The following is a 72,089-nucleotide window of genomic DNA, read 5'->3' as shown; positions in this document are numbered from 1 at the left end:
TTTAAAATTTGATTTTAATATCGTATAATGGTTCTGAGGGTATTTTTTAACTTGTTTAATGTCTTTGAAGTCATTTAAACGGTACATTTTACATCAGCTAGTCCCGAAATTGGTGACATGCTATGGCATGCTGGTGTTCCATATGCTTTAAACCATTCAATTGCTGAAAGTTATTTAATATAAGACAAGAGGCAAAGAGGAGAGATTCTTGCAGTACTATTTGTAGCAAGGAAAAGACTGATTTCAAGGTGATATGAAGAAATATCTAGGTGGCATGACACTGCATGGAACAAATTGACATTGAAACTTAACTAGCCGATGCTGCTGTTTGAAAAGGTCATAAGAATTGGCACCATCACAAAACCCACGAAGAGCATTGGTGTACAGGAACAGCTTCTGACTTTAGCGCATGAGTTTGGGAGTTCTCGTGTACAGTCTGGAATCAGTTTTCTTTTTTTTAAATTTGATTTTAATATCTCAAAATGGCTCTGAGGCTATTTATTTACTTGTTGAATGTCTTTGAAGTCATTTAAACTGTATATTTTACATCAGCTAGTCCGGAAATTGGTGACATGCTATGGCATGCTGGTGTTCCATGTGCTTTAAACCATTCAATTGCTGAAAGTTATGTAATATAAGACCAGAGGGTAAGAGAAGAGATGCTTGCAGTACTATTTGAACCAAGGAAAAGACTGATTTCAAGGTGATATGAAGAAATATCTAGGTGGCATGACACTGTATGGACCAAATTGACATTGAAATGTAACTAGCCGATGCTGCTGTTTGAAAAGGTCATAACAATTGGCTCCATTGAAGCTCCCATGAAGACCGTTGGTGTACAGGAACAGCTACTGACTTCAGTGCGAGAGTTTGCGAATTCTGGGGTACAGTCTGGAATCAGTTTTCTTTTTTTTTAATTTGATTTTAATATTGCATAATGGTTCTGAGGGTATTTCTTTTACTTGTTTAATGTCTTTGAAGTCATTTAAACAGTACATTTTACGTCAGCTAGACCTGAGATTGGTGACATGCTGTGGCATGCTGGTGTTCCATGTGCTTTAAACCATTCAATTGCTGAAAGTCATTTAATATAATACAAGAGGCAAAGAGGAGAGATGCTTGCAGTACTATTTGAAGCAAGGAAAAGACTGATTTCAAGGTGATATGAAGAAATAGCTAGGTGGCATGACAATGTATGGAACACATTGACATTGAACCGTAACTAGCCGATGCAGCTGTTTGAAAACGTCATAAGAATTGGCTCCATAGAATTTATAATCAAGAGCATTGGTGCACTGGAACAGCTTCTGACTTCAGGGCTTGAGTTTGTGAGTTCTAGGGGACACGATGGAATCAGTTTTCTTTTTTTAAATTTGATTTTAATATCGTATAATGGTTCTGAGGGTATTTTTTAACTTGTTTAATGTCTTTGAAGTCATTTAAACGGTACATTTTACATCAGCTAGTCCCGAAATTGGTGACATGCTATGGCATGCTCGTGTTCCATATGCTTTAAACCATTCAATTGCTGAAAGTTATTTAATATAAGACAAGAGGCAAAGAGGAGAGATGCTTGCAGTACTATTTGAAGCAAGGAAAAGACTGATTTCAAGGTGATATGAAGAAATATCTAGGTGGCATGACACTGTATGGAACACATTGACATTGAAACTTAACTAGCCGATGCTGCTGTTTGAAAAGGTCATAAGAATTGGCACCATCACAAAACCCACGAAGAGCATTGGTGCACAGGAACAGCTTCTGACTTTAGCACATGAGTTTGGGAGTTCTCGTGTACAGTCTGGAGTCAGTTTTCCTTTTTTAAAATTTGATTTTAATATCTCAAAATGGCTCTGAGGGTATTTATTTACTTGTTGAATGTCTTTGAAGTCATTTAAACTGTATATTTTACATCAGCTAGTCCGGAAATTGATGACATGCTATGGCATGCTGGTGTTCCATGTGCTTTAAACCATTCAATTGCTGAAAGTTATTTAATATAAGACAAGAGGCAAAGAGGAGAGAAGCTTGCAGTAATATTTGAAGCAAGGAAAAGACTGATTTCAAGGTGACATGAAGAAATATCTTGGTGCCATGACACTGTATGGAACACATTGACATTGAAACGTAACTAGCAGATGCTGCTGTTTGAAAAGGTCATAAGAATTGGCTCAATTGCAGCTTCCATGAAAACCGTTGGTGTACAGGAACAGCTTCTGACTTCAGTGCAAGCGTTTGGGAGTTCTGGGGTACAGTCTGGAATCAGTTTTCTTTTTTTAAAATTTGATTTTAATATCTCATAATGGTTCTGAGGGTATTTCTTTTACTTGTTTAATGTCTTTGAAGTCATTTAAACGGTACATTTTACATCAGCTAGTCCCGAAATTGGTGACATGCTATGGCATGCTGGTGTTCCATATGCTTTAAACCATTCAATTGCTGAAAGTTATTTAATATAAGACAAGAGGCAAAGAGGAGAGATGCTTGCAGTACTATTTGAAGCAAGGAAAAGACTGATTTCAAGGTGATATGAAGAAATATCTAGGTGGCATGACACTGTATGGAACACATAGACATTGAAACTTAACTAGCCGATGCTGCTGTTTGAAAAGGTCATAAGAATTGGCACCATCACAAAACCCACGAAGAGCATTGGTGCACAGGAACAGCTTCTGACTTTAGCACATGAGTTTGGGAGTTCTCGTGTACAGTCTGGAGTCAGTTTTCCTTTTTTAAAATTTGATTTTAATATCTCAAAATGGCTCTGAGGGTATTTATTTACTTGTTGAATGTCTTTGAAGTCATTTAAACTGTATATTTTACATCAGCTAGTCCGGAAATTGGTGACATGCTATGGCATGCTGGTGTTCCATGTGCTTTAAACCATTCAATTGCTGAAAGTTATTTAATATAAGACAAGAGGCAAAGAGGAGAGAAGCTTGCAGTAATATTTGAAGCAAGGAAAAGTCTGATTTCAAGGTGACATGAAGAAATATCTTGGTGCCATGACACTGTATGGAACACATTGACATTGAAACGTAACTAGCAGATGATGCTGTTTGAAAAGGTCATAAGAATTGGCTCAATTGCAGCTTCCATGAAGACCGTTGGTGTACAGGAACAGCTTCTGACTTCAGTGCAAGCGTTTGGGAGTTCTGGGGTACAGTCTGGAATCAGTTTTCTTTTTTTAAAATTTGATTTTAATATCTCATAATGGTTCTGAGGGTATTTCTTTTACTTGTTTAATGTCTTTGAAGTCATTTAAACAGTACATTTTACGTCAGCTAGACCTGAGATTGGTGACATGCTGTGGCATGCTGGTGTTCCATGTGCTTTAAACCATTCAATTGCTGAAAGTAATTTAATATAATACAAGAGGCAAAGAGGAGAGATGCTTGCAGTACTATTTGAAGCAAGGAAAAGACTGATTTCAAGGTGATATGAAGAAATATCTAGGTGGCATGACACTGTATGGAACACATTGACATTGAAACATAACTAGCCGATGCTGCCGTTTGAAAAGGTCATAGGAATTGGCTTCATTGCAGTTCTCATGAAGGGCATGGGTGCACAGGAACAGCTTCTGAATTTATCGCATGAGTTTGGGAGTTCTCGTGTACATTCTGGAGTGAGTTTTCTTTTTTTTAAATTTGATTTTAATATCTCATAATGGTTCTGAGGGTATTTTTTAACTTGTTTAATGTCTTTGAAGTCATTTAAACAGTACATTTTATGTCAGCTAGTCCTGAGATTGGTGACATGCTGTGGCTTGCTGGTGTTCCATGTGCTTTAAATCATTCAACTGCTGAGAGTTATTTAATATAAGACAAGGGGGTTTGCAGTTTCCATGAAAAGCATTGGTGTACAGGAACAGCTTCTGACTTCAGTGCAAGAGTTTGGGAGTTCTGGGGTACAGTCTGGAATCAGTTTTCTTTTTTTACAACTTGATATTAATATCTCATAAGTTCTGAGGGTATTTCTTTTACTTGTTTAATGTCTTTGAAGTCATTTAAACAGTACTTTTTACGTCAGCTAGACCTGAGATTGGTGACATGCTGTGGCATGCTGGTGTTCCATGTGCTTTAAACCATTCAATTGCTGAAAGTTATTTAATATAATACAAGAGGCAAAGAGGAGAGATGCTTGCAGTACTATTTGAAGCAAGTAAAAGACTGATTTCAAGGTGCTATGAAGAAATAGCTAGGTGGCATGACAATGTATGAAACACATTGACATTGAACCGTAACTAGCCGATGCAGCTGTTTGAAAAAGTCATAAGAATTGGCTCCATTGCATTTACCATGAAGAGCATTGGTGCACTGGAACAGCTCCTGACTTCAGTGCAAGAGTTTTGGAGTTCTAGGGGACAGGATGGAATCAGTTTTCTTTTTTTTAAATTTTATTTTAATATTGCATAATGGTTCTGAGGGTATTTTTTAACTTGTTTAATGTCTTTGAAGTCATTTAAACGGTACATTTTACATCAGCTAGTCCCGAAATCGGTGACATGTTATGGCATGCAGGTGTTCCATGTGCTTTAAACCATTCAATTGCTGTAAGTTATTTAATATAAGACAAGAGGCAAAGAGGAGAGATGCTTGCAGTACTATTTGAAGCAAGGAAAAGACTGATTTCAAGGTGATATGAAGAAATATCTAGGTGGCATGACACTGTATGGAACACATTGACATTGAAACGTAACTGGCCGATGCTGCTGTTTGAAAAGGTCATAAGAATTGGCTCCATCGCAGTTCCCATGCAGAGCATTGCTGCACAGGAACTGCTTCTGACTTTAGTGCATGAGTTTGGGAGTTCTCGAGTCAGTTTTCTTTTTTTTAAATTTTATTTTAATATTGCATAATGGTTCTGAGGGTATTTTTTAACTTGTTTAATGTCTTTGAAGTCATTTAAACGGTACATTTTACATCAGCTAGTCCCGAAATCGGTGACATGTTATGGCATGCAGGTGTTCCATGTGCTTTAAACCATTCAATTGCTGAAAGTTATTTAATATAAGACAAGAGGCAAAGAGGAGAGATGCTTGCAGTACTATTTGAAGCAAGGAAAAGACTGATTTCAAGGTGATATGAAGAAATATCCAGGTGGCATGACACTGTATGGAACACATTGACATAGAAACATAACTAGCCGATGCTGTTGTTTGAACAGGTCATAAGAATTGGCTCCACTGGAGTTCCCATGAAGGGCATTGGTGCACAGGAACAGCTTCTGACTTTATCACATGACTTTGGGAGTTCTCGTGTACAGTCTGGGGTCAATTTTCTTTTTTTAAAATTTGATTTTAATATCTCATAATGGTTCTGAGGGTATTTGTTTACTTGTTTAATGTCTTTGAAGTCATTTAAACAGTACATTCTGCCTCAGCTAGTCCTGAGATTGGTGACATGCTGTGGCTTGCTGGTGTTCCATGTGCTTTAAAGCATTCAACTGCTGAAAGTTATTTAATATAAGACAAGAGGGTAAGAGGAGAGAAACTTGCAGTACTATTTGAAGCAAGGAAAAGACTGATTTCAAGGTGATATGAAGAAATATCTAGGTGGCATGACACTGTATGGAACACATTGACATTGAAACGTATTTAGCAGATGCTGCTGTTTGAAAGGTCATTAGAATTGGCTCCATTGTAGTTTCCATGAAAAGCATGGGTGTACAGGAACAGCTTCTGACTTCAGTGCAAGAGTTTGGGAGTTCTGGGGTACAGTCTGGATTCAGATTTCTTTTTTTACAACTTGATATTAATATTGCATAAAGGTTCTGAGGGTATTTTTTAACTTGTTTAATGTCTTTGAAGTCATTTAAACGATACATTTTACATCAGCTAATCCTGAAATTGGTGACATGCTACGGCATGCTGGTGTTCCATGTGCTTTAAACCATTCAATTTCTGAAAGTTATTTAATATAAGACAAGAGGCAAAGAGGATAGATGCTTGCAGTACTATTTGGAGCAAGGAAAAGACTGATTTCAAGGTGATATGAAGAAATATCTAGGTGGCATTACACTGTATGGAACACATTGACATTGAAACGTAACTAGCCAATGCTGCTGTTTGAAAAGGTCATAAGAATTCGCTCCATCAAAGATCCCATGAAGAGCATTGGTGAACAGGAACAGCTTCTGACTTCAGTGCATGAGTTTGTGAGTTCTAGGGGACAGGATGGGATCAGTTTTCTTTTTTTAAAATTTGATTTTAATATTACATAATGGTTCTGAGGGTATTTTTTAACTTGTTTAATGTCTTTGAAGTCATTTAAACAGTACATTTTACATCAGCTAATACCGAAATTGGTGACATGCTATGGCATGCTGGCGTTTCATGTGCTTTAAACCATTCAATTGCTGAAAGTTATTTCATATAAGACAAGAGGCAAAGAGGAGAGAAGCTTGTAGTACTATTTGAAGCAAGAAAAAGACTGATTTCAAGGTGAAATGAAGAAATATCTTGGTGCCATGACACTGTATGGAACACATTGACATTGAAATGTAAGTAGCAGATACTGCTGTTTTAAAGGGTCATAAGAATTGACTCAATTGCAGCTCCCATGAAGACTGTTGGTGTACAGGAACAGCTTCTGACTTCAGTGCAAGCGTTTGGGAGTTCTGGGGTACAGTCTGGAATCAGTTTTCTTTTTTTACAACTTGATATTAATATTGCATAAAGGTTCTGAGGGTATTTTTTAACTTGTTTAATGTCTTTGAAGTCATTTAAACGGTACATTTTACATCAGCTAGTCCTGAAATTGGTGACATACTACGGCATGCTGGTGTTCCATGTGCTTTAAACCATTCAATTGCTGAAAGTTATTTAATATAAGACAAGAGGGTAAGAGGAGAGAAACTTGCAGTACTATTTGAAGCAAGGAAAAGACTGATTTCAAGGTGATATGAAGAAATATCTAGGTGGCATGACACTGTATGGAACACATTGACATTGAAACGTATTTAGCAGATGCTGCTGTTTGAAAGGTCATTAGAATTGGCTCCATTGCAGTTTCCATGAAAAGCATTGGTGTACAGGAACAGCTTCTGACTTCAGTGCAAGAGTTTGGGAGTTCTGGGGTACAGTCTGGAATCAGTTTTCTTTTTTTACAACTTGATATTAATATTGCAAAAAAGGTTCTGAGGGTATTTTTTAACTTGTTTAATGTCTTTGAAGTCATTTAAACGGTACATTTTACATCAGCTAGTCCTGAAATTGGTGACATGCTACGGCATGCTGGTGTTCCATGTGCTTTAAACCATTCAATTGCTGAAAGTTATTTAATATAAGACAAGAGGCAAAGAGGATAGATGCTTGCAGTACTATTTGGAGCAAGGAAAAGACTGATTTCAAGGTGATATGAAGAAATATCTAGGTGTCATTACACTGTATGGAACACATTGACATTGAAACGTAACTAGCCAATGCTGCTGTTTGAAAAGGTCATAAGAATTCGCTCCATCTAATATCACATGAAGAGCATTGGTGAACAGGAACAGCTTCTGACTTCAGTGCATGAGTTTGTGAGTTCTAGGGGACAGGATGGAATCAGTTTTCTTTTTTTTAAATTTGATTTTAATATTGCATAATGGTTCTGAGGGTATTTTTTAACTTGTTTAATGTCTTTGAAGTCATTTAAACAGTACATTTTACATCAGATAATCCCGAAATTGGTGACATGCTATGGCATGCTGATGTTTCATGTGCTTTAAACCATTCAATTGCTGAAAGTTATTTCATATAAGACAAGAGGCAAAGAGGAGAGAAGCTTGTAGTACTATTTGAAGCAAGAAAAAGACTGATTTCAAGGTGAAATGAAGAAATATCTTGGTGCCATGACACTGTATGGAACACATTGACATTGAAATGTAAGTAGCAGATACTGCTGTTTTAAAGGGTCATAAGAATTGACTCAATTGCAGCTCCCATGAAGACTGTTGGTGTACAGGAACAGCTTCTGACTTCAGTGCAAGCGTTTGGGAGTTCTGGGGTACAGTCTGGAATCAATTTTCTTTTTTTACAACTTGATATTAATATTGCATAAAGGTTCTGAGGGTATTTTTTAACTTGTTTAATGTCTTTGAAGTCATTTAAACGGTACATTTTACATCAGCTAGTCCTGAAATTGGTGACATACTACGGCATGCTGGTGTTCCATGTGCTTTAAACCATTCAATTGCTGAAAGTTATTTAATATAAGACAAGAGGGTAAGAGGAGAGAAACTTGCAGTACTATTTGAAGCAAGGAAAAGACTGATTTCAAGGTGATATGAAGAAATATCTAGGTGGCATGACACTGTATGGAACACATTGACATTGAAACGTATTTAGCAGATGCTGCTGTTTGAAAGGTCATTAGAATTGGCTCCATTGCAGTTTCCATGAAAAGCATTGGTGTACAGGAACAGCTTCTGACTTCAGTGCAAGAGTTTGGGAGTTCTGGGGTACAGTCTGGAATCAGTTTTCTTTTTTTACAACTTGATATTAATATTGCAAAAAAGGTTCTGAGGGTATTTTTTAACTTGTTTAATGTCTTTGAAGTCATTTAAACGGTACATTTTACATCAGCTAGTCCTGAAATTGGTGACATGCTACGGCATGCTGGTGTTCCATGTGCTTTAAACCAGTCAATTGCTGAAAGTTATTTAATATAAGACAAGAGGCAAAGAGGATAGATGCTTGCAGTACTATTTGGAGCAAGGAAAAGACTGATTTCAAGGTGATATGAAGAAATATCTAGGTGTCATTACACTGTATGGAACACATTGACATTGAAACGTAACTAGCCAATGCTGCTGTTTGAAAAGGTCATAAGAATTCGCTCCATCTAATATCACATGAAGAGCATTGGTGAACAGGAACAGCTTCTGACTTCAGTGCATGAGTTTGTGAGTTCTAGGGGACAGGATGGAATCAGTTTTCTTTTTTTTAAATTTGATTTTAATATTGCATAATGGTTCTGAGGGTATTTTTTAACTTGTTTAATGTCTTTGAAGTCATTTAAACAGTACATTTTACATCAGATAATCCCGAAATTGGTGACATGCTATGGCATGCTGATGTTTCATGTGCTTTAAACCATTCAATTGTTGAAAGTTATTTAATATAAGACAAGAGGCAAAGAGGAGAGAAGCTTGCAGTACTATTTGAAGCAAGGAAAAGACTGCTTTCAAGGTGAAATGAAGAAATATCTTGGTGCCATGACACTGTATGGAACACATTGACATTGAAATGTAAGTAGCAGATACTGCTGTTTGAAAGGGTCATAAGAATTGACTCCATGGTTGCTCCCATGAAGAACATTGGTGCACTGTTAACAGTTTCTGCTTTCATTGCATGAGGTTGGGAGTTCATGGGTACAGTATTGGATCGGTGTTCCTTTCTTTCAAATTTGATTTTAATATGTCATAATGATTCTGATGGAATTTTTTAACTTGTTGAATGTCTTTGAAGTCATTTAAACTGAATATTTTACATCAGCTAGTCCGGAAATTGGTGACATGCTATGGCATGCTGGTGTTCCATGTGCTTTAAACCATTCAATTGCTGAAAGTTATATAATGTAAGACCAGAGGGTAAGAGAAGAGATGCTTGCAGTACTATCTGAAGCAAGGAAAAGACTGATTTCAAGGTGATATGAAGAAATATCTAGGTGGCATGACACTGTATGGAACACATTGACATTGAAATGTAACCTGCCGATGCTGCTGTTTGAAAAGGTCATAAGAATTGGCTCCATTGGAGCTTTCATGAAGAGCATTGGTGTACAGGAACAGCTTCTGACTTCAGTGCAAGAGTTTGGGAGTTCTGGCGTACAGTCTGGAATCAGTTTACTTGTTTAAAATCTGATTTTAATATCTCATAATGGTTCTGAGGGTATTTCTTTTACTTGTTTAATGTCTTTGAAGTCATTTAAACAGTAAATTTTATGTCAGCTAGACCTGAGATTGGTGACATGCTGTGGCATGCTGGTTCTCCATGTGCTTTAAAGCTTTCAACTGCTGAAAGTTATTTAATATAAGACAAGAGGCTAAGAGGAGAGAAACTTGCAGTACTATTTGAAGCAAGGAAAAGACTGATTTCAAGGTGATCTGAAGAAATCGCTAGGTGTCATGACAATGTATGGAACACATTGACATTGAACCGTAACTAGCCGATGAAGCTGTTTGAAAAAGTCATAAGAATTGGCTCCATTGCATTTACCATGAAGAGCATTGGTGCACTGGAACAGCTGCTGACTTCTGTTCATGAGTTTGTGAGTTCTAGGGGACAGGATGGAATCAGTTTTCTTTTTTTTAAATTTTGTTTTAATATTGCATAATGGTTCTGAGGGTATTTTTTAACTTGTTTAATGTCTTTGAAGTCATTTAAACGGTACATTTTACATCAGCTAGTCCCGAAATCGGTGACATGCTATGGCATGCAGGTGTTCCATGTGCTTTAAACCATTCAATTGCGGAAAGTTATTTAATATAAGACAAGAGGCAAAGAGGAGAAATGCTTGCAGAACTATTTGAAGCAAGAAAAAGACTGATTTCAAGGTGATATGAAGAAATAGCTAGGTGGCATGACACTGTATGGAACACATTGACATTGAAACGTAACTGGCCGATGCTGCTGTTTGAAAAGGTCATAAGAATTGGCTCCATCGCAGCTCCCATGCAGAGCATTGGTGCACAGGAACAGCTTCTGACTTTAGTGCATGAGTTTGGGAGTTCTCGAGTCAGTTTTCTTTTTTTTAAATTTGATTTTAATATCTCATAATGGTTCTGAGGGTATTTCTTTTACTTGTTTAATGTCTTTGAAGTCATTTAAACAGTACATTTTACGTCAGCTAGACCTGAGATTGGTGACATGCTGTGGCATGCTGGTGTTCCATGTGCTTTAAAGCATTCAACTGCTGAAAGTTATTTAATATAAGGCAAGAGGCTAAGAGGAGAGAAACTTGCAGTACTATTTGAAGCAAGGAAAAGACTGATTTCAAGGTGATATGAAGAAATAGCTAGGTAGCATGACCATGTATGGAACACGTTGACATTGAAACGTATCTAGCAGATGCTGCTGTTTGAAAAGGTCATAAGAATTGGCTCCATAGAATTTACCATCAAGAGCATTGGTGCACTGGAACAGCTTTTGAGTTCGGGAGTTCTGGGGGACAGGATGGAATCAGTTTTCTTTTTTTAAAATTTGATTTTAATATCGTATAATGGTTCTGAGGATATTTTTTAACTTGTTTAATGTCTTTGAAGTCATTTAAACGGTACATTTTACATCAGCTAGTCCCGAAATTGGTAACATGCTATGGCATGCTGGTGTTCCATATGCTTTAAAACATTCAATTGCTGAAAGTTATTTAATATAAGACAAGAGGCAAAGAGGAGAGATGCTTGCAGTACTATTTGAAGCAAGGAAAAGACTGATTTCAAGGTGATATGAAGAAATATCTAGGTGGCATGACACTGTATGGAACACATTGACATTGAAACTTAACTAGCCGATGCTGCTGTTTGAAAAGGTCATAAGAATTGGCACCATCACAAATCCCACGAAGAGCATTGGTGCACAGGAACAGCTTCTGAATTTAGTACATGAGTTTGGGAGTTCTCGTGTACAGTCTGGAGTCAGTTTTCTTTTTTTTAAATTTGATTTTAATATCTCATAATGGCTCTGAGGGTATTTATTTACTTGTTGAATGTATTTGAAGTCATTTAAACTGTATATTTTACATCAGCTAGTCCGGAAATTGGTGACATGCTATGGCATGCTGGTGTTCCATGTGCTTTAAACCATTCAATTGCTGAAAGTTATTTAATATAAGACAAGAAGCAAAGAGGAGAGAAGCTTGCAGTACTATTTGAAGCAAGGAAAAGACTGATTTCAAGGTGACATGAAGAAATATCTTGGTGCCATGACACTGTATGGAACACATTGACATTGAAACGTAACTAGCAGATGCTGCTGTTTGAAAAGGTCATAAGAATTGGCTCAATTGCAGCTCCTATGAAGACTGTTGGTGTACAGGAACAGCTTCTGACTTCAGTGCAAGCGTTTGGGAGTTCTGGGGTACAGTCTGGAATCAGTTTTCTTTTTTTAAAATTTGATTTTAATATCTCATAATGGTTCTGAGGGTATTTCTTTTACTTGTTTAATGTCTTTGAAGTCATTTAAACAGTACATTTTACGTCAGCTAGACCTGAGATTGTTGACATGCTGTGGCATGCTGGTGTTCCATGTGCTTTAAACCATTCAATTGCTGAAAGTAATTTAATATAATACAAGAGGCAAAGAGGAGAGATGCTTGCAGTACTATTTGAAGTAAGGAAAAGACTGATTTCAAGGTGATATGAAGAAATAGCTAGGTGGCATGACAATGTATGGAACACATTGACATTGAACCGTAACTAGCCGATGCAGCTGTTTGAAAAAGTCATAAGAATTGGCTCCACTACATTTACCATGAAGAGCATTGGTGCACTGGAACAGCTCCTGACTTCAATGCAAGAGTTTTGGAGTTCTAGGGGACAGGATGGAATCAGTTTTCTTTTTTTAAAATTTTATTTTAATATTGCATAATGGTTCTGAGGGTATTTATTTACTTGTTTAATGTCTGTGAAGTCATTTAAACGGTACATTTTACATCAGCTAGTCCCTAAATCGGTGACATGCTATGGCATGCAGGTGTTCCATGTGCTTTAAACCATTCAATTGCTGAAAGTTATTTAATATAAGACAAGAGGCAAAGAGGAGAGAAGCTTGCAGTACTATTTGAAGCAAGGAAAAGACTGATTTCCAGGTGACATAAAGAAATATCTTGGTGCCATGACACTGTATGGAAAACATTGACATTGAAATGTAACTAGCAGATGCTGCTGTTTGAAAGGGTCATAAGAATTGACTCTTACTGATTCCCATGAAGAACATTTGTGCACTGTTAACAGTTTCTGCCTGTACTTGGGTACAGTATTGGATCGGTGTTCTTTTTTTTCAAATTTGATTTTAATATGTCATAATGGTTCTGAGGGTATTTCTTGTACTTGTTTAATGTCTTTGAAGTCATTTAAACAGTACATTTTACGTCAGCTAGACCTGACATTGGTGACATGCTGCGGCATGCTGGTGTTCCATGTGCTTTAAACCATTCAATTGCTGAAAGTTATTTAATATAATACAAGAGGCAAAGAGGAGAGATGCTTGCAGTACTATTTGAAGCAAGGAAAAGACTGATTTCAAGGTGATATGAAGAAATATCTAGGTGGCATGCCACTGTATGGAACACATTGACATTGAAACATAACTAGCCGATGCTGCTATTTGTAAAGGTCATAAGAATTGGCTCCATTGCAGTTCCCATGAAGGGCATTGGTGCACAGGAACAGCTTCTGACATTATCGCATGAGTTTGGGAGTTCTCGTGTACAGTCTGGAGTCAGTTTTCTTTTTTTAAAATTTGATTTTAATATCTCATAATGGTTCTGAGGGTATTTGTTTACTTGTTTAATGTCTTTGAAGTCATTTAAACGGTACATTTTACATCAGCTAGTCCCGAAATCGGTGACATGCTATGGCATGTAGGTGTTCCATGTGCTTTAAACCATTCAATTGCTGAAAGTTATTTAATATAAGACAAGAGGCAAAGAGGAGAGAAGCTTGCAGTACTATTTGAAGCAAGTAAAAGACTGATTTCCAGGTGACATGAAGAAATATCTTGGTGCCATGACACTGTATGGAACACATTGACATTGAAATGTAACTAGCAAATGCTACTGTTTGAAAGGGTCATAAGAATTGACTCTTACTCATTCCCATGAAGAACATGTGTGCACTGTTAACAGTTTCTGCCTTCATTGCATGAAGTTGGGAGTTCTTGGGTACAGTATTGGATTGGTGTTCTTTTTTTTAAAAATTTGATTTTAATATGTCATAATGGTTCTGAGGGTATTTCTTTTACTTGTTTAATGTCTTTGAAGTCATTTAAACAGTACATTTTACGTCAGCTAGACCTGAGATTGGTGACATGCTGTGGCATGCTGGTGTTCCATGTGCTTTAAACCATTCAATTGCTGAAAGTTATTTAATATAATACAAGAGGCAAAGAGGAGAGATGCTTGCAGTACTATTTGAAGCAAGGAAAAGACTGATTTCAAGGTGATATGAAGAAATATCTAGGTGGCATGACACTGTATGGAACACCTTGACATTGAAACATAACTAGCCGATGCTGTTGTTTGAAAAGGTCATAAGAATTGGCTCCATTGTAGTTCCCATCAAGGGCATTGGTGCACAGGAACAGCTTCTGACTTTATCGCATGAGTTTGGGAGTTCTCGTGTACAGTCTGGAGTCAGTTTTCTTTTTTTAAAATTTGATTTTAATATCTCATAATGGTTCTGAGGGTATTTGTTTACTTGTTTAATGTCTTTGAAGTCATTTAAACGGTACATTTTACATCAGCTAGTCCCGAAATCGGTGACATGCTATGGCATGTAGGTGTTCCATGTGCTTTAAACCATTCAATTGCTGAAAGTTATTTAATATAAGACAAGAGGCAAAGAGGAGAGAAGCTTGCAGTACTATTTGAAGCAAGTAAAAGACTGATTTCCAGGTGACATGAAGAAATATCTTGGTGCCATGACACTGTATGGAACACATTGACATTGAAATGTAACTAGCAAATGCTACTGTTTGAAAGGGTCATAAGAATTGACTCTTACTCATTCCCATGAAGAACATGTGTGCACTGTTAACAGTTTCTGCCTTCATTGCATGAAGTTGGGAGTTCTTGGGTACAGTATTGGATTGGTGTTCTTTTTTTTAAAAATTTGATTTTAATATCTCATAATGGTTCTGAGGGTATTTGTTTACTTGTTTAATGTCTTTGAAGTCATTTAAACAGTACATTCTGCGTCAGCTAGTCCTGAGATTGGTGACATGCTGTGGCTTGCTGGTGTTCCATGTGCTTTAATGCATTCAACTGCTGAAAGTTATTTAATATAAGACAAGAGGGTAAGAGGAGAGAAACTTGCAGTACTATTTGAAGCAAGGAAAAGACTGATTTCAAGGTGATATGAAGAAATATCTAGGTGGCATGACACTGTATGGAACACATTGACATTGAAACGTATTTAGCAGATGCTGCTGTTTGAAAGGTCATTAGAATTGGCTCCATTGCAGTTTCTATGAAAAGCATTGGTGTACAGGAACAGCTTCTGACTTCAGTGCAAGAGTTTGGGAGTTCTGGGGTACAGTCTGGAATCAGTTTTCTTTTTTTACAACTTTATATTAATATTGCATAAAGGTTCTGAGGGTATTTTTTAACTTGTTTAATGTCTTTGAAGTCATTTAAACGGTAAATTTTACATCAGCTAGTCCTGAAATTGGTGACATGCTACGGCATGCTGGTGTTCCATGTGCTTTAAACCATTCAATTGCTGAAAGTTATTTAATATAAGACAAGAGGCAAAGAGGATAGATGCTTGCAGTACTATTTGAAGCAAGGAAAAGACTGATTTCAAGGTGATATGAAGAAATATCTAGGTGTCATTACACTGTATGGAACACATTGACATTGAAACGTAACTAGCCGATGCTGCTGGTTGAAAAGGTCATAAGAATTCGCTCCATCGAAGAGCATTGGTGAACAGGAACAGCTTCTGACTTCAGTGCATGAGTTTGTGAGTTCTAGGGGACAGGATGGAATCAGTTTTCTTTTTTTAAAATTTGATTTTAATGTTGCATAATGGTTCTGAGGGTATTTTCTAACTTGTTTAATGTCTTTGAAGTCATTTAAACAGTACATTTTACATCAGCTAATCCCGAAATCGGTGACATGCTATGGCATGCTGGTGTTTCATGTGCTTTAAACCATTCAATTGCTGAAAGTTATTTAATATAAGACAAGAGGCAAAGAGGAGAGAAGCTTGCAGTACTATTTGAAGCAAGGAAAAGACTGATTTCAAGGTGACATGAAGAAATATCTTGGTGCCATGACACTGTATGGAACACATTGACATTGAAATGTAAGTAGCAGATACTGCTGTTTGAAAGGGTCATAAGAATTGACTCCAAGGTTGCTCCCATGAAGAACATTGGTGCACTGTGAACAGTTTCTGCCCTCATTGCATGAGTTTGGGAGTTCATGGGTACTGTATTGGATCGGTGTTCCTTTCTTTCAAATTTGATTTTAATATGTCATAATGGTTCTGATGGAATTTTTTAACTTGTTGAATGTCTTTGAAGTCATTTAAACTGTATATTTTACATCAGCTAGTCCGGAAATTGGTGACATGCTGTGGCATGCTGGTGTTCCATGTGCTTTAAACCATTCAATTGCGGTAAGTTATATAATGTAAGACCAGAGGGTAAGAGAAGAGATGTTTGCAGTACTATCTGAAGCAAGGAAAAGACTGATTTCAAGGTGATATGAAGAAATATCTAGGTGACATGACACTGTATGGAACACGTTGACATTGAAATGTAACTAGCCGATGTTGCTGTTTGAAAAGGTCATAAGAATTGGCTCCATAGTAGGTCCCATGAAGAGCATTAGTGTACAGGAACAGCTTCTGACTTCAGTACAAGAGTTTGGGAGTTCTGGTGTACAGTCTGGAATCAGTTTACTTGTTTAAAATTTGATTTTAATATCTCATAATGGTTCTGAGGGTATTTCTTTTACTTGTTTAATGTCTTTGAAGTCATTTAAACAGTACATTTTACGTGAGCTAGACCTGAGATTGGTGACATGCTGTGGCATGCTGGTGTTCCATGTACTTTAAACCATTCAATTGCTGAAAGTAATTTAATATAAGACAAGAGGCAAGGAGGAGAGAAGCTTGCAGTACTATTTGAAGCAAGGAAAAGACTGATTTCCAGGTGACATGAAGAAATATCTTGGTGCCATGACACTGTATGGAACACATTGACATTGAAATGTAACTAGCAGATGCTGCTGTTTGAAAGGGTCATAAGAATTGACTCTTACTCATTCCCATGAAGAACATTTGTGCACTGTTAACAGTTTCTGCCTTCATTGCATGAGGTTAAGAGTTCTTGGGTACAGTATTGGATCGGTGTTCTTTTTTTTTCAAATTTGATTTTAATATGTCATAATGGTTCGGAGGGTATTTCTTTTACTTGTTTAATGTCTTTGAAGTCATTTAAACAGTACATTTTACGTCAGCTAGACCTGACATTGGTGACATGCTGCGGCATGCTGGTGTTCCATGTGCTTTAAACCATTCAATTGCTGAAAGTTATTTAATATAATACAAGAGGCAAAGAGGAGAGATGCTTGCAGTACTATTTGAAGCAAGGAAAAGACTGATTTCAAGGTGATATGAAGAAATATCTAGGAGGCATGACACTGTATGGAACACATTGACATTGAACCGTAACTAGTCGATGCAGCTGTTTGAAAAGGTCATAAGAATTGGCTCCAATGCAGTTCCCATGAAGGGCATTGGTGCACAGGAACAGCTTCTGACTTTATCGCATGAGTTTGGGAATTCTCGTGTACAGTCTGGAGTCAGTTTTCTTTTTTTTAAATTTGATTTTAATATCTCATAATGGTTCTGAGGGTATTTGTTGACTTGTTTAATGTCTTTGAAGTCATTTAAACAGTACATTCTGCGTCAGCTAGTCCTGAGATTGGTGACATGCTGTGGCTTGCTGGTGTTCCATGTGCTTTAAAGCATTCAACTGCTGAAAGTTATTTAATATAAGACAAGAGGGTAAGAGGAGAGAAACTTGCAGTACTATTTGAAGCAAGGAAAAGACTGATTTCAAGGTGACATGAAGAAATATCTAGGTGGCATGACACTGTATGGAACACATTGACATTGAAACGTAACTAGCAGATGCTGCTGTTTGAAAAGGTCATTAGAATTGGCTCCATTGCAGTTTCAATGAAAAGCATTGGTGTACAGGAACAGCTTCTGGCTTCAGTGCAAGAGTTTGGGAGTTCTGGGGTACAGTCTGGAATCAATTTTCTTTTTTTACAACTTGATATTAATATCTCATAATGGTTCTGAGGGTATTTCTTTTACTTGTTTAATGTCTTTGAAGTCATTTAAACAGTACATTTGACATCAGCTAGTCCTGAAATTGGTGACATGCTACGGCATGCTGGTGTTCCATGTGCTTTAAACCATTCAATTGCTGAAAGTCATTTAATATAATACAAGAGGCAAAGAGGAGAGATGCTTGCAGTACTATTTGAAGCAAGTAAAAGACTGATTTCAAGGTGATATGAAGAAATAGCTAGGTGGCATGACAATGTATGGAACACATTGACATTGAACCGTAACTAGCCGATGCAGCTGTTTGAAAAAGTCATAAGAATTGGCTCCATTGCATTTACCATGAAGAGCATTGGTGCACTGGAACAGCTCCTGACTTCAGTGCAAGAGTTTTGGAGTTCTAGGGGACAGGATGGAATCAGTTTTCTTTTTTTAAAATTTTATTTTAATATTGCATAATGGTTCTGAGGGTATTTTTTTACTTGTTTAATGTCTTTGAAGTCATTTAAACGGTACATTTTACATCAGCTAGTCCCGAAATCGGTGACATGCTATGGCATGTAGGTGTTCCATGTGCTTTAAACCATTCAATTGCTGAAAGTTATTTAATATAAGACAAGAGGCAAAGAGGAGAGATGCTTGCAGTACTATTTGAAGCAAGGAAAAGACTGATTTCAAGGTGATATGAAGAAATATCTAGGTGGCACGACACTGTATGGAACACATTGACATTGAAATGTAACTAGCAAATGCTACTGTTTGAAAGGGTCATAAGAATTGACTCTTACTCATTCCCATGAAGAACATTTGTGCACTGTTAACAGTTTCAGCCTTTATTGCATGAGGTTGGGAGTTCTTGGGTACAGTATTGGATCGGTGTTCTTTTTTTTTTAAATTTGATTTTAAAATGTCATAATGGTTCTGAGGGTATTTCTTTTACTTGTTTAATGTCTTTGAAGTCATTTAAGCAGTACATTTTATGTCAGCTAGACCTGAGATTGGTGACATGCTGTGGCATGCTGGTGTTCCATGTGCTTTAAACCATTCAATTGCTGAAAGCTATTTAATATAATACAAGAGGCAAAGAGGAGAGATGCTTGCAGTACTATTTGAAGCAAGGAAAAGACTGATTTCATGGTGATATGAAGAAATATCTAGGTGGCATGACACTGTATGGAACACATTGACATTGAAACATAACTAGCCGAGGCTGTTGTTTGAAAAGGTCATAAGAATTGGCTCCATTGTAGTTCCCATGAAGGGCATTGGTGCACAGGAACAGCTTCTGACTTTATCGCATGAGTTTGGGAGTTCTCGTGTACAGTCTGGAGTCAGTTTTCTTTTTTTAAAATTTGATTTTAATATCTCATAATGGTTCTGAGGGTATTTGTTTACTTGTTTAATGTCTTTGAAGTCATTTAAACGGTACATTTTACATCAGCTAGTCCCGAAATCGGTGACATGCTATGGCATGTAGGTGTTCCATGTGCTTTAAACCATTCAATTGCTGAAAGTTATTTAATATAAGACAAGAGGCAAAGAGGAGAGAAGCTTGCAGTACTATTTGAAGCAAGTAAAAGACTGATTTCCAGGTGACATGAAGAAATATCTTGGTGCCATGACACTGTATGGAACACATTGACATTGAAATGTAACTAGCAAATGCTACTGTTTGAAAGGGTCATAAGAATTGACTCTTACTCATTCCCATGAAGAACATGTGTGCACTGTTAACAGTTTCTGCCTTCATTGCATGAAGTTGGGAGTTCTTGGGTACAGTATTGGATCGGTGTTCTTTTTTTAAAAAATTTGATTTTAATATGTCATAATGGTTCTGAGGGTATTTCTTTTACTTGTTTAATGTCTTTGAAGTCATTTAAACAGTACATTCTGCGTCAGCTAGTCCTGAGATTGGTGACATGCTGTGGCATGCTGGTGTTCCATGTGCTTTAAAGCATTCAACTGCTGAAAGTTATTTAATATAGGACAAGAGGGTAAGAGGAGAGAAACTTGCAGTACTATTTGAAGCAAGGAAAAGACTGATTTCAAGGTGATATGAAGAAAAATCTAGGTGGCATGACACTGTATGGAACACATTGACATTGAAACGTATTTAGCAGATGCTGCTGTTTGAAAGGTCATTAGAATTGGCTCCATTGCAGTTTCCATGAAAAGCATTGGTGTACATGAACAGCTTCTGACTTCAGTGCAAGAGTTTGGGAGTTCTGGGGTACAGTCTGGATTCAGTTTTCTTTTTTTACAACTTGATATTAATATTGCATAAAGGTTCTGAGGGTATTTTTTAACTTGTTTAATGTCTTTGAAGTCATTTAAACGGTACATTTTACATCAGCTAGTCCTGAAATTGGTGACATGCTACGGCATGCTGGTGTTCCATGTGCTTTAAACCATTCAATTGCTGAAAGTTATTTAATATAAGACAAGAGGCAAAGAGGATAGATGCTTGCAGTACTATTTGAAGCAAGGAAAAGACTGATTTCAAGGTGATATGAAGAAATATCTAGGTGTCATTACACTGTATGGAACACATTGACATTGAAACGTAACTAGCCGATGCTGCTGTTTGAAAAGGTCATAAGAATTCACTCCATCAAAGATCCCATGAAGAGCATTGGTGAACAGGAACAGCTTCTGACTTCAGTGCATGAGTTTGTGAGTTCTAGGGGACAGGATGGAATCATTTTTCTTTTTTTTAAATTTGATTTTAATATTACATAATGGTTCTGAGGGTATTTTTTAACTTGTTTAATTTCTTTGAAGTCATTTAAACAGTACATTTTACATCAGCTAATCCCGAAATTGGTGACATGCTATGGCATGCTGGTGTTTCATGTGCTTTAAACCATTCAATTGCTGAAAGTTATTTAATATAAGACAAGAGGCAAAGAGGAGAGAAGCTTGCAGTACTATTTGAAGCAAGGAAAAGACTGATTTCAAGGTGAAATGAAGAAATATCTTGGTGCCATGACACTGTATGGAACACATTGACATTGAAATGTAAGTAGCAGATACTGCTGTTTGAAAGGGTCATAAGAATTGACTCCATGGTTGCTCCCATGAAGAACATTGGTGCACTGTTAACAGTTTCTGCTTTCATTGCATGAGGTTGGGAGTTCCTGGGTACAGTATTGGATCGGTGTTTCTTTCTTTCAAATTTGATTTTAATATGTCATAATGATTCTGAGGGTATTTTTTAACTTGTTTAATGTCTTTGAAGTCATTTAAATGGTACATTTTACATCAGCTAGTCCCGAAATCGGTGACATGCTATGGCATGCAGGTGTTCCATGTGCTTTAAACCATTCAATTGCTGAAAGTTATTTAATATAAGACAAGAGGCAAAGAGGAGAGATGCTTGCAGTACTATTTGAAGCAAGGAAAAGACCGATTTCAAGGTGATATGAAGAAATATCTAGGTGGCATGACACTGTATGGAACACATTGACATTGAAACGTAACTGGCCGATGCTGCTGTTTGAAAAGGTCATAAGAATTGGCTCCATCGCAGTTCCCATGCAGAGCATTGGTGCACAGGAACAGCTTCTGACTTTAGTGCATGAGTTTGGGAGTTCTCGAGTCAGTTTTCTTTTTTTTTTAAATTTGATTTTAATATCTCATAATGGTTCTGAGGGTATTTCTTTTACTTGTTTAATGTCTTTGAAGTCATTTAAACAGTACATTTTACGTCAGCTAGACCTGAGATTGGTGACATGCTGTGGCATGCTGGTGTTCCATGTGCTTTAAAGCATTCAACTGCTGAAAGTTATTTAATATAAGGGAAGAGGCTAAGAGGAGAGAAACTTGCAGTACTATTTGAAGCAAGGAAAAGACTGATTTCAAGGTGATATGAATAAATAGCTAGGTAGCATGACAATGTATGGAACACATTGACATTGAAACGTATCTAGCAGATGCTGCTGTTTGAAAGGGTCATAAGAATTGGCTCCATAGAATTTACCATCAAGAGCATTGGTGCACTGGAACAGCTTCTGACTTCAGTGCTTGAGTTTGGGAGTTCTGGGGGACAGGATGGAATCAGTTTTCTTTTTTTAAAATTTGATTTTAATATCGTATAATGGTTCTGAGGGTATTTTTTAACTTGTTTAATGTCTTTGAAGTCATTTAAACGGTACATTTTACATCAGCTAGTCCCGAAATTGGTGACATGCTATGGCATGCTGGTGTTCCATATGCTTGAAACCATTCAATTGCTTAAAGTTATTTAATATAAGACAAGAGGCAAAGAGGAGAGATGCTTGCAGTACTATTTGAAGCAAGGAAAAGACTGATTTCAAGGTGATATGAAGAAATATCTAGGTGGCATGACACTGTATGGAACACATTGACATTGAAACGTAACTAGCCGATGCTGTTGTTTGAAAAGGTCATAAGAAATGGCACCATCACACAAACCCACGAAGCGCATTGGTGCACAGGAACAGCTTCTGACTTCGGCGCATGAGTTTGGGAGTTCTCGTGTACAGTCTGGAGTCAGTTTCCTTTTTTTTAAATTTGATTTTAATATCTCATAATGGCTCTGAGGGTATTTAGTTACTTGTTGAATGTCTTTGAAGTCATTTAAACTGTATATTTTACATCAGCTAGTCCGGAAATTGGTGACATGCTATGGCATGCTGGTGTTCCATGTGCTTTAAACCATTCAATTGCTGAAAGTTATTTAATATAAGACAAGAGGCAAAGAGGAGAGAAGCTTGCAGTACTATTTGAAGCAAGGAAAAGACTGATTTCAAGGTGACATGAAGAAATATCTTGGTGCCATGACACTGTATGGAACACATTGACATTGAAACGTAACTAGCAGATGCTGCTGTTTGAAAAGGTCATAAGAATTGGCTCCATTGCAGCTCCCATGAAGACCGTTGGTGTACAGGAACAGCTTCTGACTTCAGTTCGAGAGTTTGGGAGTTCTGGAATCAGTTTTCTTTTTTTTTTAATTTGATTTTAATATCTCATATTGGTTCTGAGGGTATTTCTTTTACTTGTTTAATGTCTTTGAAGTCATTTAAACAGTACATTTTACGTCAGCTAGACCTGAGATTGGTGACATGCTGTGGCATGCTGGTGTTCCATGTGCTTTAAACCATTCAATTGCTGAAAGTTATTTAATATAATACAAGAGGCAAAGAGGAGAGATGCTTGCAGTACTATTTGAAGCAAGGAAAAGACTGATTTCAAGGTGATATGAAGAAATATCTAGGTGGCATGACACTGTATGGAACACATTGACATTGAAACGTAACTTGCTGATGCTGCTGTTTGAAAAGGTCATAAGAATTGGCTCCATCGAAGATCCCGTGAAGAGCATTGGTGAACAGGAACAGCTTCTGACTTCAGTGCAAGAGTTTGGGAGTTCTGGGGTACAGTCTGGAATCAGTTTTCTTTTTTTAAAATTTGATTTTAATATCTCATAAAGGTTCTGAGGGTATTTCTTTTACTTGTTTAATGTCTTTGAAGTCATTTAAACAGTACATTTTACATCAGCTAGACCTGAGATTGGTGACATGCTGTGGCATGCTTTTGTTCCATGTGCTTTAAACCATTCAATTGCTGAAAGTCATTTAATATAATACAAGAGGCAAAGAGGAGAGATGCTTGCAGTACTATTTGAAGCAAGGAAAAGACTGATTTCAAGGTGATATGAAGAAATAGCTAGGTTGCATGATAATGTGTGGAACACATTGACATTGAACCGTAACTAGCCGATGCAGCTGTTTGAAAAGGTCATAAGAATTGGCACCATCCCAGAACCCACAAAGAGCATTGGTGCACAGGAACAGCTTCTGACTTTAGTGCATGAGTTTGGGAGTTCTCGTGTACAGTCTGGAGTCAGTTTTCTTTTTTTTTAATTTGATTTTAATATCTCATAATGGCTCTGAGGGTATTTAGTTACTTGTTGAATGTCTTTGAAGTTATTTAAACTGTATATTTTACATCAGCTAGTCCGGAAATTGGTGACATGCTATGGCATGCTGGTGTTCCATGTACTTTAAACCATTCAATTGCTGAAAGTTATGTAATATAAGACCAGAGGGTAAGAGAAGAGATGCTTGCAGTACTATTTGAAGCAAGGAAAAGACTGATTTCAAGGTGATATGAAGAAATATCTAGGTGGCATGACACTGTATGGAACACATTGACATTGAAATGTAACTAGCCGATGCTGCTGTTTGAAAAGGTCATAACAATTGGCTCCATTGAAGCTCCCATGAAGACCGTTGGTGTACAGGAACAGCTTCTGACTTCAGTGCAAGAGTTTGGGAGTTCTCGTGTACAGTCTGGAGTCAATTTTCTTTTTTTTTAATTTGATTTTAATATCTCATAATGGCTCTGAGGGTATTTAGTTACTTGTTGAATGTCTTTGAAGTCATTTAAACTGTACATTTTACGTCAGTTAGACCTGAGATTGGCGACATGCTGTGGCATGCTGGTGTTCCATGTGCTTTAAACCATTCAATTGCTGAAAGTTATTTAATATAAGACAAGAGGCAAAGAGGAGAGAAGCTTGCAGTACTATTTGAAGCAAGGAAAAGACTGATTTCAAGGTGAAATGAAGAAATATCTTGGTGCCATGACACTGTATGGAACACATTGACATTGAAATGTAAGTAGCAGATACTGCTGTTTGAAAGGGTCATAAGAATTGACTCCATGGTTGCTCCCATGAAGAACATTGGTGCACTGTTAACAGTTTCTGCTTTCATTGCATGAGGTTGGGAGTTCCTGGGTACAGTATTGGATCGGTGTTTCTTTCTTTCAAATTTGATTTTAATATGTCATAATGATTCTGAGGGTATTTTTTAACTTGTTTAATGTCTTTGAAGTCATTTAAATGGTACATTTTACATCAGCTAGTCCCGAAATCGGTGACATGCTATGGCATGCAGGTGTTCCATGTGCTTTAAACCATTCAATTGCTGAAAGTTATTTAATATAAGACAAGAGGCAAAGAGGAGAGATGCTTGCAGTACTATTTGAAGCAAGGAAAAGACCGATTTCAAGGTGATATGAAGAAATATCTAGGTGGCATGACACTGTATGGAACACATTGACATTGAAACGTAACTGGCCGATGCTGCTGTTTGAAAAGGTCATAAGAATTGGCTCCATCGCAGTTCCCATGCAGAGCATTGGTGCACAGGAACAGCTTCTGACTTTAGTGCATGAGTTTGGGAGTTCTCGAGTCAGTTTTCTTTTTTTTTAAATTTGATTTTAATATCTCATAATGGTTCTGAGGGTATTTCTTTTACTTGTTTAATGTCTTTGAAGTCATTTAAACAGTACATTTTACGTCAGCTAGACCTGAGATTGGTGACATGCTGTGGCATGCTGGTGTTCCATGTGCTTTAAAGCATTCAACTGCTGAAAGTTATTTAATATAAGGGAAGAGGCTAAGAGGAGAGAAACTTGCAGTACTATTTGAAGCAAGGAAAAGACTGATTTCAAGGTGATATGAAGAAATAGCTAGGTAGCATGACAATGTATGGAACACATTGACATTGAAACGTATCTAGCAGATGCTGCTGTTTGAAAAGGTCATAAGAATTGGCTCCATAGAATTTACCATCAAGAGCATTGGTGCACTGGAACAGCTTCTGACTTCAGTGCTTGAGTTTGGGAGTTCTGGGGGACAGGATGGAATCAGTTTTCTTTTTTTAAAATTTGATTTTAATATCGTATAATGGTTCTGAGGGTATTTTTTAACTTGTTTAATGTCTTTGAAGTCATTTAAACGGTACATTTTACATCAGCTAGTCCCGAAATTGGTGACATGCTATGGCATGCTGGTGTTCCATATGCTTGAAACCATTCAATTGCTTAAAGTTATTTAATATAAGACAAGAGGCAAAGAGGAGAGATGCTTGCAGTACTATTTGAAGCAAGGAAAAGACTGATTTCAAGGTGATATGAAGAAATATCTAGGTGGCATGACACTGTATGGAACACATTGACATTGAAACGTAACTAGCCGATGCTGTTGTTTGAAAAGGTCATAAGAAATGGCACCATCACACAAACCCACGAAGCGCATTGGTGCACAGGAACAGCTTCTGACTTCGGCGCATGAGTTTGGGAGTTCTCGTGTACAGTCTGGAGTCAGTTTCCTTTTTTTTAAATTTGATTTTAATATCTCATAATGGCTCTGAGGGTATTTAGTTACTTGTTGAATGTCTTTGAAGTCATTTAAACTGTATATTTTACATCAGCTAGTCCGGAAATTGGTGACATGCTATGGCATGCTGGTGTTCCATGTGCTTTAAACCATTCAATTGCTGAAAGTTATTTAATATAAGACAAGAGGCAAAGAGGAGAGAAGCTTGCAGTACTATTTGAAGCAAGGAAAAGACTGATTTCAAGGTGACATGAAGAAATATCTTGGTGCCATGACACTGTATGGAACACATTGACATTGAAACGTAACTAGCAGATGCTGCTGTTTGAAAAGGTCATAAGAATTGGCTCCATTGCAGCTCCCATGAAGACCGTTGGTGTACAGGAACAGCTTCTGACTTCAGTTCGAGAGTTTGGGAGTTCTGGAATCAGTTTTCTTTTTTTTTAAATTTGATTTTAATATCTCATATTGGTTCTGAGGGTATTTCTTTTACTTGTTTAATGTCTTTGAAGTCATTTAAACAGTACATTTTACGTCAGCTAGACCTGAGATTGGTGACATGCTGTGGCATGCTGGTGTTCCATGTGCTTTAAACCATTCAATTGCTGAAAGTTATTTAATATAATACAAGAGGCAAAGAGGAGAGATGCTTGCAGTACTATTTGAAGCAAGGAAAAGACTGATTTCAAGGTGATATGAAGAAATATCTAGGTGGCATGACACTGTATGGAACACATTGACATTGAAACGTAACTTGCTGATGCTGCTGTTTGAAAAGGTCATAAGAATTGGCTCCATCGAAGATCCCGTGAAGAGCATTGGTGAACAGGAACAGCTTCTGACTTCAGTGCAAGAGTTTGGGAGTTCTGGGGTACAGTCTGGAATCAGTTTTCTTTTTTTAAAATTTGATTTTAATATCTCATAAAGGTTCTGAGGGTATTTCTTTTACTTGTTTAATGTCTTTGAAGTCATTTAAACAGTACATTTTACATCAGCTAGACCTGAGATTGGTGACATGCTGTGGCATGCTTTTGTTCCATGTGCTTTAAACCATTCAATTGCTGAAAGTCATTTAATATAATACAAGAGGCAAAGAGGAGAGATGCTTGCAGTACTATTTGAAGCAAGGAAAAGACTGATTTCAAGGTGATATGAAGAAATAGCTAGGTTGCATGATAATGTGTGGAACACATTGACATTGAACCGTAACTAGCCGATGCAGCTGTTTGAAAAGGTCATAAGAATTGGCACCATCCCAGAACCCACAAAGAGCATTGGTGCACAGGAACAGCTTCTGACTTTAGTGCATGAGTTTGGGAGTTCTCGTGTACAGTCTGGAGTCAGTTTTCTTTTTTTTTAATTTGATTTTAATATCTCATAATGGCTCTGAGGGTATTTAGTTACTTGTTGAATGTCTTTGAAGTTATTTAAACTGTATATTTTACATCAGCTAGTCCGGAAATTGGTGACATGCTATGGCATGCTGGTGTTCCATGTACTTTAAACCATTCAATTGCTGAAAGTTATGTAATATAAGACCAGAGGGTAAGAGAAGAGATGCTTGCAGTACTATTTGAAGCAAGGAAAAGACTGATTTCAAGGTGATATGAAGAAATATCTAGGTGGCATGACACTGTATGGAACACATTGACATTGAAATGTAACTAGCCGATGCTGCTGTTTGAAAAGGTCATAACAATTGGCTCCATTGAAGCTCCCATGAAGACCGTTGGTGTACAGGAACAGCTTCTGACTTCAGTGCAAGAGTTTGGGAGTTCTCGTGTACAGTCTGGAGTCAATTTTCTTTTTTTTTAATTTGATTTTAATATCTCATAATGGCTCTGAGGGTATTTAGTTACTTGTTGAATGTCTTTGAAGTCATTTAAACTGTACATTTTACGTCAGTTAGACCTGAGATTGGCGACATGCTGTGGCATGCTGGTGTTCCATGTGCTTTAAACCATTCAATTGCTGAAAGTCATTTAATATAATACAAGAGGCAAAGAGGAGAGATGCTTGCAGTACTATTTGAAGCAAGGAAAAGACTGATTTCAAGGTGATATGAAGAAATAGCTAGGTGGCATGACAATGTATGGAACACATTGACATTGAACCGTAACTAGCCGATGCAGCTGTTTGAAAAGGTCATAAGAATTGGCTCCATAGAATTTACACACAAGAGCATTGGTGCACTGGAACAGCTTCTAACTTCAGTGCTTGAGTTTGTGAGTTCTAGGGGACAGGATGGAATCAGTCTTCTTTTTTAAAAAATTTATTTTAATATTGCATAATGGTTCTGAGGGTATTTTTTAACTTGTTTAATGTCTTTGAAGTCATTTAAACGGTACATTTTACATCAGCTAGTCCCGAAATCGGTGACATGCTATGGCATGCAGGTGTTCCATGTGCTTTAAACCATTCAATTGCTGAAAGTTATTTAATATAAGACAAGAGGCAAAGAGGAGAGATGCTTGCAGTACTATTTGAAGCAAGGAAAAGACTGATTTCAAGGTGATATGAAGAAATATCTAGGTGGCATGACACTGTATGGAACACATTGACATTGAAACGTAGCTGGCCGATGCTGCTGTTTGAAAAGGTCATAAGAATTGGCTCCATCTCAGTTCCCATGCAGAGCATTGGTGCACAGGAACAGCTTCTGACTTTAGTGCATGAGTTTGGGAGTTCTCGTGTACAGTCTGGAGTCAGTTTTCTTTTTTTAAAATTTGATTTTAATATCTCATAATGGCTCTGAGGGTATTTAGTTACTTGTTGAATGTCTTTGAAGTCATTTAAACTGTATATTTTACATCAGCTAGTCCGGAAATTGGTGACATGCTATGGCATGCTGGTGTTCCATGTGCTTTAAACCATTCAATTGCTGAAAGTTATTTAATATAAGACAAGAGGCAAAGAGGAGAGAAGCTTGCAGTACTATTTGAAGCAAGGAAAAGACTGATTTCAAGGTGACATGAAGAAATATCTTGGTGCCATGACAATGTATGGAACACATTGACCTTGAAACGTAACTAGCAGATGCTGCTGTTTGAAAAGGTCATAAGAATTGGGTCCATTGCAGCCCTCATGAAGACAGGAACAGCTTCTGACTTCAGTGCAAGAGTTAGGGAGTTCTGGGGTACAGTCTGGAATCTGTTTTCTTTTTTTTAAAATTTGATTTTAATATCTCATAATGGTTCTGAGGGTATTTCTTTTACTTGTTTAATGTCTTTGAAGTCATTTAAACAGTACATTTTAGGTCAGCTAGACCTGAGATTGGTGACATGCTGTGGCATCCTGGTGTTCCATGTGCTTTAAACCATTCAATTGCTGAAAGTCATTTAATATAATACAAGAGGCAAAGAGGAGAGATGCTTGCAGTACTATTTGAAGCAAGGAAAAGACTGATTTCAAGGTGAAATGAAGAAATAGCTAGGTGGCATGACAATGTATGGAACACATTGACATTGAAATGTAACTAGCAGATGCTGCTGTTTGAAAGAGTCATAAGAATTGACTCCATCGTAGTTCCCATGAAGAACATTTGTGCACGGTTAACAGTTTCTGCCTTCATTGCATGAGGTTGGGAGTTCTTCGGTACAGTTTTGGATCGGTGTTCTTTTTTTTCAAATTTGATTTTAATATGTCATAATGGTTCTGAGGGTATTTCTTTTACTTGTTTAATGTCTTTGAAGTCATTTAAACAGTACATTTTACGTCAGCTAGACCTGAGATTGGTGACATGCTGTGGCATGCTGGTGTTCCATGTGCTTTAAACCTTTCAATTGCTGAAAGTTATTTAATATAATACAAGAGGCAAAGAGGAGAGATGCTTGCAGTACTATTTGAAGGAAGGAAAAGACTGATTTCAAGGTGTTATGAAGAAATATCTAGGTGGCATGACACTGTATGGAACACATTGACATTGAAACGTAACTAGCCGATTCTGATGTTTAAAAAGGTCATAAGAATTGGCTCCATTGCAGATCCCATGAAGGGCATTGGTGCACAGGAACAGCTTATGACTTTAGCGCATGATTTTGGGAGTTCTCGTGTACAGTCTGGAGTCAGTTTTCTTTTTTTAAAATTTGATTTTAATATCTCATAATGGTTCTGAGGGTATTTCTTTTACTTGTTTAATGTCTTTGAAGTCATTTAAACAGTACATTTTATGTCAGCTAGACCTGAGATTGGTGACATGCTGTGGCATGCTGGTGCTCCATGTGCTTTAAAGCTTTCAAATGCTGAAAGTTATTTAATATAAGACAAGAGGCTAAGAGGAGAGAAACTTGCATTACTATTTGAAGCAAGGAAAAGACTGATTTCAAGGTGATATGAAGAAATCACTAGGTGGCATGACAATGTATGGAATACATTGACATTGAACCGTAACTAGCCGATGCAGCTGTTTGAAAAAGTCATAAGAATTGGCTCCATTGCATTTACCATGAAGAGCATTGGTGCACTGGAACAGCTGCTGACTTCAGTGCATGATTTTGTGAGTTCTAGGGGACAAGATGGAATCAGTTTTCTTTTTTTAAAATGTTATTTTAATATTGCATAATGGTTCTGAGGGTATTTTTTAACTTGTTTAATGTCTTTGAAGTCATTTAAACGGTACATTTTACATCAGCTATTCCCGAAATCGGTGACATGCTATGGCATGCAGGTGTTCCATGTGCTTTAAACCATTCAATTGCTGAAAGTTATTTAATATAAGACAAGAGGCAAAGAGGAGAGCTGCTTGCAGTACTATTTGAAGCAAGGAAAAGACTGATTTCAAGGTGATATGAAGAAATATATAGGTGGCATGACACTGTATGGAACACACTGACATTGAAACGTAGCTGGCCGATGCTGCTGTTTGAAAAGGTCATAAGAATTGGCTCCATCTCAGTTCCCATGCAGAGCATTGGTGCACAGGAACAGCTTCTGACTTTAGTGCATGAGTTTGGGAGTTCTCGTGTCAGTTCTTTTTTTTTAAATTTGATTTTAATATTGCATAATGGTTCTGAGGGTATTTCTTTTACTTGTTTAATGTCTTTGAAGTCATTTAAACAGTACATTTTACGTCAGCTAGACCTGGGATTGGTGACATGCTGTGGCATGCTGGTGTTCCATGTGCTTTAAAGCATTCAACTGCTGAAAGTTATTTAATATAAGGCAAGAGGCTAAGAGGAGAGAAACTTGCAGTACTATTTGAAGCAAGGAAAAGACTGATTTGAAGGTGATATGAAGAAATAGCTAGGTGGCATGACAATGTATGGAACACATTGACAATGAAACGTATCTAGCAGATGCTGCTGTTTGAAAAGGTCATAAGAATTGGCTCCATGGAATTTACCATCAAGAGCATTGGTGCACTGGAAGAGCTTCTGACTTCAGTGCTTGGGTTTGGGAGTTCTAGGTGACAGGATGGAATCAGTTTTCTTTTTTTTAAATTTGATTTTAATATCATATAATGGTTCTGAGGGTATTTTTTAACTTGTTTAATGTCTTTGAAGTCATTTAAACGGTACATTTTACATCAGCTAGTCCCGAAATTGGTGACATGCTATGGCATGCTGGTGTTCCATATGCTTTAAACCATTCAATTGCTGAAAGTTATTTAATATAAGACAAGAGGCAAAGAGGAGAGATGCTTGCAGTACTATTTGAAGCAAGGAAAAGACTGATTTCAAGGTGATATGAAGAAATATCTAGGTGGCATGACACTGTATGGAACACATTGACATTGAAATGTAACTAGCAGATGCTACTGTTTGAAAGGGTCATAAGAATTGACTCCATAGTAGTTTCCATGAAGAACATTGCTGCACTGTTAACAGTTTCTGCCTTCATTGCATGAGGTTGGGAGTTCTTGAGTACAGTATTGGATCTGTGTTCTTTTTTTTCAAATTTGATTTTAATATGTCATAATGGTTCTGATGGAATTATTTAACTTGTTGAATGTCTTTGAAGTCATTTAAACTGTATATTTGACATCAGCTAGTCCAGAAATTGGTGACATGCTATGGCATGCTGGTGTTCCATGTGCTTTAAACCATTCAAATGCTGAAAGTTATTTAATATAAGACAAGAGGCAAAGAGGAGAGATGCTTGCAGTACTATTTGAAGCAAGGAAAAGACTGATTTCAAGGTGATATGAAGAAATATCTAGGTGGCATGACACTAAATGGAACACATTGACTTTGAAACGTAACTAGCCGATGCTGCTGTTTGAAAAGGTCATGAGAATTGGCTCCATTGCATTTTATATGAAGAGCAATGGTGCACAGGAACAGCTTCTGACTTTAGCACATGAGTTTGGGAGTTCTCGAGTCAGTTTTCTTTTTTTTAAATTTGATTTTAATATCTCATAATGGTTCTGAGGGTATTTCTTTTACTTGTTTAATGTCTTTGAAGTCATTTAAACAGTACATTCTGCGTCAGCTAGTCCTGAGATTGGTGACATGCTGTGGCTTGCTGGTGTTCCATGTGCTTTAAAGCAGTCAACTGCTGAAAGTTATTTAATATAAAACAAGAGGGTAAGAGGAGAGAAACTTGCAGTACTATTTGAAGCAAGAAAAAGACTGATTTCAAGGTGATATGAAGAAATATCTAGGTGGCATGACACTGTATGAAACACAATGACATTGAAACGTAATTAGCAGATGCTGCTGTTTGAAAAGGTCATAAGAATTGGCGTCTTTGCATTTACCATGAAGAGCATTGGTGCACTGGAACAGCTGCTGACTTCAGTGTATGAGTTTGTGAGTTCTAGGGGACACGATGGAATCAGTTTTCTTTTTTTAAAATTTTATTTTAATATTTCATAATGGTTCTGAGGGTATCTTTTAACTTGTTGAATGTCATTGAAGTCATTTAAACAGTATATTTTACATCAGCTAATCCGGAAATTGGTGACATGCTATGGCATGCTGGTGTTCCATGTGCTTTAAACCATTCAATTGCTGAAAGTTATTTAATATAAGACAAGAGGCAAAGAGGAGAGAAGCTTGCAGTACTATTTGAAGCAAGGAAAAGACTGATTTCAAGGTGACATGAAGAAATATCTTGGTGCCATGACACTGTATGGAACACATTGACATTGAAACGTAACTAGCAGATGCTGCTGTTTGAAAAGGTCATAAGAATTGGCTCCATTGCAGCTCCCATGAAGACTGTTGGTGTACAGGAACAGCTACTGACTTCAGTGCAAGAGTTTGGGAGTTCTGGAATCAGTTTTCTTTTTTTAAAATTTGATTTTAATATCGCATAATGGTTTGAGGGTATTTTTTAACTTGTTTAATGTCTTTGAAGTCATTTAAACGGTACATTTTACACCAGCTAGTCCCGAAATTGGTGACATGCTATTGCATGCTGGTGTTCCATATGCTTTAAACCATTCAATTGCTGAAAGTTATTTAATATAAGACAAGAGGCAAAGAGGAGAGATGCTTGCAGTACTATTTGAAACAAGGAAAAGACTGATTTCAAGGTGATATGAAGAAATATCTAGGTGGCATGACACTGTATGGAACACATTGACATTGAAACGTAACTAGCCGATGCTGCTGTTTCAAAAGGTCATAAGAATTGGCACCATCACAGAACCCACGAAGAGCATTGGTGCACAGGAACAGCTTCTGACTGTAGCGCATGAGTGTGGGAGTTCTGGAGTCAGTTTTCTTTTTTTTAAATTTGATTTTAATATCTCATAATGGCTCTGAGGGTATTTATTTACTTGTTGAATGTCTTTGAAGTCATTTAAACTGTATATTTTACATCAGCTAGTCCGGAAATTGGTGACATGCTATGGCATGCTGGTGTTCCATGTGCTTTAAACCATTCAATTGCTGAAAGTTATTTAATATAAGACAAGAGGCAAAGAGGAGAGAAGCTTGCAGTACTATTTGAAGCAAGGAAAAGACTGATTTCAAGGTGACATGAAGAAACATCTTGGTGCCATGACACTGTATTGAACAATTGACATTGAAATGTAACTAGCAGATGCTACTCTTTGAAAGGGTCATAAGAATTGACTCCATAATAGTTTCCATGAAGAACATTGCTGCACTGTTAACAGTTTCTGCCTTCATTGCATGAGGTTGGGAGTTCTTGAGTACAGTGTTGGATCCGTGTTCTTTTTTTTCAAATTTGATTTTAATATTTCATAATGGTTCTAATGGAATTTTTTAACTTGTTGAATGTCTTTGAAGTCATTTAAACTGTATATTTGACATCAGCTATTCCAGAAATTGGTGAAATGCTATGGCATGCTGGAGTTCCATGTGCTTTAAACCATTCAATTGCTGAAAGTTATTTAATATAAGGCCAGAGGGTAAGAGGAGAGATGCTTGCAGTACTATTTGAAGCAAGGAAAAGACTGATTTCAAGGTGATATGGATATGAAGAAATATCTAGGTGGCATGACACTGTATGGAACACATTGACATTGAAATGTAACTAGCAGATGCTACTGTATGAAAAGGTCATACGATGTGGCTCCATTGGAGCTTTCATGACGAGCATTGGTGTACAGGACAGCTTCTGACTTCAGTGTAAGAGATTGGGAGTTCTGGGGTACAGTCTGGAATCAGTTTTCTTTTTTAAAATTTGATTTTAATATCTCATAATGGTTCTGAGGGTATTTCTTTTACTTGTTTAATGTCTTTGAAGTCATTTAATCAGTACATTTTATGTCAGCTAGACCTGAGATTGGTGACATGCTATGGCATGCTGGTGCTCCATGTGCTTTAAAGCATTCAACTGCTGAAAGTTATTTAATATAAGACAAGAGGCTAAGAGGAGAGAAACTTGCTGTACTATTTGAAGCAAGGAAAAGACTGATTTCAAGGTGACATGAAGAAATAGCTAGGTGGCATGACAATGTATGGAACACATTGACATTGAAACGTAACTAGTCGATGCAGCTGTTTGAAAAGGTCATAAGAATTGGCTCCATTGCATTTAACCTGACTAGCATTAGTGCACTGGAACAGCTTCTGACTTCCTTGCATGAGTTTGTGAGTTCTAGGGGACAGGATAGAGTCAGTTTTCTTTTTTTTAAATTTGATTTTAATATTGCATAATGGTTCTGAGGGTATTTTTTAACTTGTTTAATGTCTTTGAAGTCATTTAAACGGTACATTTTACATCAGCTAGTCCCGAAATTGGTGACATGCTATGGCATGCTGGTGTTCCATGTGCTTTAAACCATTCAATTGCTGAAAGTTATTTAATATAAGACAAGAGGCAAGGAGGAGAGATGCTTGCAGTACTATTTGAAGCAAGGAAAAGACTGATTTCAAGGTGATATGAAGAAATATCTAGGTGGCATGACGCTAAATGGAACACATTGACATTGAAACGTAACTAGCAGATGCTGCTGTTTGAAAAGGTCATAAGAATTGGCTCCATTGTAGCTCCCATGAAGGCTGTTGGTGTACATGAACAGCTTCTGACTTCAGTGCAAGAGTTTGGGAGTTCTGGGGTACAGTCTGGAATCAGGTTTCTTTTTTTAAAATTTGATTTTAATATCTCATAATGGTTCTGAGGGTATTTCTTTTAATTGTTTAATGTCTTTGAAGTCATTTAAACAGTACATTTTACGTCAGCTAGACCTGAGATTGGTGACATGCTGTGGCATCCTGGTGTTCCATGTGCTTTAAACCATTCAATTGCTGAAAGTCATTTAATATAATACAAGAGGCAAAGAGGAGAGATGCTTGCAGTACTATTTGAAGCAAGGAAAAGACTGATTTCAAGGTGATATGAAGAAATAGCTAGGTGGCATGACAATGTATGGAACACATTGACATTGAACCGTAACTAGCCAATGCAGCTGTTTGAAAAAGTCATAAGAATTGGCTCCATTGCGTTTATCATGAAGAGCATTGGTGCACTGGAAAAGCTTCTGACTTCAGTGCATGAGTTTGTGAGTTCTAGGGGACAGTCTGGAATCAGGTTTCTTTTTTTAAAATTTGATTTTAATATCTCATAATGGTTCTGAGGGTATTTTTTAACTTGTTTAATGTCTTTGAAGTCATTTAAACGGTACATTTTACATCAGCTAGTCCCGAAATCGGTGACATGCTATGGCATGCAGGTGTTCCATGTGCTTTAAACCATTCAATTGCTGAAAGTTATTTAATATAAGACAAGAGGCAAAGAGGAGAGAAGCTTTCAGTACTATTTGAAGCAAGGAAAAGACTGATTTCAAGGTGACATGAAGAAATATCTTGTTGCCATGACACTGTATGGAACACATTGACATTGAAATGTAACTAGCAGATGCTGCTGTTTGAAAGGGTCATAAGAATTGACTCCATAGTAGTTCCCAGAAAGAACATTTGTGCACAGTTAACAGTTTCTGCCTTCATTGCATGATGTTGGGAGTTTTTGGGTACAGTATTGGATCGGTGTTCTTTTTTTTCAAATTTGATTTTAATATGTCATAATGGTTCTGAGGGTTTTTCTTTTACTTGTTTAATGTCTTTGAAGGCATTTAAACAGTACATTTTACGTCAGCTAGACCTGAGATTGGTGACATGCTGTGGCATGCTGGCTGGTGTTCCATGTGCTTTAAACCATTCAATTGCTGAAAGTTATTTAATATAATACAAGAGGCAAAGAGGAGAGATGCTTGCAGTACTATTTGAAGCAAGGAAAAGACTGATTTCAAGGTGATATGAAGAAATATCTAGGTGGCATGACACTGTATGGAACACATTGACATTGAAACGTAACAGGCCGATGCTGCTGTTTGAAAAGGTCATAAGAATTGGTTCCATCGCAGTTCCCATGCAGAGCATTGGTGCACAGGAACAGGTTCTCACTTTAGTGCATGAGTTTGGGAGTTCTCGTGTACAGTCTCGAGTCAGTTCTCTTTTTTTTAAATTTGATTTTAATATCTCATAATGGTTATGAGGGTATTTCTTTTACTCGTTTAATGTCTTTGAAGTCATTTAAACGGTACATTTTACGTCAGCTAGACCTGAGATTGGTGACATGCTGTGGCATGCTGGTGTTCCATGTGCTTTAAAGCATTCAACTGCTGAAAGTTATTTAATATAAGGCAAGAGGCTAAGAGGAGAGAAACTTGCAGTACTATTTGAAGCAAGGAAAAGACTGATTTCAAGGTGATATGAAGAAATAGCTAGGTGGCATGACAATGTATGGAACACATTGACATTGCAACGTATCTAGCAGATGCTGCTGTTTGAAAAGGTCATAAGAATTGTCTCCATAGAATTTGCCATCAAGAGCATTGGTACATTGGAACAGCTTTTGAGTTTGGGAGTTCTAGGGGACAGGATGGAATCAGTTTTCTTTTTTTAAAATTTGATTTTAATATCGTATAATGGTTCTGAGGGTATTTTTTAACTTGTTTAATTGTTTAATGTCTTTGAAGTCATTTAAACTGTACATTCTACATCAGCTAGTCCCTAAATTGGTGACATGCTATGGCATGCTGGTGTTCCATATGCTTTAAACCATTCAATTGCTTGAAGTTATTTAATATAAGACAGGTGGCAAAGAGGAGAGATGCTTGCAGTACTATTTGAAGCAAGGAAAAGACTGATTTCAAGGTGATATGAAGAAATATCTAGGTGGCATGACACTGTATGGAACACATTGACATTGAAACGTAACTAGCCGATGCTGCTGTTTGAAAAGGTCATAAGAATTGTCTCCATCGCAGATCCCATGAAGAGCATTGGTGCACAGGAACAGCTTCTGACTTTAGCACATGAGTTTGGGAGTTCTCGTGTACAGTCTGGAGTCAGTTTTCTTTTTTTTAAATTTGATTTTAATATCTCATAATGGCTCTGAGGGTATTTAGTTACTTGTTGAATGTCTTTGAAGTCATTTAAACTGTATATTTTACATCAGCTAGTCCGGAAATTGGTGACATGCTATGGCATGCTGGTGTTCCATGTGCTTTAAACCATTCAATTGCTGAAAGTTATTTAATATAAGACAAGAGGCAAAGAGGAGAGAAGCTTGCAGTACTATTTGAAGCAAGGAAAAGACTGATTTCAAGGTGACATGAAGAAATATCTTGGTGCCATGACACTGTATGGAACACATTGACATTGAAATGTAAGTAGCAGATACTGCTGTTTGAAAGGGTCATAAGAATTGACTCCATAGTTGCTCCTATGAAGAACATTCGTGCACTGTTAACAGTTTCTGCCTTCATTGCATGAGGTTGGGAGTTCATGGTTACAGTATTGGATCGGTGTTCTTTTCTTTCAAATTTGATTTCAATATGTCATAATGGTTCTGATGGAATTTTTTAACTTGTTGAATGTCTTTGAAGTCATTTAAACTGTATATTTTACATCAGCTAGTCCGGAAATTGGTGACATGCTATGGCATGCTGGTGTTCCATGTGCTTTAAACCATTCAATTGCTGAAAGGTATATAATATAAGACCAGAGGGTAAGAGAAGAGATGCTTTCAGTACTATTTGAAGCAAGGAAAAGACTGATTTCAAGGTGATATGAAGAAATATCTAGGTGGCATGACACTGTATGGAACACATTGACATTGAAATGTAAGTAGCAGATACTGCTGTTTGAAAGGGTCATAAGAATTGGCTCCATAGTAGTTCACAGGAAGAGCATTGGTGTACAGGAACAGCTTCTGACTTCAGTACAAGAGTTTGGGAATTCTGGAATCAGTTTACTTTTTTAAAATTTGATTTTAATATCTCATAATGGTTCTGAGGGTATTTATTTTACTTGTTTAATGTCTTTGAAGTAATTTAAACAGTACATTTTATGTCAGCTAGACCTGAGATTGGTGACATGCTGTGGCATGCTGGTGCTCCATGTGCTTTAAAGCTTTCAACTGCTGAAAGTTATTTAATGTAAGACAAGAGGCAAAGAGGAGAGAAGCTTGCAGTACTATTTGAAGCAAGGAAAAGACTGATTTCAAGGTGACATTGTCGGGGGGAAATTCTGCCGGGTTCGGCCGGGCCGTCCGCAGACCTCCGGGCAGGGAGGCCCCAACTCCTCCCGTATATCTCAAAAGAGATAGAGTATGAGACACACGCAAGAAGCAAGGTGATTCTGCTGTTTATTAGACAAAACGGCAGGGATGGGTCAAGGATCGTACGCGTCCGTCCTGACACAAACACAATCGTGGGGCTCGCAGGCCCTTTTTACCTTAGTATGACGCGCTACTTGCGTCACCTTAGAAAGTTAGCAAAAAACCTATCTCCACTCTGGATTGGTTACTCGAGTGGTAGGGTTAGTATAGCATACGTATAGAGAACGGTATTAGTGGTTAAGGGTTAGTCAGGGGATATACTTGGGTTGTCCCTTCAGTTTGATACATGAAAATTGTTACATGAAGACCCCTGAGGATTGGTCAATATTAATGGCGTCAGTGATAAAAGCCCCATGTTCTGATTGGTCCGCTCGCGAGCCTCCCAGTCTGGGACCATCGCCGTTCCCAGCTCGCGGTGTACCTGTCATTTGCAACAATGTTTCACTATGGGTAGGTGCAGACAATGTGAGGATTTATTCATATGCTGGAAGGCCGACTACTCCCACTGTCGCAGATGTCCATTGAGTCTTTTAATTGTATCTGCCTGTGTCTTGAAACGTGGGATTCAGGCGCCTCTTTCCCCTTGCTTTGGCATCCTGTCAGGTTTGGCTTGGTCACGTGAGGTGGGACCGTGTTTGAGACAGAATTCTGCACAATTAATATTGTTTTTCCCACTGTGTGCCTGGTTTAGTTTGCAGGTGCGACCTTGACGTCGGCTCGCGGCGTGCGAGATTGCAACATTGTACCCTTGGCTGTGTGCTTTCGCCGGGCTCATTCTGCAGGGTCAGCAACTGAGCTCTTGCTCATTTAATGTTCATGGGAGCTTTTGCTTGCGGCCTACTTGGGCCTAGTGCACAGGTGGAACCGTTGGTGCACTGCGCTTTAGGTTACGGTATCATATTGCTCTATCCCCAGTATCGTGTCTTCGTTATATTCTTCATTATGGTACATGGTTTTAGAAGAAGCATGAGCAAGCCTTTTTAGATAAGTTCATTATGCGTCTTGCGTTTCTGCATTTTGAGAGCCTATGTGGAAAATAATAAAGATGCACGTCCGTGGGTGTGTCCGTCGCCTACGTCATAGCACTGAGTATGTTCTTCGTGTGGATTGGTGTGGGAGTGTCCGGTGTGTATGTTTTGCACAGGCGTGCTGACCGTTGGCTAGGTCGTCATGGCATCTCTAACGATGTGTTGGTTTAGTCGAGTTGATCTATGCCGCAGGTGTCGGCATGGGCAGGTCGGGCTGCTGGGCAGGTGGGTGGGCACATCCGTATGTTCCTGTACCAGGTTATTTGGTCGTCTGGTAGATAGGCAAACTCCTCTCGTGGCGGGTGTCTAGGCCGTGATCCTCTAGGCCAAGCGCGAGAGGGGATTGGCGGGAGCTTGTTCTTCCATTCTCCCACTTCAGTCCCCCCTCTGGTCGACTTGTCGACCACAAACATATCCTTTTCTTTATCTCCTCTCACTCTCCATATTTTAGTTATTCCTCCCAAATGCCCATTGTGGTTAACATGGTCTTCAAATGACCAATACATATATGCACAGGTTCCTCCAGGAGTGCAGTATACCCACTTCCCTATGTAGCTCCTTGGGTTTCTTGGGTTTTCGAGCTTCACAGATGGTGGGTCCAGATGGTTGGTGATTATCTGGTTGAGCAACTTCTCTCTCTCTTTTATGATTGTGCCTGTGTGTTGGCTGTCATCTGTTGGCATCAAGGGGTGCATACCAACCATTTCGATCATCTCGTCTGTGGTGCGTGCTTTCCGGGCCTTCCAAAATCTTATTATGATCAGTGTAGCTCCAGCCAAAATAGTACATCCAACTATAATCTTCAGTCCATCCGACAGCCAAGATGGCATCCATGACCATAATATTGAAAACCAGCTCTCATCCTTTTTCACACCTTTACTTTCATCCATCATTTTGGAGTGCATCTGGGCCAATTGTGAAACTGCTTCTGTCAGTGTACCATTGTCAGCATCGTTGGCAGGAATGAATGTGCAGCATGATTGTCCTATCTTTGCGCAAACTCCTCCTTCCATTGCTGTGAGGAGGTCCAGTACATATCTGTTCTGAAGTGCTACCATCCTCACGGCTCGCAGTTCCTCTTTTATTGCGTTGAATCCGTTTACTGTAGAATTAATAGTCATCATTAGTTCCCATCGAGTTATCTGGAGCCACTTTGCGTTTGCGTAAGCCTGCAGTCCTGGATGTATTATTGAGGAAAAGAACATTGCTGCTCTGCTGAATAGTCTGTGTTCTGGCGGAATTGAAGTAAGTGCTGTTTCCGACCTTCCCCATAGGTAATTTCCTGTCAGAGGTTCTCCTTGTCTTTTCTTTCTATTCAGGACAGTATTATTGCCGTTGTTTTTGTTCTCTGGCCCCTTCTGAGGTTGTACAGATCTCTTCTTCCTCTTGTTCCCTTCATCCATTTTGGGGAAGTTCGCCACATTGACATGTTTCTTGGGTACCACTAGTGATGGTACATTAATATGCACCATTGTGCATATACCATTCCACAGAGGGGGCATCGTGTGGTATGCTTTTTCTCCACAGGCCCAGTAATGGTCCATTATTACTGCTGTTCCTGCTCCCCCCTCAGGTAACTCCATCACGCTTGCACAGTTGGTGTTGTATCCTACATCCACCTCTCCTTTATGTTGGTAGCACACCTTAGGCGCAGTTAGCGGCAGTATTGTTATTGGGTCTTCATCCTTCTCTATCCACGTGAGCATGGGTACGTACTTGACCCAAGTCATCCAACACCTATGGTTGTGTCTCTCAATAGTTGAAATATTTTCTCTTGTTACCATGTTGCTGCCAACCACTCCTATGTCCCATTTGTTGTCCATGTACACCTTCCCTGTTATTGTCACCAGTGGTCTTTCCCAACATCCTTGTTTACCAGGAACTTCAGTGGCGTACCAATCACATGGTAGGTACTGTAGTGTTACTTTCTTTGTTTCTCCTTTTTCAGGACCACTTGTTATGTATCTGAATGCTTCAGCATGTAAACTGCTCTTGTGGTAACTCAAATAAGTCTTGAGGAAGTTGTTTTCATATGGATATTTATCTCGTGTTTTCCACACCAGCTGCACCACTGTCCCTTGAAACCTTCCTTTCGTCTGGAACAGTGCCAGGTATATTATACATTGTGCTACCTTTTCATCTATTTCCGTGGCAACGAATGTTCGAGAAGCGCTCATGGCGTATGGGATCAATGAGCAAACGTAGCAGCTGTCTTCTGTTGTCTGCTTACCTATGTGGGTCATGTGTTGGTACCATATGTTGTTTGAGATGTGTGCTGAATCTTGTATGTAGTTGTCAATACCTTTATTATCTGAGTATGTGCTGCGTTTAACTCTACTTCCCTTGTGTGGGATTTTACTAGTATCACCTGACGTAACACCTGTTGCAGCTGGGGGTGGGGGTGCATTAGGTTTGGGTACAGCAATAATATTGATAGCATAGCTGTACTGCTATACAGAGGCAGCCAAGAAACCGGTGATCATTAAAATCCCTATCAACTTTATTACATATGCTAATTTCACCGGCAATTTGCTCTTACCTTGCTGCAGTCCGGCAGCTTATTCTTGCGACGTTAAGGTTGCCCGCCTGAAAATTCTCAATATGCTTGTTATTATTGTTAGTTGTTGTTTATTAAGCTCTCCCTATCAGATAGTCATTCAGTGCCCAGGTGAAGAGCTGTTCCCACGCCAATCTAAGCGATCTATCTCTTAGGGCAGGCAAGTATGGTTGGAGGTGGGGCATTGAATGTTCTATGGCCAAGAGGAATGTTGTGTAGTAGACACGTACCCTCCTTCTTTTCAGGTACGATGGCCTTTTTATTTCATATACAAATTGGTGTGACAATTCTTCTGGGTAGTTATCATCTGAGGGTACCATCTACTCCTGGGCAATGAATTTGTTATTTATCTACTTTCTTAGCAGTACAATAATACGCTGTACCTGCATGTGCGAGAGAAAAGAAAGAGAACATTCAAGTGTTTACATGTGTATATGTGCAAGACAGTGTCCTTCAGTTCAGTTATTACTGCAGTGGGTAGGGGGTCAATGGGCAGAGGGTTTGGGCTCAAATGGCGGAGGTCTCTTTACTCTTTGACCGTGTGACCATGGGGTGGGCGGTATGGGGATCACCCCTTTCTTTTCTGGTAGTTGTCTCTGGGGAATCTGGGGGGTGGCAGGGTATGGGGACACTTTGGCCGTTAGTTGTGCTAGAAGTCTCTTCCTCCGTTGGTGACGCTGTTGTTGTTCTTCCAGTGGCCCTGTCGGTGGCGCTGGGGCGGGTCTGGGGTTTATAGATCTTTACGTCATGTAGGTGATTCCAGGCACGTTTGTCTTGTAGTTTTACTGCTCTTGTTGATACCTCCTCTACCAGATGAGGGCCAGTGAAGCGTGGGCTGTTCCACTTTCTGTTGAAATTGCGTAGTAGTACGTGGTCACCTTTAGCAATTTTGCACAGTCTTTCCTTTTCCAGTTCTTTGTCCACGTCTGAATGTTGATCGCTGTTAGACCCGCCCCGCGTGCGCTCGAACTGTTGAGACACAAACACTACACTAGTAATCAAAGAAGACACATATTGGTACATTTCATCACCAAGAACAGTTGCAGTATTCTCGTGATCTGTGAATGCTCTTGATGTTGGCGTTAGGGGAAGGCGCATTTGACGTCCGGTAATCACCTCGTGAGGAGTGAGGTGGTGGTCGGAACCTGGTCTATTCCTTAGCTCAAATAGGGCTAGCGGGAGGCAATACAACCAACTCTTCTTTGTTGTTTGCTGTATTTTTGCAATTGCCTCCTTTAGTAGGCCATTCAGGCGTTCGCATAGACCGTTGGCCTGTGGGTGATATGCACATGCAAATTTATGTTTGATGTTCAGTAAGGATGTGATGTGCTGGAACATTTCGTTTGCGAACAGCGGGCCATTATCTGACCGCAGTACCTCGCACACTCCCCACCTGGGGAAGACCTCCCTCACTAGGAATTTAGCTGCTCTGAATGCATCTGGGTGTGAACAGGGCCCTGCTTCAATCCACCTCGATAATGGGCATACTACTACAATCATATACCTATTTCCTTGACATACGTTGATCATATCAACATAGTCAATATGGAGATGTCGGAAGGGTCCCTCTGGCCGGGGTATAGTACCTTTTATCACCTTCGGCGTGTGACCGGCCGTGAACTGTTGGCATGTGAGACAATTGCTGATAAAATTTGACACATGGGAATTTAACTCGGGGCAGAACCAATCTTCTCTTATTCCTGCTGCAATTACTTCCTTGCCTGTGTGGGCTGGGTGGTGTAGTTGGCTCAGGGCGGTGTTCAATAGTGCTAGTGGCATTACAATCTTTCCAGTGTTACCCTGGCGCCATAGTGCGTCAGTTGGTGACATTGTGCATCCTGTTTTTACCCATGTTTCTTTTTCTGCCATTGGTGCAGCCGCTTGTAGCTCCATTATCTGTGTGGCTGGGAGATGGGTGTACCCTTCTCTTATCAACATTTCTTTAGCCATTCCCCTCCCTCTCCCTCTCTCTGACTCTGGGGGGTTACATATCTCACCAAAATATGCAGCATACTTCGCATGTGCGTCTGCTGCTGCATTCCCTCTCAAATGTGGTCTTCACCATTAGTGTGTGCGGTACATTTGACCAAAGCTAATTCTTGGGGGTCATTTATAACTTCAATTAGTTCAGCCAATAAGAGAGCATGTTGCACTGGAGTGCCGTCAGCTCTCCTAAACCCTCTTCTTCTCCATTTCGACAGCCCTGAGTGGACAGTGGACGTAACATATGCGCTGTCAGAATATATGGTCACTCGTTTGTCAAAGCTTTCCTGTAACGCCAAGATCATTGCGACCAACTCCACTGCTTGGGCAGAGTAATGCTGTGGTAGTTGTACACATTTCATTGCCACACACACCGGTACCTCCATCATTTTTACCACCGCTGCCCCAGTCCTCCTTATGCCATCCCTTTGGTCAATTGTTGATGACCCATCAATGAACAGTAGCTCACCACCCTCTAGTGCGTTCTCTTCAACCTTTCTAGTACATGAGTACATTTCAGTGATTTGTGTACAATCGTGTGCATAATCTCCTTCCTCAATTACTTCTGCTAAGAACCTTGCAGGGTTGACCGTGCGACATCTAACAATTGATAGTTCAGCTCTAGATAAGATGATCTCATAGCCTGATGCCCTTTGCGTGGTTAGGGTGGACTTAGGTTTATTCAATATAGCAAATAGTGCATGTTCCACAAATAGCGTGGTTGGGCACCCCATGGTGATCGCTGACGCTTTCTCTACCGCAAAAGCAGCTGCGGCGAGACCTTGTTCGCAAGGGAAATGACCTAACATCACAGGATCTAAGTGGCCGCTGTAAAATGCAACTGGTTTGTGGCCCATGCTTGTTTTTTGAGCCAACACTGCTTTCATTACTGCTGAGTCGCAATGTGAAAATATAAAGAATTGTCGCTCATAGTCTGGGGTTGCCAGTACCGGAGCAATTGATATCGCATCTTTTAGTTCATCAAAAGCCTCATCCATTTCCATTGTCCACCCCAACTTTTTCTCCCCTTTATTAGCTTCCTTTAACGCCTCAAACAGGGGTCCTATGTATGAGCTGTAATCAAATACCCATGCTCTACAGTAGTTACGCAACCCTAGGAATTGTTGCAGTTCCCTCACTGTTTGTGGCACTGGTGTTTTTGAAATGGCCTGTGCCCTTTGTGGTGCAATCTTCCTTCCATGTTGGGATATCAGCTGACCAATGTAAAGTACCTGTTCCTGACAGTACTGTAACTTTTCCATGTCTACCTTGTAACCTTTTTCAGCCAATATTGTCAGCATCTTTAATGAGTCCTCTCTGCATGTTTTTTCATTTGTGCTGCAGATTATTATGTCGTCGACATACTGCAACACTGTGCTCTCTACTGCAATGTTACCCAAATCCATCTGTATTACTCTGTTGACTATTGAGGGTGATTCGCAGTACCCTTGTGGCAATCTGGTGTGTTTCCACTTTGTGTTTCTGTAAGTAAAGCTTGTCAGATCTTGTGAGTCTGGGTGCAATGGTATTGAGAAAAAAGCATTTTTAAGGTCGATCACTGTAAATCGTGATGCTTCTGCTGGAATGCCACACAATATTGTGGCCGGGTTTGCGGCTATGGGGTATTCTGCTTCCACTATGTTGTTTAAGGGCCTGAGGTTCTGTATGAAGCGCCAAGACCCTCCCTTAGCCTTGCGCACTGGGTATACAGCCGTGTTACATGGTGATTCTGAGGGGACCAATATGCCATTATTTATAAGGGCCGTTATTGTTTCATATATACCTTCATCTGCCTCTTTTGATAGTGGGTACTGTTTCACTCTGGGGAGTATTGCACCTTTTTTCAATTTTATCCTTACTCCCCCTATACTTTTTATGCATCCCACGTCGTAGGGGCTGGTAGTCCATAATGATGTGGGTACTTTTGACATATCCTCCTTAAAGAAGGGAACTGGGGTGGATGTGGGTGCCACAAGTGCCATTGCCATTTTCTGTGCCACTTGCTTGTACGCTACTCTTAGCCATATTTCCACACTCATCATAAACATCATTTCACCTTCCTCCTTTTCTTCTGAGAACAGTTCCTCATCTGACACCTGGGTGAGTCTACATCCCTCTGCTAGTGCTATCACTGCCCTCCATGCTCTTCCTTCTCTGTCCTGGGCATGCACTGCAATGTAATCAGCTGTTGCTATAATGCTTTCTATGTCCACTAAAATCACCTTTCCTTCTTGTTCATTTGCTGGTGTTTCTGGTCTGAACAAATAGGCTGCTGGCCTCCTCCAGATCTTTCCTTCTATCCCTGGCATCCATGCAAATGCCATGTCTGTCCCGTACTGGAATAGTTCACCATCTACTGGCTCAGCCCTAATCGCTGTCTGTCCGCAGTATGCTTGCATGATTTGTCGTGCTGTGAGCATGTTAATTCCTGGAGTAGAGCAAATTATGCCGTCCTCCGTAAAGGTGTTCGTCATATTCAACCTGTTCATGATGTCTCTCTCCAGTATATTTACTGGTGAGGCACTAGAGTATAAAAGTGGGACTGACATGTCGTAATCCCCTATTGATAAGGGAATGTTATCAGTAAAGGGAACCAACCCCCTAGCCCCAGAGAATCCTTGGGTGTTCATGGCTTCGCCTGACATCTTAAACTTACCTTCCCTTATGCAAGACCGGGTCGCCCCGGTGTCAACAAGGAATGATAATTTTTTGTCACCTATCGTTACCTCTATGCGTGGTTCCTCTGCACTATTAGGGGTTACTGACAGGATGGGACACACCAAGGCCGTCTGTGGGCTGTCCTATTGAGGGTACAACGATTGGTCGTTTCCTGTCTAAGGGTTATGTCCCAGGACCGTCACCCTACCCAGTTGTGTTTGTTGTGCTTGGGGTTGTTGTATTGTCGCTACCTGTTGTTGTGGCAGTGAAAATGCCTGTGGCTGTTGTTGTGTTACTAGTTGTTGCTGTTCATTTCCCTGTTGCAACGTCTGTTGTTGCTGTATCTCCTGCTGTTCCTGTGTGGGCCTTAGTTGTACCTGCTCGCTCCATGATGGTGTTCCTGGTCTTACTCTACACGTGCGTGACATGTGTCCTACTAATCCACAACTCCAACACACCGGTGGTTCCCTACTCTTCCATGCGAAGCCTCCTGTGTTGTCCTGGTATACTGGTTGCCCGGTGGGGTAGGAATTTCTAAGTCCTCCCACCTGTTGTTGTGTGTTATATCCGTATTCTCTCCCTCTCATTATTCCTCCTCTTCCCCTGTTGTAATTATAATACCCAGCTCCTGGCATTGAGTATCCTCCTCCCATGTTGGTCGTGTATGGTTGGAGTGGCGGCACCTGTGGTGTTATAGTCTGTGAGGATGGTACTTGGGAGGGATCTTGTGCAGCCACTACTTGTGTGGGGCTTTGGGTCATTGTTGTAGGTGTAGTTATTAGTGCCCCTTCCATTGTGTATTTAGTAAGTTTTTTCTGTACTAGTTTAGCCTCTTCCGTTTTCCTGTCCTCCTCCTTTTGTTTCATTTTACCTTGCCATGCCCTACAATGATGTACTATTGTCAGTTGTATTTCTGGCCATGCTTTTGCTTCCATTCCCACCACTTTCTTCAGTTGTTTTTGAACTCCTTCTGGGAGCCCTTGTACTAGTATATGATAGAATTTTGCTGGTGTTTTGTCCCATTGTTCTCTAGTTTCCATGTGCCACTTCTCTTGAATTTCCTGGATATAATCAATAGGATCTTCGTTCTCACGCATCTTGCGTGAGGTAATTGCTCCTATGTCTGATGTGTCTGGGTACTGTACCCTTAGTGCCTGCCATAGTGCATGTCTGCAGTTTGCGAATGGTGCCCCATCGTGCGAAGTGTTGGTTATTGTTACCCCAGTGAATCCCGCTCTCTTCCAAATGTCATCCCCTAATATAGATATTAGAAGGCCCTTTACATCCCCCACTGCCAGTTTCTGTCCTGCGGTGTGTTTTTCCATCTCATATATCCATTTACCTGCACCTCCACTTAATGATGGGAGCCTGCACTTTATATTTTCTTTGTCTGTATGCTTCCAAGGGACGTATTGTGGTCTGACCCCTCCCCTCTCCAGAAGTGGCATTAAGTTGTGTCTCGTTATATCCCTTGGGTTCCATAAAATTGAGTCCCCACACCCCTCCTCTTCTTCCGTCTTTCTTACATCGTCAATGTCGTCCGTGGTTCCCCTGCTCGTAACTCTTTCTTCTCCATCTTTTCCCCTTCTGTCATCATTTCCTGTATTTAATGTGGGCGTGTGTATTCGTTCTTCCTGCCTGCGTCTAGGGAGGTCTCTAAGCCTACTTACATAGGGTGTCATTTCGTTTGTGAAGGGCGCGAGTTTGGTTGTACGTAGTGAGCGTGAGGTGGTTGACCATGTAGGGTGGGACGGTAATGGTGTGGCTTCAAGTGTCTGTCTTTCCGCTATTCCTCGCTCTTCCTCCTCACTTCTTTCCAGTTCATCCCTTCTCATACAGATCCATGGTGAGTCTGTATTGGTCCGAGTGGTGTATAGTTTATCTAGGCTTTCCCTGTCACTGTTTCTTCCTTCCTTCTCCATTCCTTCTTCTTCCTCACTACAAAAGTCATCTGTATGTGGCGGCCCCCACTCTGTCTTTCTCCCCTTGATCGTTACTGTTTTTAAGTCTATTAGGTCCGTGTCTCCCTTTTCTCCTTTACCAACCGCTCCCCTTTGTGCTGATGTTGTGGCTACTTCTGTATCTCTATATACATACCTCCTTACTTCACTCTCCCCTCTCCTATCTTCTCTTTCCCCTTCATTTCTCCCCTCCATCTCTCTACCAATTTCCTCCCTTTTCCTTTTTAATTCGTCCATTACTTCACTACTCATCTTTCCCAATGCCCTTTCATCCTCTTTCTTCCTTTCCCATCTCACCCTCTCCCGTTCTAATATACTCTCTATCACCCTTCCTTCTTCGTATTTCCTAGTCGATTCTGATAGTAATCTCTTCTTCCACATTGCCATTTCCTTTTCTTTCTCTTCTTCTTCCTTTTTCCTCTCTCGTAGTACTGCTCTTGATACCCTTTCTGCTGCTGCTTTTACCCTTTCGGCTTCTCTCCTTTGCTCCTCAGTTCGTTCCCTTATTCTTTCCAACTCGTTCTTACCTTCTTTCCTTTCCCTTGCTCTCTCTCTTTCCTCCCTCTCGAGCTGTTTGATTAATTCATTCTGCTCATCCCTTAGCTCTGCTAGTCATTCCTCCAAAATCTCTTCCTTTTGTCGTATCAGCTCTTCCCCCCTCATGTCACTCTCCCTGGTATTATCCTCGTCCATTTTCCTCACTACCTCCCTCTCTTCTCCTGTTAATGTACCTCGTAATTTTAATAGTATCTGCGCAGCTACCCACTCATCATGTCCTATTTCCTCAGTTGGTTCTTCTCCAGTCCTCCCCTCCCCCTCTGGCATCTTCCTATAGGCTGATCCCGTCGTACTAGTCCGCCCCCCTCCCTTGTGGACACCTGTCACTGCATATGGTGGCGGGCTGTATGTCGGGTTCGAGTACCCCTCAGCCTCCCTTAGTTGTTCTCTTCCTATTTCTCCTAGTTCTCTTAAAGGGTACAACCCCCCTCCCTCTGTTTTCACTACCTTTGCTAGGGTTATATCGTGGCTCTGTTCCTTTTTTATTTCATTTTCTTTTGGGTTGTTATTCTTTTCTCCTCCCTCTTGTCCGTTCCCCGTGTTCTTTGGGCCTTCACTCTCCTTTTCCCCATTCTCTCCTTCCTCCTTGATCTCTTTTTCTTCCGGTGTTTCCCCCACAGGGAACATTCCATTTGGTCCTGGTCGGGACCCCTGGAACATCCTCCATAAGTTAAACACCTCCACGTGGTGTGTCAACTTCTTCCCCTTGTATGTGTTATGCAGATGGTTTAATAGTGAATGTTGCGTATATGGATCAAAGCTACCGTTAGGCGGCCATGGTGTTGTCATTTTGTTGTCCGTCCCCTGTGTCTATTCTATGCTATATTTGATCAGTTTCTCCCTATGGGGTGACAGTGTTTTACATATGTGTTGTAGTGGGGTAGTGAGGGTGTTCCCCCACCCTCCCGATCCTGCCCCATATGACATGGTAGCGCTCCACTTGTTATCTTTTCCCTATCTGGTAGCTATTACTTTACTAACACTTACGATACATAGCCTTATACCTTTTACCTGGCCTCGTAAGTTTGGGGACTTGCGATAGTCCGCTGAGGAAAATTATTAAAATATAGTATTTACATTTGTATATTCTTTTCTTTCTTTTCTTCCTTTATAGAACACCCTTACGGCCCCCTGCGGCCGAGGGGCACGTAGCCCCCTGCGGCTGCGTACCCCTTGTGACGTTCTTATATAGCCGTCCTATTTTCATTTGCTCCTCCTCCCTCTTCTACACTTGCCGTGGCCGCCGTTCTCAGGCGCAGCCACGTCCCCCGTTTCGCCTTTCCCCGATCAACTCATTACCGTTTATCTCCGTTTCCACTCCCTTACCACAATTCTCTTCCCCACCACTCTCAGAAAGAAAGATGCTTTGTGCTCGGGATATCCTATGAAAGCCCTACTGGTGACGTCACCGATCTCTTCAAATTACTAGTAAGTTCTTAATACACTTGCACCCTACCCCCGTTAACCCCACAGCTGTCTTCCTGTCACGCCTGGAACAAGGTAATCAACAATATATAATCGGACTGCGCACGCTGCGTCGCCACGCGTGTGATACGCCCCTCGACAGGAGGGCTTAACCAGCCAATTATCTTCCGTATCGGGCAACTAACTAGCTACCGCCTACAGGGAAACGTCATCTACCTATCGAGTTTCTCGCTCGAACAATAGGGATCCTCATCTACTCATTGATCAATAAATGCCAAATCGTAGGAAACCGCACACAAACACACACCCTTACACGTAGTCGCGACCCAGGCAATCAGTGTCTACGAGCGGCCGCACGTGATGTTTTCGTGCTCCGCCCCCCTCTCTCGCGTAACGTAGCCGACTGCTCTCGCACTCGTTCGGCTACCATTCATTTCATTGCCAACACTAAATTGTCAAACCTTCGCCACGCACCTGTGCAACACCTCCCACCTCCCGTATTTAATTCCTCCCCCCTCCCTCACAATTTCACATTGCTTGTTGTGCGTGGCATGCTCACCAAGTTCTCTTGATGCGGGGCCGCTCGACTGCGTGCACCCCTCCAAGCGGCTCGCCACCTCCCCTTGTCTGGACCACGTCTGGACACTAGCCAACCGCGGGCTGGATACTTCTCAACCGGCTCCCGAAGGCCAATATTCGGATTGCGCTGTCCGGTCTTCTCGCAGTTCCGCGATGGTCCTGTAGTCCTCAGAAGGGGGCAGCGGCAGAGGGGGCCGCGCCGCCGGACCTCCTCGCAACGGGAGTACCTGGAAAAATAAAAAATAAAAAGCAGATCTTAAACAGATCTCAGCAGTGCCTCCAACTTGTCGGGGGGAAATTCTGCCGGGGTCGGCCGGGCCGTCCGCAGACCTCCGGGCAGGGAGGCCCCAACTCCTCCTGTATATCCCAAAAGAGATAGAGTATGAGACACACGCAAGAAGCAAGGTGATTCTGCTGTTTATTAGACAAAACTGCAGGGATGGGTCAAGGATCGTACGCGTCCGACCTGACACACACACAATCGTGGGGCTCGCAGGCCCTTTTTACCTTAGTATGACGCGCTACTTGCATCACCTTAGAAAGTTAGCAAAAAACCTATCTCCACTCTGGATTGGTTACTCGAGTGGTAGGGTTGGTATAGCATACGTATAGAGAACGGTATTAGTGGTTGAGGGTTAGTCAGGTGATATACTTGGGTTGTCCCTTCAGTTTGATACATGAAAATTGTTACATGAAGACCCCTGAGGATTGGTCAATATTAATGGCGTCAGTGATAAAAGCCCCATGTTCTGATTGGTCCGCTCGCGAACCTCCCAGTCTGGGACCATCGCCGTTCCCAGCTCGCGGTGTACCTGTCATTTCCAACAATGTTTCACTATGGGTAGGTGCAGACAATGTGAGGATTTATTCATATGCTGGAAGGCCGACTACTCCCACTGTCGCAGATGTCCATTGAGTCTTTTAATTGTATCTGCCTGTGTCTTGAAACGTGGGATTCAGGCGTCTCTTTCCCCTTGCTTTGGCATCCTGTCAGGTTTGGCTTGGTCACGTGAGGTGGGACCGTGTTTGAGACAGAATTCTGCACAATTAATATTGTTTTTCCCACTGTGTGCCCGGTTTAGTTTGCAGGTGCGACCTTGACGTCGGCTCGCGGCGTGCGAGATTGCAACATTGTACCCTTGGCTGTGTGCTTTCGCCGGGCTCATTCTGCAGGGTCAGCAACTGAGTTCTTGCTCATTTAATGTTCATGGGAGCTTTTGCTTGCGGCCTACTTGGGCCTAGTGCATAGGTGGAACCGTTGGTGCACTGCGCTTTAGGTTACGGTATCATATTGCTCTATCCCCAGTATCGTGTCTTCGTTATATTCTTCATTATGGTACATGGTTTTAGAAGAAGCGTGAGCAAGCCTTTTTAGATAAGTTCATTATGCGTCTTGCGTTTCTGCATTTTGAGAGCCTATGTGGAAAATAATAAAGATGCACGTCCGTGGGTGTGTCCGTCGCCTACGTCATAGCACTGAGTATGTTCTTCGTGTGGATTGGTGTGGGAGTGTCCGGTGTGTATGTTTTGCACAGGCGTGCTGACCGTTGGCTAGGTCATCATGGCATCTCTAACGATGTGTTGGTTTAGTCGAGTTGATCTATGCCGCAGGTGTCGGCATGGGCAGGTCGGGCTGCTGGGCAGGTGGGTGGGCACATCCGTATGTTCCTGTACCAGGGTATTTGGTCGTCTGGTAGATAGGCAAACTCCTCTCGTGGCGGGTGTCTAGGCCGTGATCCTCTAGGCCAAGCGCGAGAGGGGATTGGCGGGAGCTTGTTCTTCCATTCTCCCACTTCAGTCCCCCCTCTGGTCGACTTGTCGACCACAAACATATCCTTTTCTTTATCTCCTCTCACTCTCCATATTTTAGTTATTCCTCCCAAATGCCCATAGTGGTTAACATGGTCTTCAAATGACCAATACATATATGCACAGGTTCCTCCAGGAGTGCAGTATACCCACTTCCCTATGTAGCTCCTTGGGTTTCTTGGGTTTTCGAGCTTCACAGATGGTGGGTCCAGATGGTTGGTGATTATCTGGTTGCGCAACTTCTCTCTCTCTTTTATGATTGTGCCTGTGTGTTGGCCGTCATCTGTTGGCATCAAGGGGTGCATACCAACCATTTCGATCATCTCGTCTGTGGTGCGTGCTTTCCGGGCCTTCCAAAATCTTATTATGATCAGTGTAGCTCCAGCCAAAATAGTACATCCAACTATAATCTTCAGTCCACCCGACAGCCAAGATGGCATCCATGACCATAATATTGAAAACCAGCTCTCATCCTTTTTCACACCTTTACTTTCATCCATCATTTTGGAGTGCATCTGGGCCAATTGTGAAACTGCTTCTGTCAGTGTACCATTGTCAGCATCGTTGGCAGGGATGAATGTGCAGCATGATTGTCCTATCTTTGCGCAAACTCATCCTTCCATTGCTGTGAGGAGGTCCAGTACATATCTGTTCTGAAGTGCTACCATCCTCACGGCTCGCAGTTCCTCTTTTATTGCGTTGAATCCGTTTACTGTAGAATTAATAGTCATCATTAGTTCCCATCGAGTTATCTGGAGCCACTTTGCGTTTGCGTAAGCCTGCAGTCCTGGATGTATTATTGAGGAAAAGAACATTGCTGCTCTGCTGAATAGTCTGTGTTCTGGCGGAATTGAAGTAAGTGCTGTTTCCGACCTTCCCCATAGGTAATTTCCTGTCAGAGGTTCTCCTTGTCTTTTCTTTCTATTCAGGACAGTATTATTGCCTTTGTTTTTGTTCTCTGGCCCCTTCTGAGGTTGTACAGATCTTTTCTTCCTCTTGTTCCCTTCATCCATTTTGGGGAAGTTCGCCACATTGACATGTTTCTTGGGTACCACTAGTGATGGTACATTAATATGCACCATTGTGCATATACCATTCCACAGAGGGGGCAGCGTGTGGTATGCTTTTTCTCCACAGGCCCAGTAATGGTCCATTATTACTGCTGTTCCTGCTCCCCCCTCAGGTAACTCCATCACGCTTGCACAGTTGGTGTTGTATCCTACGTCCACCTCTCCTTTATGTTGGTAGCACACCTTAGGCGCAGTTAGCGGCAGTATTGTTATTGGGTCTTCATCCTTCTCTATCCACGTGAGCATGGGTACGTACTTGACCCAAGTCATCCAACACCTATGGTTGTGTCTCTCAATAGTTGAAATATTTTCTCTTGTTACCATGTTGCTGCCAACCACTCCTATGTCCCATTTGTTGTCCATGTACACCTTCCCTGTTATTGTCACCAGTGGTCTTTCCCAACATCCTTGTTTACCAGGAACTTCAGTGGCGTACCAATCACATGGTAGGTACTGTAGTGTTACTTTCTTTGTTTCTCCTTTTTCAGGACCACTTGTTATGTATCTGAATGCTTCAGCATGTAAACTGCTCTTGTGGTAACTCAAATAAGTCTTGAGGAAGTTGTTTTCATATGGATATTTATCTCGTGTTTTCCACACCAGCTGCACCACTGTCCCTTGAAACCTTCCTTTCGTCTGGAACAGTGCCAGGTATATTATACATCGTGCTACCTTTTCATCTATTTCCGTGGCAACGAATGTTCGAGAAGCGCTCATGGCGTATGGGATCAATGAGCAAACGTAGCAGCTGTCTTCTGTTGTCTGCTTACCTATGTGGGTCATGTGTTGGTACCATATGTTGTTTGAGATGTGTGCTGAATCTTGTATGTAGTTGTCAATACCTTTATTATCTGAGTATGTGCTGCGTTTAACTCTACTTCCCTTGTGTGGGATTTTACTAGTATCACCTGACGTAACACCTGTTGCAGCTGGGGGTGGGGGTGCATTAGGTTTGGGTACAGCAATAATATTGATAGCATAGCTGTACTGCTATACAGAGGCAGCCAAGAAACCGGTGATCATTAAAATCCCTATCAACTTTATTACATATGCTAATTTCACCGGCAATTTGCTCTTACCTTGCTGCAGTCCGGCAGCTTATTATTGCGACGTTAAAGTTGCCCGCCTGAAAATTCTCAATATGCTTGTTATTATTGTTAGTTGTTGTTTATTAAGCTCTCCCTATCAGATAGTCATTCAGTACCCAGGTGAAGAGCTGTTCCCACGCCAACCTAAGCGATCTATCTCTTAGGGCAGGCAAGTATGGTTGGAGGTGGGGCATTGAATGTTCTATGGCCAAGAGAAATGTTGTGTAGTAGACACGTACCCTCCTTCTTTTCAGGTACGTTGGCCTTTTTATTTCATATACAAATTGGTGTGACAATTCTTCTGGGTAGTTATCATCTGAGGGTACCATCTACTCCTGGGCAATGAATTTGTTATTTATCTACTTTCTTAGCAGTACAATAATACGCTGTACCTGCATGTGCGAGAGAAAAGAAAGAGAACATTCAAGTGTTTACATGTGTATATGTGCAAGACAGTGTCCTTCAGTTCAGTTATTACTGCAGTGGGTAGGGGGTCAATGGGCAGAGGGTTTGGGCTCAAATGGCGGAAGTCTCTTTACTCTTTGACCGTGTGACCATGGGGTGGGCGGTATGGGGATCACCCCTTTCTTTTCTGGTAGTTGTCTCTGGGGAATCTGGGGGGTGGCAGGGTATGGGGACACTTTGGCCGTTAGTTGTGCTAGAAGTCTCTTCCTCCGTTGGTGACGCTGTTGTTGTTCTTCCAGTGGCCCTGTCGGTGGCGCTGGGGCGGGTCTGGGGTTTGTAGATCTTTACGTCATGTAGGTGATTCCAGGCACGTTTGTCTTGTAGTTTTACTGCTGTTGTTGATACCTCCTCTACCAGATGAGGGCCAGTGAAGCGTGGGCTGTTCCACTTTCTGTTGAAATTGCGTAGTAGTACGTGGTCACCTTTAGCAATTTTGCACAGTCTTTCCTTTTCCAGTTCTTTGTCCGCGTCTGCCTGTTGATCGCTGTTAGACCCGCCCCGCGTGCGCTCGAGCTGTTGAGACACAAACACTACACTAGTAATCAAAGAAGACACATATTGGTACATTTCATCACCAAGAACAGTTGCAGTATTCTCGTGATCTGTGAATGCTCTTGATGTTGGCGTTAGGGGAAGGCGCATTTGACGTCCGGCAATCACCTCGTGAGGAGTGAGGTGGTGGTCGGAACCTGGTCTGTTCCTTAGCTCAAATAGGGCTAGCGGGAGGCAATACAACCAACTCTTCTTTGTTGTTTGCTGTATTTTTGCAATTGCCTCCTTTAGTAGGCCATTCAGGCGTTCGCATAGACCGTTGGCCTGTGGGTGATATGCACATGCAAATTTATGTTTGATGTTCAGTAAGGATGTGATGTGCTGGAACATTTCGTTTGCGAAATGCGGGCCATTATCTGACCGCAGTACCTCGCACACTCCCCACCTGGGGAAGACCTCCCTCACTAGGAATTTAGCTGCTCTGAATGCATCTGGGTGTGAACAGGGCCCTGCTTCAATCCACCTCGAGAATGGGCATACTACTACAATCATATACCTATTTCCTTGACATACGTTGATCATATCAACATAGTCAATATGGAGATGTCGGAAGGGTCCCTCTGGCCGGGGTATAGTACCTTTTATCACCTTCAGCGTGTGACCGGCCGTGAACTGTTGGCATGTGAGACAATTGCTGATAAAATTTGACACATGGGAATTTAACTCGGGGCAGAACCAATCTTCTCTAATTCGTGCTGCAATTACTTCCTTGCCTGTGTGGGCTGGGTGGTGTAGTTGGCTCAGGGCGGTGTTCAATAGTGCTAGTGGCATTACAATCTTTCCAGTGTTACCCTGGCGCCATAGTGCGTCAGTTGGTGACATTGTGCATCCTGTTTTTACCCATGTTTCTTTTTCTGCCATTGGTGCAGCCGCTTGTAGCTCCATTATCTGTGTGGCTGGGAGATGGGTGTACCCTTCTCTTATCAACATTTCTTTAGCCATTCCCCTCCCTCTCCCTCTCTCTGACTCTGGGGGGTTCCATATCTCACCAAAATATGCAGCATACTTCGCATGTGCGTCTGCTGCTGCATTCCCTCTCGAAATGTGGTCTTCACCATTAGTGTGTGCGGTACATTTGACCAAAGCTAATTCTTGGGGGTCATTTATAACTTCAATTAGTTCAGCCAATAAGAGAGCATGTTGCACTGGAGTGCCGTCAGCTCTCCTAAACCCTCTTCTTCTCCATTTCGACAGCCTTGAGTGGACAGTGGACGTAACATATGCGCTGTCAGAATATAAGGTCACTCGTTTGTCAAAGCTTTCCTGTAACGCCAAGATCAGTGCGACCAACTCCGCTGCTTGGGCAGAGTAATGCTGTGGTAGTTGTACACATTTCATTGCCACACACACCGGTACCTCCATCATTTTTACCACCGCTGCCCCAGTCCTCCTTATGCCATCCCTTTGGTCAATTGTTGATGACCCATCAATGAACAGTAGCTCACCACCCTCTAGTGCGTTCTCTTCAACCTTTCTAGTACATGAGTACATTTCAGTGATTTGTGTACAATCGTGTGCATAATCTCCTTCCTCAATTACTTCTGCTAAGAACCTTGCAGGCTTGACCGTGCTACATCTAACAATTGATAGTTCAGCTCTAGATAAGATGATCTCATAGCCTGATGCCCTTTGCGTGGTTAGGGTGGACTTAGGTTTATTCAATATAGAAAATAGTGCATGTTCCACAAATAGCGTGGTTGGGCACCCCATGGTGATCGCTGACGCTTTCTCTACCGCAAAAGCAGCTGCGGCGAGACCTTGTTCGCAAGGGAAATGACCTAACATCACAGGATCTAAGTGGCCGCTGTAAAATGCAACTGGTTTGTAGCCCATGCTTGTTTTTTGAGCCAACACTGCTTTCATTACTGCTGAGTCGCAATGTGAAAATATAAAGAATTGTCGCTCATAGTCTGGGGTTGCCAGTACCGAAGCAATTGATATCGCATCTTTTAGTTCATCAAAAGCCTCATCCATTTCCATTGTCCACCCCAACTTTTTCTCCCCTTTATTAGCTTCCTTTAACGCCTCAAACAGGGGTCCTATGTATGAGCTGTAATCAAATCCCCATGCTCTACAGTAGTTACACAACCCTAGGAATTGTTGCAGTTCCCTCAATGTTTGTGGCACTGGTGTTTTTGAAATGGCCTGTGCCCTTTGTGGTGCAATCTTCCTTCCATGTTGGGATATCAGCTGACCAATGTAAAGTACCAGTTCCTGACAGTACTGTAACTTTTCCATGTCTACCTTGTAACCTTTTTCAGCCAATATTGTCAGCATCTTTAATGAGTCCTCTCTGCATGTTTTTTCATTTGTGCTGCAGATTATTATGTCGTCGACATACTGCAACACTGTGCTTTCTACTGCAATGTTACCCAAATCCATCTGTATTACTCTGTTGAATATTGAGGGTGATTCGCAGTACCCTTGTGGCAATCTGGTGTGTTTCCACTTTGTGTTTCTGTAAGTAAAGCTTGTCAGATCTTGTGAGTCTGGGTGCAATGGTATTGAGAAAAAAGCATTTTTAAGGTCGATCACTGTAAATCGTGATGCTTCTGCTGGAATGCCACACAATATTGTGGCCGGGTTTGCGGCTATGGGGTATTCTGCTTCCACTATGTTGTTTAAGGGCCTGAGGTTCTGTATGAAGCGCCAAGACCCTCCCTTAGCCTTGCGCACTGGGTATACAGCCGTGTTACATGGTGATTCTGAGGGGACCAATATGCCATTATTTATAAGGGCCGTTATTGTTTCATATATACCTTCATCTGCCTCTTTTGATAGTGGGTACTGTTTCACTCTGGGGAGTATTGCACCTTTTTTCAATTTTATCCTTACTCCCCCTATACTTTTTATGCATCCCACGTCGTAGGGGCTGGTAGTCCATAATTATGTGGGTACTTTTGACATATCCTCCTTAAAGAAGGGAACTGGGGTGGATGTGGGTGCCTCAAGTGCCATTGCCATTTTCTGTGCCACTTGCTTGTACGCTACTCTTAGCCATATTTCCACACTCATCATAAACATCATTTCACCTTCCTCCTTTTCTTCTGAGAACAGTTCCTCATCTGACACCTGGGTGAGTCTACATCCCTCTGCTAGTGCTATCACTGCCCTCCATGCTCTTCCTTCTCTGTCCTGGGCATGCACCGCAATGTAATCAGCTGTTGCTATAATGCTTTCTATGTCCACTAAAATCACCTTTCCTTCTTGTTCATTTGCTGGTGTTTCTGGTCTGAACAAATAGGCTGCTGGCCTCCTCCAGATCTTTCCTTCTATCCCTGGCATCCATGCAAATGCCATGTCTGTCCCGTACTGGAATAGTTCACCATCTACTGGCTCAGCCCTAATCGCTGTCTGTCCGCAGTATGCTTGCATGATTTGTCATGCTGTGAGCATGTTAATTCCTGGAGTAGAGCAAATTATGCCGTCCTCCGTAAAGGAGATCGTCATATTCAACCTGTTCATGATGTCTCTCCCCAGTATATTTACTGGTGAGGCACTAGAGTATAAAAGTGGGACTGACATGTCGTAATCCCCTATTGATAAGGGAATGTTATCAGTAAAGGGAACCAACCCCCTAGCCCCAGAGAATCCTTGGGTGTTCATGGCTTCGCCTGACATCTTAAACTTACCTTCCCTTATGCAAGACCGGGTCGCCCCGGTGTCAACAAGGAGTGATAATTTTTTGTCACCTATCGTTACCTCTATGCGTGGTTCCTCTGCACTATTAGGGGTTACTGACAGGATGGGACACACCAAGGCCGTCTGTGGGCTGTCCTATTGAGGGTACAACGATTGGCCGTTTCCTGTGTAAGGGTTATGTCCCAGGACCGTCACCCTACCCAGTTGTGTTTGTTGTGCTGGGGGTTGTTGTATTGTCGCTACCTGTTGTTGTGGCAGTGAAAATGCCTGTGGCTGTTGTTGTGTTACTAGTTGTTGCTGTTCATTTCCCTGTTGCAACGTCTGTTGTTGCTGTATCTCCTGCTGTTCCTGTGTGGGCCTTAGTTGTCCCTGCTCGCTCCATGATGGTGTTCCTGGTCTTACTCTACACGTGCGTGACATGTGTCCTACTAATCCACAACTCCAACACACCGGTGGTTCCCTACTCTGCCATGGGAAGCCTCCTGTGTTGTCCTGGTATACTGGTTGCCCGGTGGGGTAGGAATTTCTAAGTCCTCCCACCTGTTGTTGTGTGTTATATCCGTATCCTCTCCCTCTCATTATTCCTCCTCTTCCCCTGTTGTAATTATAATACCCAGCTCCTGGCATTGAGTATCCTCCTCCGATGTTGGTCGTGTATGGTTGGAGTGGCGGCATCTGTGGTGTTATAGTCTGTGAGGATGGTACTTGGGAGGGATCTTGTGCAGCCACTACTTGTGTGGGGCTTTGGGTCATTGTTGTAGGTGTAGTTATTAGTGCCCCTTCCATTGTGTATTTAGTACGTTTTTTCTGTACTAGTTTAGCCTCTTCCGTTTTCCTGTCCTCCTCCTTTTGTTTCATTTTACCTTGCCATGCCCTACAATGATGTACTATTGTCAGTTGTATTTCTGGCCATGCTTTTGCTTCCATTCCCACCACTTTCTTCAGTTGTTTTTGAACTCCTTCTGGGAGCCCTTGTACTAGTATATGATAGAATATTGCTGGTGTTTTGTCCCATTGTTCTCTAGTTTCCATGCGCCACTTCTCTTGAATTTCCTGGATATAATCAACAGGATCTTCGTTCTCACGCATCTTGCGTGAGGTAATTGCTCCTATGTCTGATGTGTCTGGGTACTGTACCCTTAGTGCCTGCCATAGTGCATGTCTGCAGTTTGCGAATGGTGCCCCATCGTGCGAATTGTTGGTTATTGTTACCCCAATGAATCCCGCTCTCTTCCAAATGTCATCCGCTGCATCCCCTAATATAGATATTAGAAGGCCCTTTACATCCCCCACTGCCAGTTTCTGTCCTGCGGTGTGTTTTTCCATCTCATATATCCATTTACCTGCACCTCCACTTAATGATGGGAGCCTGCACTTTATATTTTCTTTGTCTGTATGCTTCCAAGGGACGTATTGTGGTCTGACCCCTCCCCTCTCCAGAAGTGGCATTAAGTTGTGTCTCGTTATATCCCTTGGGTTCCATAAAATTGAGTCCCCACACCCCTCCTCTTCTTCCGTCTTTCTTACATCGTCAATGTCGTCCGTGGTTCCCCTGCTCGTAACTCTTTCTTCTCCATCTTTTCCCCTTCTGTCATCATTTCCTGTGTTTAATGTGGGCGTGTGTTTTCGTTCTTCCTGCCTGCGTCTAGGGAGGTCTCTAAGCCTACTTACATAGGGTGTCATTTCGTTTGTGAAGGGCGCGAGTTTGGTTGTACGTAGTGAGCGTGAGGTGGTTGACCATGTAGGGTGGGACGGTAATGGTGTGGCTTCAAGTGTCTGTCTTTCCGCTATTCCTCGCTCTTCCTCCTCACTTCTTTCCAGTTCATCCCTTCTCATACAGATCCATGGTGAGTCTGTATTGGTCCGAGTGGTGTATAGTTTATCTAGGCTTTCCCTGTCACTGTTTCTTCCTTCCTTCTCCATTCCTTCTTCTTCCTCACTACAAAAGTCATCTGTATGTGGCGGCCCCCACTCTGTCTTTCTCCCCTTGATCGTTACTGTTTTTAAGTCTATTAGGTCCGTGTCTCCCTTTTCTCCTTTACCAACCGCTCCCCTTTGTGCTGATGTTGTGGCTACTTCTGTATCTCTATATACATACCTCCTTACTTCACTCTCCCCTCTCCTATCTTCTCTTTCCCCTTCATTTCTCCCCTCCATCTCTCTACCAATTTCCTCCCTTTTCCTTTTTAATTCGTCCATTACTTCACTACTCATCTTTCCCAATGCCCTTTCATCCTCTTTCTTCCTTTCCCATCTCACCCTCTCCCGTTCTAATATACTCTCTATCACCCTTCCTTCTTCGTATTTCCTAGTCGATTCTGATAGTAATCTCTTCTTCCACATTGCCATTTCCTTTTCTTTCTCTTCTTCTTCCTTTTTCCTCTCTCGTAGTACTGCTCTTGATACCGTTTCTGCTGCTGCTTTTACCCTTTCGGCTTCTCTCCTTTGCTCCTCAGTTTGTTCCCTTATTCTTTCCAACTCGTTCTTACCTTCTTTCCTTTCCCTTGCTCTCTCTCTTTCCTCCCTCTCGAGCTGTTTGATTAATTCATTCTGCTCATCCCTTAGCTCTGCTAGTCGTTCCTCCAAAATCTCTTCCTTTTGTCGTATCAGCTCTTCCCCCCTCATGTCACTCTCCCCGGTATTATCCTCGTCCATTTTCCTCACTACCTCCCTCTCTTCTCCTGTTAATGTACCTCGTAATTTTAATAGTATCTGCGCAGCTACCCACTCATCATGTCCTATTTTCTCAGTTGGTTCTTCTCCAGTCCTCCCCTCCCCCTCTGGCATCTTCCTATAGGCTGATCCCGTCGTACTAGTCCGCCCCCCTCCCTTGTGGACACCTGTCACTGCATATGGTGGCGGGCTGTATGTCGGGTTCGAGTACCCCTCAGCCGCCCTTAGTTGTTCTCTTCCTACTTCTCCTAGTTCTCTTAAAGGGTACAACCCCCCTCCCTCTGTTTTCACTACCTTTGCTAGGGTTATATCGTGGCTCTGTCCTTTTTTATTTCATTTTCTTTTGGGTTGTTATTCTTTTCTCTTCCCTCTTGTCCGTTCCCCGTGTTCTTTGGGCCTTCACTCTCCTTTTCCCCATTCTCTCCTTCCTCCTTGATCTCTTTTTCTTCCGGTGTTTCCCCCACAGTGAACATTCCATTTGGTCCTGGTCGGGACCCCTGGAACATCCTCCATAAGTTAAACACCTCCACGTGGTGTGTCAACTTCTTCCCCTTGTATGTGTTATGCAGATGGTTTAATAGTGAATGTTGGGTATATGGATCAAAGCTACCGTTAGGCGGCCATGGTGTTGTCATTTTGTTGTCCGTCCCCTGTGTCCATTCTATGCTATATTTGATCAGTTTCTCCCTATGGGGTGACAGTGTTTTACATATGTGTTGTAGTGGGGTAGTGAGGGTGTTCCCCACCCTCCCGATCCTGCCCCGTATGACATGGTAGCGCTCCACTTGTTATCTTTTCCCTATCTGGTAGCTATTACTTTACTAACACTTACGATACACAGCCTTATACCTTTTACCTGGCCCCGTAAGTTTGGGGACTTGCGATAGTCCGCTGAGGAAAAATATTAAAATATAGTATTTACATTTGTATATTCTTTTCTTTCTTTTCTTCCTTTATAGAACACCCTTACGGCCCCCTGCGGCCGAGGCGCACATAGCCCCCTGCGGCTGCGTACCCCTTGTGACGTTCTTATATAGCCGTCCTATTTTCATTTGCTCCTCCTCCCTCTTCTACACTTGCCGTGGCCGGCGTTCTCCGTGCGCAGCCACGTCCCCCGTTTCGCCTTTCCCCGATCAACTCATTACCGTTTATCTCCGTTTCCACTCCCTTACCACAATTCTCTTCCCCAAAGCCCTACTGGTGACGTCACCGATCTCTTCAAATTACTAGTAAGTTCTTAATACACTTGCACCCTACCCCCGTTAACCCCACAGCTGTCTTCCTGTCACGCCTGGAACAAGGTAATCAACAATATATAATCGGACTGCGCACGCTGCGTCGCCACGCGTGTGATACGCCCCTCGACAGGAGGGCTTAACCAGCCAATTATCTTCCGTATCGGGCAACTAACTAGCTACCGCCTACAGGGAAACGTCATCTACCTATTGAGTTTCTCGCTCGAACAATAGGGATCCTCATCTACTCATTGATCAATAAATGCCAAATCGTAGGAAACCACACACACACACACACCCTTACACGTAGTCGCGACCCAGGCCAATCAGTGTCTACGAGCGGCCGCACGTGATGTTTTCGTGCTCCGCCCTCCTCTCTCACGTAACGTAGCCGACTGCTCTCGCACTCGTTCGGCTACCATTCATTTCATTGCCAACACTAAATTGTCAAACCTTCGCCGCGCACCTGTGCAACACCTCCCACCTCCAGTATTTAATTCCTCCCCCCTTCATCACAATTTCACATTGCTTGTTGTGCGTGGCATGCTCACCAAGTTCTCTTGATGCGGGGCCGCTCGACTGCGTGCACCCCTCCAAGCGGCTCGCCACCTCCCCTCGTCTGGACCACGTCTGGACACTCGCCAACCGCGGGCGGGATACTTCTCAACCGGCTCCCGAAGGCCAATATCCGGATTGCGCTGTCCGGTCTTCTCGCAGTTCCGCGATGGTCCTGTAGTCCTCAGAAGGGGGCAGCGGCAGAGGAGGCCGCGCCGCCGGACATCCTCGCAACGGGAGTACCTGGAAAAATAAAAAATAAAAAGCAGATCTTAAACAGATCTCAGCAGTGCCTCCAACTTGTCGGGGGGAAATTCTGCCGGGGTCGGTCGGGCCGTCCGCAGACCTCCGGGCAGGGAGGCCCCAACTCCTCCCGTATATCCCAAAAGAGATAGAGTATGAGACACATGCAAGAAGCAAGGTGATTCTGCTGTTTATTAGACAAAACGGCAGGGATGGGTCAAGGATCGTACGCGTCCATCCTGACACACACACAATCGTGGGGCTCGCAGGCCCTTTTTACCTTAGTATGACGCGCTACTTGCATCACCTTAGAAAGTTAGCAAAAAACCTATCTCCACTCTGGATTGGTTACTCGAGTGGTAGGGTTAGTATAGCATACGTATAGAGAACGGTATTAGTGGTTGAGGGTTAGTCAGGTGATATACTTGGGTTGTCCCTTCAGTTTAATACATGAAAATTGTTACATGAAGACCCCTGAGGATTGGTCAATATTAATGGCGTCAGTGATAAAAGCCCCATGTTCTGATTGGTCCGCTCGCGAGCCTCCCAGTCTGGGACCATCGCCGTTCCCAGCTCGCGGTGTACCTGTCATTTGCAACAATGTTTCACTATGGGTAGGTGCAGACAATGTGAGGAAATATTCATATGCTGGAAGGCCGACTACTCCCACTGTCGCAGATGTCCATTGAGTCTTTTAATTGTATCTGCCTGTGTCTTGAAACGTGGGATTCAGGCGTCTCTTTCCCCTTGCTTTGGCATCCTGTCAGGTTTGGCTTGGTCACGTGAGGTGGGACCGTGTTTGAGACAGAATTCTGCACAATTAATATTGTTTTTCCCACTGTGTGCCTGGTTTAGTTTGCAGGTGCGACCTTGACGTCGGCTCGCGGCGTGCGAGATTGCAACATTGTACCCTTGGCTGTGTGCTTTCGCCGGGCTCATTCTGCAGGGTCAGCAACTGAGCTCTTGCTCATTTAATGTTCATGGGAGCTTTTGCTTGCGGCCTACTTGGGCCTAGTGCATAGGTGGAACCGTTGGTGCACTGCGCTTTAGGTTACAGTATCATATTGCTCTATCCCCAGTATCGTGTCTTCGTTATATTCTTCATTATGGTACATGGTTTTAGAAGAAGCGTGAGCAAGCCTTTTTAGATAAGTTCATTATGCGTCTTGCGTTTCTGCATTTTGAGAGCCTATGTGGAAAATAATAAAGATGCACGTCCGTGGGTGTGTCCGTCGCCTACGTCATAGCACTGAGTATGTTCTTCGTGTGGATTGGTGTGGGAGTGTCCGGTGTGTATGTTTTGCACAGGCGTGCTGACCGTTGGCTAGGTCGTCATGGCATCTCTAACGATGTGTTGGTTTAGTCGAGTTGATCTATGCCGCAGGTGTCGGCATGGGCAGGTCGGGCTGCTGGGCAGGTGGGTGGGCACATCCGTATGTTCCTGTACCAGGGTATTTGGTTGTCTGGTAGATAGGCAAACTCCTCTCGTGGTGGGTGTCTAGGCCGTGATCCTCTAGGCCAAGCGCGAGAGGGGATTGGCGGGAGCTTGTTCTTCCATTCTCCCACTTCAACATGAAGAAATATCTTGGTGCCATGACACTGTATTGAACAATTGACATTGAAATGTAACTAGCAGATGCTACTGTTTGAAAGGGTCATAAGAATTGACTCCATAGTAGTTTCCATGAAGAACATTGCTGCACTGTTAACAGTTTCTGCCTTCATTGCATGAGGTTGGGAGTTCTTGAGTACAGTATTGGATCCGTGTTCTTTTTTTTCAAATTTGATTTTAATATGTCATAATGGTTCTGATGGAATTTTTTAACTTGTTGAATGTCTTTGACGTCATTTAAACTGTATATTTGACATCAGCTAGTCCAGAAATTGGTGACATGCTATGGCATGCTGGTGTTCCATGTGCTTTAAACCATTCAATTGCTGAAAGTTATTTAATATAAGGCCAGAGGGTAAGAGGAGAGATGCTTGCAGTACTATTTGAAGCAAGGAAAAGACTGATTTCAAGGTGATATGAAGAAATATCTAGGTGGCATGACACTGTATGGAACACATTGACATTGAAATGTAACTAGCAGATGCTACTGTATGAAAAGGTCATAAGAATTGGCTCCATTGGAGCTTCCATGAAGAGCATTGGTGTACAGGAACAGCTTCTGACTTCAGCGCAAGAGATTGGGAGTTCGGGGGTACAGTCTGGAGTCAGTTTTCTTTTTTAAAATTTGATTTTAATATCTCATAATGGTTCTGAGGGTATTTCTTTTACTTGTTTAATGTCTTTGAAGTCATTTAATCAGTACATTTTATGTCAGCTAGACCTGAGATTGGTGACATGCTATGGCATGCTGGTGCTCCATGTGCTTTAAAGCATTCAACTGCTGAAAGTTATTTAATATAAGACAAGAGGCTAAGAGGAGAGAAACTTGCAGTACTATTTGAAGCAAGGAAAAGACTGATTTCAAGGTGACATGAAGAAATAGCTAGGTGGCATGACAATGTATGGAACACATTGACATTGAAACGTAACTAGTCGATGCAGCTGTTTGAAAAGGTCATAAGAATTGGCTCCATTGCATTTACCCTGACTAGCATTGGTGCACTGGAACAGCTTCTGACTTACTTGCATGAGTTTGTGAGTTCTAGGGGACAGGATGGAATCGGTTTTCTTTTTTTAAAATTTGATTTTAATATTGCATAATGGTTCTGAGGGTATTTTTTAACTTGTTTAATGTCTTTGAAGTCATTTAAACGGTACATTTTACATCAGCTAGTCCCGAAATTGGTGACATGCTATGGCATGCTGTTGTTCCATGTGCTTTAAACCATTCAATTGCTGAAAGGAATTTAATATAAGACAAGAGGCAAAGAGGAGAGATGCTTGCAGTACTATTTGAAGCAAGGAAAAGACTGATTTCAAGGTGATATGAAGAATTATCTAGGTGGCATGACACTAAATGGAACACATTGATATTGAAACGTAACTAGCCGATGCTGCTGTTTGAAAAGGTCATAAGAATTGGCACCATCACAGAACCCATGAAGAGCATTGGTGCACAGGAACAGCTTCTGACTTTAGCGCATGAGTTTGGGAGTTCTTGTGTACGGTCTGGAGTCAGTTTTTTTTTTTAAATTTGATTTTAATATCTCATAATGGTTCTGAGGGTATTTCTTTTACTTGTTTAATGTCTTTGAAGTCATTTAAACAGTACATTTTACGTCAGCTAGACCTGAGATTGGTGACATGCTGTGGCATGCTGGTGTTCCATGTGCTTTAAACCGTTCAATTGCTGAACGTCATTTAATATAATACAAGAGGCAAAGAGGAGAGATGCTTGCAGTACTATTTGAGGCAAGGAAAAGACTGATTTCAAGGTGATATGAAGAAATAGCTAGGTGGCATGACAATGTATGGAACACATTGACATTGAACCGTAACTAGCAGATGCAGCTGTTTGAAAAAGTCATAAGAATTGGCTCCATTACATTTACCATGAAGAGCATTGGTGCACTGGAACAGCTGCTGACTTCAGTGCATGAGTTTGTCAGTTCTAGGGAAAAAGATGGAATCAGTATTCTTTTTAAAAAATTTATTTTAATATTGCGTAATGGTTCTGAGGGTATTTTTTAACTTGTTTAATGTCTTTGAAGTCATTTAAACGGTACATTTTACATCAGCTAGTCCCGAAATCAGTGACATGCTATGGCATGCAGGTGTTCCATGTGCTTTAAAACATTCAATTGCTGAAAGTTATTTAATATAAGACAAGAGGCAAAGAGGAGAGAAGCTTGCAGTACTATTTGAAGCAAGGAAAATACTGATTTCAAGGTGAAGACTGATTTCAAGGTGACATGAAGAAATATCTTGGTGCCATGACACTGTATGGAACACATTGACATTGAAATGTAACTAGCAGATGCTGCTGTTTGAAATGGTCATAAGAATTGACTCCATAGTAGTTCCCATGAAGAACATTTTTGCACGGTTAACAGTTTCTGCCTTCATTGCATGAGGTTGGGAGTTCTTGAGTACAGTATTGGATCGGTGTTCTTTTTTTTCAAATGTGATTTTAATATGTCATAATGGTTCTGGGGGTATTTCTTTTACTTGTTTAATGTCTTTGAAGTCATTTAAACAGTACATTTTACGTCAGCTAGACCTGAGATTGGTGACAAGCTGTGGCATGCTGGTGTTCCATGTGCTTTAAACCATTCAATTGCTGAAAGTTATTTAATATAATACAAGAGGCAAAGAGGAGAGATGCTTGCAGTACTATTTGAAGCAAGGAAAAGACTGATTTCAAGGTGATATGAAGAAATATCTAGGTGGCATGACAATGTATGGAACACATTGACATTGAAACGTAACTAGTCGATGCAGCTGTTTGAAAAGGTCATAAGAATTGGCTCCATTGCATTTACCCTGACTAGCATTGGTGCACTGGAACAGCTTCTGACTTACTTGCATGAGTTTGTGAGTTCTAGGGGACAGGATGGAATCGGTTTTCTTTTTTTAAAATTTGATTTTAATATTGCATAATGGTTCTGAGGGTATTTTTTAACTTGTTTAATGTCTTTGAAGTCATTTAAACGGTACATTTTACATCAGCTAGTCCCGAAATTGGTGACATGCTATGGCATGCTGTTGTTCCATGTGCTTTAAACCATTCAATTGCTGAAAGTAATTTAATATAAGACAAGAGGCAAAGAGGAGAGATGCTTGCAGTACTATTTGAAGCAAGGAAAAGACTGATTTCAAGGTGATATGAAGAATTATCTAGGTGGCATGACACTAAATGGAACACATTGATATTGAAACGTAACTAGCCGATGCTGCTGTTTGAAAAGGTCATAAGAATTGGCACCATCACAGAACCCATGAAGAGCATTGGTGCACAGGAACAGCTTCTGACTTTAGCGCATGAGTTTGGGAGTTCTTGTGTACGGTCTGGAGTCAGTTTTTTTTTTAAAATTTGATTTTAATATCTCATAATGGTTCTGAGGGTATTTCTTTTACTTGTTTAATGTCTTTGAAGTCATTTAAACAGTACATTTTACGTCAGCTAGACCTGAGATTGGTGACATGCTGTGGCATGCTGGTGTTCCATGTGCTTTAAACCGTTCAATTGCTGAACGTCATTTAATATAATACAAGAGGCAAAGAGGAGAGATGCTTGCAGTACTATTTGAGGCAAGGAAAAGACTGATTTCAAGGTGATATGAAGAAATAGCTAGGTGGCATGACAATGTATGGAACACATTGACATTGAACCGTAACTAGCCGATGCAGCTGTTTGAAAAAGTCATAAGAATTGGCTCCATTACATTTACCATGAAGAGCATTGGTGCACTGGAACAGCTGCTGACTTCAGTGCATGAGTTTGTGAGTTCTAGGGAAAAAGATGGAATCAGTATTCTTTTTAAAAAATTTATTTTAATATTGCGTAATGGTTCTGAGGGTATTTTTTAACTTGTTTAATGTCTTTGAAGTCATTTAAACGGTACATTTTACATCAGCTAGTAACGAAATCAGTGACATGCTATGGCATGCAGGTGTTCCATGTGCTTTAAAACATTCAATTGCTGAAAGTTATTTAATATAAGACAAGAGGCAAAGAGGAGAGAAGCTTGCAGTACTATTTGAAGCAAGGAAAATACTGATTTCAAGGTGAAGACTGATTTCAAGGTGACATGAAGAAATATCTTGGTGCCATGACACTGTATGGAACACATTGACATTGAAATGTAACTAGCAGATGCTGCTGTTTGAAAGGGTCATAAGAATTGACTCCATAGTAGTTCCCATGAAGAACATTTTTGCACGGTTAACAGTTTCTGCCTTCATTGCATGAGGTTGGGAGTTCTTGAGTACAGTATTGGATCGGTGTTCTTTTTTTTCAAATGTGATTTTAATATGTCATAATGGTTCTGGGGGTATTTCTTTTACTTGTTTAATGTCTTTGAAGTCATTTAAACAGTACATTTTACGTCAGCTAGACCTGAGATTGGTGACAAGCTGTGGCATGCTGGTGTTCCATGTGCTTTAAACCATTCAATTGCTGAAAGTTATTTAATATAATACAAGAGGCAAAGAGGAGAGATGCTTGCAGTACTATTTGAAGCAAGGAAAAGACTGATTTCAAGGTGATATGAAGAAATATCTAGGTGGCATGACACTGTACGGAACACATTGACATTGAAACGTAACTAGCCGATGCTGCTGTTTGAAAAGGTCATAAGAATTGGCTCCATTGGAGTTCCCATGAAGGGCATTGGTGCACAGGAACAGCTTCTGACTTTAGCGCATGAGTTTGGGAGTTCTCGTGTACAGTCTGGAGTCAGTTTTCTTTTTTTTAAATTTGATTTTAATATCTCATAATGGTTCTGAGGATATTTGTTTAATGTCTTTGAAGTCATTTAAACGGTACATGTTACATCAGCTAGTCCTGAAATTGGTGACATGCTACGGCATGCTGGTGTTCCATGTGCTTTAAACCGTTCAATTGCTGAAAGTTATTTAATATAAGACAAGAGGCAAAGAGGAGAGATGCTTGCAGTACTATTTGAAGCAAGGAAAAGAAAGACTGATTTCAAGGTGATATGAAGAAATATCTAGGTGGCATTACACTCTATGGAACACATTGACATTGAAACGTAACTAGCCGATGCTGTTGTTTGAAAAGGTCATAAGAAATCGCTCCATCGAAGATCCCATGAAGAGCATTGGTGAACAGGAACAGTTTTGACTTCAGTGCATGAGTTTGTGAGTTCTAGGGGAAAGGATGGAATCAGTT

Source organism: Ambystoma mexicanum, chromosome 6q (genome assembly GCF_040938575.1).
Source record: "Ambystoma mexicanum isolate Mex_15411 chromosome 6q, UKY_AmexF1_1, whole genome shotgun sequence".
NCBI classification, from domain to species: Eukaryota; Metazoa; Chordata; class Amphibia; order Caudata; family Ambystomatidae; genus Ambystoma; species Ambystoma mexicanum.
The sequence above is the reverse complement of the archived record's forward strand: the minus strand, read 5'-3'. Positions refer to the sequence as shown.